Source organism: Petromyzon marinus, chromosome 50 (genome assembly GCF_048934315.1).
Source record: "Petromyzon marinus isolate PM22_M1 ecotype Great Lakes invasive population chromosome 50, UKy_Petmar_22M1.pri1.0, whole genome shotgun sequence".
NCBI classification, from domain to species: domain Eukaryota; kingdom Metazoa; phylum Chordata; class Hyperoartia; order Petromyzontiformes; family Petromyzontidae; genus Petromyzon; species Petromyzon marinus.
Genome location: NC_133716.1, coordinates 4,239,627 through 4,301,711, shown reverse-complemented (window position 1 = coordinate 4,301,711; position 62,085 = coordinate 4,239,627). Strand labels below are relative to the sequence as shown.

Sequence of the window (62,085 nt, the reverse complement as noted above, 5' to 3'; positions counted from 1 at the left end):
CATTGACAGCAGCCAAACACTCTAAACGCGTGGTGGTGTCGATTCGGAATGGGGAGGGGGAAAAAACCGGAGGACCCGGAGAAAATCCACGCGACCACGGGGAGAGAGAAAGACAGACTCCAAATATACAGCAGCAGGCGAGGTAATTAACATCTAGCCACCGTGATGATGATGAGAGAGAGACACCGCAAACTCCAAATATACAGCAGCAGGCGTCAGGGTCGGGATCGAACCCACGACCTCCTGTATACCAGGCGAGGTAGTTAACATCTCCTAGTCACCGTGATGATGATGATGAGAGAGACACGCAAACTCCAAATATACAGTAGGCGTCAGGGTTGGGATCGAACCCACGACCTCCTGTATACCAGGCGAGGTAGTTAACATCTCCTAGCCACCGTGGCGCTCCGCCATGTCATCTTGTTTCTCTCGTCTCTTACTCAGAATCTGTGTTTAGACTCCAGGAGGAGGAATCCGATGAGCTATGAAGCTCTTTTTATCACAGATGTCCAGGAGGGAGCGGCTCAGTTCGATACGAGCGCAAAGTAGAGCAAATGTTAGCAAACAACTTTAAATCAAAATTACAAACCCCAAAATTGATTTAAAAAGAGATTTGTATTTTACCAGGTTAAGGGCCGCTGAGTTATGAACTTCTTTTTCAGAAGCGACCTCGCCGCATATAATAGCTCAACCAAGTGGCTGACACCACTCCATCCCATCCCAAGTCTCCACCTGCTGTCCGCAGTCTGGGCTCTCTCCGTTCCTGCTCCCATTCACTGGAACCAACTCCCCTCTGCAGCACGCAGAGCAATCATCTTCACCATCATAACAACAAACAACAACCTGCAGCTTTCGTCCTCCTTTAGAACAACCACCATCTCTTGTCCCCTAGCCCAGCATCATCCTGACACGGCTACTGCTGCTCCCTGCTCCCCAGCTGCGACAGGCTATCACTACCCCTATCACTACCCCTATCACTACCCCTACACTATCACTACCCCCTATCACTACCCCTATCACTACCCCTATCACTACTCCCTATCACTACCACCTATCACTACCCCTATCACTACCCCTATCACTATCAATACCCCCTATCACTACCCCTATCACTACCCCTATCACTATACAGCCTATCACTACCCCTATCACTACCCTATCACTACCACCTATCACTACCCCTATCACTACCCCTATCACTACCCCTTATCACTACCCCCTATCACTACCCTATCACTACCCTATCACTACCCCTATCACTACCCCTATCACTACCCCTATCACTACCCTATCACTACCCCCTATCACTACCACCTATCACTACCACCTATCACTACCCTACACTACCCCTATCACTACCTCCTATCACTACCCCTATCACTACCCCATATCACTACCCCCTATCACTACCGCTATCACTACCCCACTACCACTACCCCTATCACTACCCCTATCACTACCCCCTATCACTACCCCCTATCACTATCACTACCCCCTATCACTACCCCTATCACTACCCCCTATTACTACCCCCTATCACTACCCCTATCACTACCCTATCACTACCCCTATCACTACCCCCTATCACTACCCCCTATCACTACCCCTATCACTACCCCCTATCACTACCCCTATCACTACCCCTATCACTACCCCCTATCACTACCCTATCACTACCCCATATCACTACCCCCTATCACTATCACTACCCCTATAACTACCCCCTATCACTACCCCCTATCACTACCCCTATCACTACTACCCCTATCACTAACCCCCATCACTACCCCCTATCACTACCCCTATCACTACCCCTATCACTACCCCTATCACTACCCCCTATCACTACCCCCGATCACTACCCCTATCACTACCTCCCTATCACTACCCCTACACTACCCCCTATCACTACCCCCTATCACTAACCCCCATCACTACCCCAGATCACTACCCCCTATCACTACCACTATTACTACCCCATATCACTACCCCTATTACTACCCCTATCACTACCCCCATCACTACCCCCCTATCACTACCCCTATCACACCCCCATATCACTACCCCCTATCACTACCCTATCACTACCCCCTATCACTATCACTACCCTCTATCACTACCCCTATCACTACCCATATCACTACCCCATATCACTACCCCCTATCACTACCCCTATCACTACCCCCTATCACTATCACTAATCAAGTACCCCCTATCATCTATCACTACCCCCTATCACTATCACTACCCCCTATCACTACCCCTATCACAACCCCTACCACTATCACTACCTCCTAACACTACCCCTATCACAACCCCTACCACTATCACAACCCCTACCACTATCACTACCCCCTATCACTATTACTACCCCCTATCACTACCCTTATCACTACCCCCTATCACTACCCCCATCACTACCCCTATCACTACCGCCTATCACTACCCCCTATCACTACCCCTATCACTACCCCTATCACTACCCCCTATCACTATCACCTATCACTACCCCCTATCACTACCCTATCACTACCCCCTACCCCCTATCACTACCCCCCATCACTACCCCCTATCACTACCCTATCACAACCCCTATCACTATCACTACCTCCTATCACTACCCCTTATCACTACCCCTATCACAACCCCTACCACTATCACTACCCCCTATCACTACCCCTATCACTACCACTATTACTACCCCATATCACTACCCCCTATCACTACCCCTATCACTACCCCCTATCACTTCCCCATCACACCCCTTTCACTACCCCCTAGTCACTACCATATCACTACCCCCTATCACTACCCCCATCACTACCCCTATCACTATCACTACCCCTATCACTACCCCATATCACTACCCCCTATCACTATCACTACCCCCTATAACTACCCCCTATCACTACCCCCTATCACTACCCCTATCACTACCCCCTATCACTAACCCCCATCACTACCCCTATCACTACCCCTATCACTACCCCTATCACTACCCCCTATCACTACCCCCGATCACTACCCCTATCACTACCCCCTATCACTACCCCTATCACTACCCCCTATCACTACCCCCTATCACTAACCCCCATCACAACCCCATATCACTACCCCTATCACTACCACTATTACTACCCCATATCACTACCACCCTATTACTAACCCCTATCACTACCCCATATCACTACCCCATCACTACACCCTATCACTACCCCTATCACTAACCCATATCACTACCCCTATCACTACCCCTATCACTACCCCCTATCACTATCACTACCCTCTATCACTACCCCTATCCCACCCATATCACAACCCCATATCACTACCCCCTATCACTACCCCTATCACTACCCCTTTCAAAGTCTAATAGATACCCCCTATCACAGATCACTACCCCCTATCACTATCACTACCCCCTATCACTACCCCGATCACAACCTACCACTATCACTACCTCCTATCACTACCCCCTATCACAACCCCTACCACTATCACAACCCCTACCACTATCACTACCCCTATCACTATTACTACCCCTTTTCACTAACCCTTACAACTACCCCCATCACATACACCCCCATCAGTCCCCCCTCTACCGCCTATCACTACCCCCTATCACTACCCCTATCACTACCCCTATCACTACCCCCTATCACTATCACCTATCACTACCCCCTATCACTACCCCTATCACTACCCCTACCCCCTATCACTACCCCCCATCACTACCCCCTATCACTACCCCTATCACAACCCTATGACTATCACTACCTCCTATCACTACCCCCTTATCCTACCCCTATCACAACCCCTACCACTATCACTACCCCCTATCACTACCCCTATCACTACCACTATTACTACCCCATATCACTACCCCCCTATCACTACCCCTATCACTACCCTCTATCACTTCCCCATATCACTACCCCCTTTCACTACCCCCTATCACTACCATATCACTACCCCTATCACTACCCCCATCACTACCCCTATCACTATCACTACCCCTATCACTACCCCATATCACTACCCCCTATCACTACCCCATATCACTATCACTACCCCCTATCACTACCCCTATCACTATCACCTATCAATCACCTATCACTACCCCTATCACTTCTACAGGGGTGGGCAACCTGCGGCTCTCCCAGGACTGCTCCGTGGCCGTGATATTTATTCAGGACCGCCGTCTCGAAATCACCGCTCATCGCGGCTCTTGATACATTGAGGGGGGGGGGGGTTGTTTTTACCGAATTCGAACCAAAAATGGCCCCTTCTTGTTATTTTGGTTGCTGACTCACTACCCCTCTCACTACCCCTACCCCTCTTACTACCCCTACCCCTCTCACTACCCCTACCCCTCTCACTACCCCTACCCCTCTCACTGCCCCTACCCCTCTCACTACCCCTACCCCTCACTACCCCTCTCACTACCCCTCTCACCACCCCTACCCCTCTCACTACCCCTACCCCTCTCACTACCCCTACCCCTCTCACTACCCCTACCCCTCTCACTGCCCCTACCCCTCTCACTACCCCTACCCCTCTCACTACCCCTACCCCTCTCACTACTCCTACCCCTCTCACCACCCCTACCCCTCTCACCACCCCTACCCCTCTCACCGCCCCTACCCCTCTCACTACCCCTACCCCTCTCACTACCCCTACCCCTCTCACTACCCCTACCCCTCTCACCACCCCTACCCCTCTCACCACCCTACCCCTCTCACTACCCCTACCCCTCTCACTACCCCTAACCCCTCCTTAACCACTCCCACCTGTCCTCCTGTCACCATGACGAGACTGCCGCGTTAAATTAACCCCACTCCTTTACGTGAAGCGCTATCGTCTTACGCACCACTTTATATAGTCGTCGTGAAGCGCCTCACATAAGGCGCTTCATCAGTGCACACGCGAGACGAGACGCGCGAGTTGATGTCGGGAGCACTGAGATTATGACGACAAAACCCCTCCTTGGTTCGAGACCCAAGCAAGATCATGTGCACCTCCTCCTAGCTTTGAGATTCCTCCAGCGCCTCTTCCCCCCTCCACCTTCCCCGCCTCCACCTTCCTGGAAGACGCGGGCGGGTGTTAGTTCATTTAGTTCATAGTTCATTTATTTGGTATAGCCCTGTGAGCCATTCAACCGCATCAGAACATTCGTCAACACAACGATGGACCTCGCCGTCGAACACCGCTGTAGTCTGCGCTCGTTCAACGGACGAGGGCAAAACAGCGAAACGACACGAACTCTCTCTCTGTCTCTCTTTCTTTCTCTATTTACGACACAAACTCTCACTTTCTCTCTGTCTCGCTCTGTCTCTCTCGCTCTCTTTCTCTATTTACGACACAAACTTTCTCTTTCTCTCTCTGATTCGCTCTGTCTCTCTCGCTCTCTTTTTTTTTACGATCAGAGGAAACAAGAAGATGCTCGGTGTAGTCGGCACTTTGCTTCGTTCATCATTTCGGTTTTTTAATGCTTTGCTTTATGTAACCCCCTCCCCCCTCCTTTAAATGAAAGACCCAACAATTTTCTTTAAAACTACGACAAGTGCTGCATCTGCACGCAGCCCTTCCCACAGTCAAACGGCCTCCGACGGGTAGCTTAGATCTGCATGCAGAGCTCTCCGTCTTCTGCCACCGACACGAACTCTCTCTTTCGCTCTCTCTCTTCCTCTCGCTCTCTCTTTAGGACACGAACTCCTTCTCTGTCTCTCTCTCGCTCTTTACAACACGAACTCTCTCTCTCTCTCGCTCTCTCTCGCTCTCTCTCTCTTTAAGACACGAACTCTCTCTCTCCCTCTCGCTCTTTACAACACGAACTCTCTCGCTCTCTCTCTTTACGACACGAACTCTCTCGCTCTCTCTCTCGCTCTTTACAACACGAACTCTCTCGCTCTCTTTTTCTTCACGATCAGAGGAAACAAGAAGATGCTCGATGTCGTCGGCACTTTGCTTCGTTCATCATTTCGTTTTTTGTGTTTTTTTCCAATGCTTTGTTTTATCCCCCCCCCCTCCCCCTGTTTAAATGAAAGATATTACGAAAGATTTTAAGCTCAGCTCCTTCTTCTTACCCCTTCCCTCTCTCTCTCTCTACCCCCTCTCTCCCTACTCTATGTCTATGTTCCCCCTGTTTTCTATGTACGTATTTTTCTCGCTCGCTCTCTCGTGCGGGAGTGAATGGGAACGAACCGAGCCGTGTAGGGGAGCAGGCGAAGGTCCTCCAGAACGCATCGCTGCTGTCGAGTATTTGTGTTATTCGCGCGCAAAAAGACAACCGACACACAAAAAAAACAACAGCACAAAGACTCGTCGGTAAATAACGCCCGCGCGCGCGGCGGGGAGCCCTTCAACGGGACAATATCAGTGGAAACGTTTCGGGCAATGGCCCTTCTTCCAGTTTGAGGAATGCGTTACAGAGGCGCGCGAGTTGAGTGGTCGTGGTCGTTTTGTAAACTCCGCTTGTGCGCCGCTGCCAGCGCGACGAGAAGCTGCATCACCAAACAATGTATCCATCAAACAGAAAGCACCGCCATCGCCACGTATTTTCTTTTTGACACATCCCGTCAGCCAGAGAGGCCGTCAGAGCTTGTCACAACCCACTACTGAGTGAGGGCCTCCCTACGTCGTACGTTTCGCGGGGTGGACGGGGGGCGCAGGGTGTTATTTGACCATACTTCACCACGCTGGTCATCGCGAGTGCGTTGTTGGAGGAATGGCCGCGAGCGTATGGGCCGACGAGGACGCATCGAAAGGTGCAGTACAACAATGGATTTTGCACAGCAACTCAGGAGCAGCAGCAGCTGCAGCCTGTAGCTGGATGATGGTGGTGGTGGCTATGCTTGCAGCACACGGCTACCCATAATCCAGCGCTACGGAGGGCAGCAGCAAGGGTTTGTGGATCATACACGGATCGTGTGAAGCTCCCTGCCGACCCGTGGGTGGGTTGTCGAGGACGAGCCGTCACCGTGGTTTGCCACGAGAAGGCGGTACAACAAAAACGATTACCTCCACATGTCCCATCTGTATGACGGGATAAAGTGTTGCTCCCTCGCACGCGTGGGTCTTCCCCGGGTTCTCCGTTTCCCAACCACACGTAGACACGCTCATGATTAATTTGCTGACAAACATCATGTAGAGGAGGACCGCAGAGCTCGGGAAACTGTTGGAAGCGCCGGCTCCTGACCGCGTGGCTGCTGCTACTGCTTGCCACCTTCCTCATCCTCGTCTGTGGTTCCTCCTCCTGGCGACTCTGAGTCGTCCTCTCTCTCTCTCCCGAGTCGTCCTCTCTATCTCTGAGTCGTCCTCTCTCTGAGTCGTCCTCTCTCTGAGTCGCCCTCTCTCTCTGAGTCGTCCTCTCTCTCCGAGTCGTCCTCTCTCTCTGAGTCGTCCTCTCTCTCTGAGTCGTCCTCTCTGAGTCGCTCTCTCTGAGTCGTGCTCTCTCTCTCCGAGTCGTCCTCTCTCCGAGTCGTCCTCTCTCTCTGAGTCGTCCTCTCTCTCTGAGTCGTCCTCTCTCTCTGAGTCGTCCCCTCTCTCTGAGTCGTCCTCTCTCTGAGTCATCCCCTCTCCCTGTCTCTCTGCGAGAGCGATAGCGGCGGTGAGATTACGATTACTAAGACTATCTAACGCATTCACGCACGGTGATTTGGCCATAGGCAAATGAATCAGGTTATGGAGAGAGAGAGAAAAACCCCGTTTGATCACGATGTTAGATCAAAGACGGTGTTAATACAGCCAGTCGATTTCATTGCACAGTCAAAAACTCTGTGGAAGTTGAATGAATCAGTCAATAAGGGGCCTGGGCTCGAACCCCGACGTGGAGTTTGCGTGATCTCCCCGTGTTCTGCAGAGTATGAGTGTGAGAGGGATACACGGGCGAGCCACGGGCTACGGAGGAGATGGAGTTGATGCGGTTCAGGAGAATGTGGAGCTGAGCTGACTTGCCGATGACCGGTACCAGCAGCGTCAAGATCGGCCTCTGTGGAGGAGGAGGCTCGTGAAGGACGCTGCTGCTGTAGGGCATTTGGAGGCAGTCGCCTCTCCAACAACAGCGGAGGGTGGACGAGCGACGCTCACAACAACGAGCGGCGCACCGGGCGGATAAAACGGAGCGAGTTGGCACAGTGAGGAGCACAGTTGGTGCATCTGCCAGTCATTTCAGATGGTGACCCCAAGGCACCTGGGTCTGTTCCATGACCTCCTGCCAGCAGCGATCCTTCTTAACTTCACGTGACGGCCTCCAAGGTGCACCTAGCCTGGCACAAGATCGGCCGCTGTGGTGACGTCACCACCATTTAGTGGCGATTCGCGGCTTTTGTTGATGTGTGTGGAGTCTGTATGATCTCCCCCTGTTCTGCATGGCACTGTAGCTGGTTTTGGGGTGCCACGGTGGATAGGAGATGTTAACTACCTCGCCTGGTATACAAAAGTCGTGGGTTCCATCCCGACCCTGACGCCTGCTGCTGTATATTTGGAGTTTGCGTGTCTCTCTGTCACCCCGTGGTCGCGTGGATTTTTCTCTGGGTCCTCCGGGTTTTCCCATCCACATTTACAAATGTTCGTTTTAGAGTATTTGGCTGCTTTGTAATATGCACGTGATAAGCCACACTTCCTTGAGCTACCATTTGTGGCCAGGTCGCTTCTGAAAAACGAGAAATATATATACAACTCAGTGGGTCTTACCTGGTAAAAAAATAAAGCTTAGGTTTCGTTTTTTAATCGTCAAGTAGCATAAACCATCACGCGAACTCCGGCACTTTGGCGAACCATCGAACAGAGACGGTGCCCGCCGCATCGCGCCTTTCCGGACGCGCTTCTGCGCCCGTCTGGAACGCTCTTCCATCCGATATTCGGACCCCCATCGTCTAGGCTGAAGACCCACTTCTTTAGAACCGCTTTTTTGGTGTTAAGTTTCGTCGTCCTTCTCCCGCACCACGTACAACATGCGTCATCCAAATGCTGGTTTATAAAAAAAATGACCCGGACAGACGTAGCAACGTCGCCCCCTGGTGCCAAAACTTGGCAGGACCCATTGAGACGGGCTGACGTCATCTCACGGCAGCCACGTTTTTTGTGGATAGATGGTTTTGTTTCCCTTGGTGGTGATAATGATGGGTGGTGGTAGTGATAGGGAGCGGTAGTGTGGTGAGTGTGTCGTTCCGGTCTTCATAATTGCTACTCGCAAACATAACTTGCCGCAACAGTCTGTCGAAGCTACAACGGATGATCTTTGCGCGAGTGATAATGGTGATACTGATGATTGCGGTGATAGTGATGACGGTGTTGATGGTTGGGGGTGATTTTGATGAAGGTGGTATTGGTGACGTTAATGGTGGTGATGAAGGTGACATTAATAATGATGGTGATGGGTAGCTGTGGTGATAACATTGATGGTGGTGATGGTGAAAGCAATTATGGCAATGGTGGTAGAGGTGGTGGTAACATTGATGGTGGTAATGATGGTAATAGTAATGATGGTAGTGGTGGTGAAGTGGAGGTGGTGGTGGTGGTTGTAGTGGTGGTGTAGCAGTTAGTGCACTGCGCTACGTTAGATTCCTGCTCACAGCCAACACCGGTGACTATTATCTGAACCGGTCCTGTGCCTCCCCAAGGTCGACTCAGCATCAAATGAGTACCTGGTGCGATGTGTAAACATCGCCACTAGGGAGACAAAGGCGGCCGGGCGTGGTGCTGGCCACCCACCCCGCCTTGTGCTGTGCCGGCCTTCATAGGTGCTCGCTAACAGCACTTGCCCCTACAGCCTGTCCAGGCTATACGGGGGATCTTTGTCTTTGGTGGTCGTAGTCAGCTTCCTCCACTCGTCGTCGCTGGCGACTAGAATAAGATCAATAAAATAACAGAACCGTCCCTCAGGCGAAACAACTTAAAACCATTTTACACATCCCATCAGCGAGAAACTTCAGCAGCATTGAATCAACACAAGCAAAACTGCAGACCGGTTTTGACTTTCGGTGTCTCATCAGCAAACTTTCCTGACTTGCTTGAACCAATGCTGGCGAAGCTGGCAGTTGCGTATAGGCAAGGATTGGTTTCGACTTTCAGTGTCTCATCAGCAAAGTCAGGCTCGCTTGAACCAAAGCTGGTGTACTACCAGTTGTGTATAGGCAAGGATTGGTTTCGACTTTCAGTGTCTCATCAGCAAAGTCAGGCTCGCTTGAACCAAAGCTGGTGTACTAACAGTTGTGTATAGGCAAGGATTGGTTTCGACTTTCAGTGTCTCATCAGCAAAGTCAGGCTCGCTTGAACCAAAGCTGGTGTACTACCAGTTGTGTATAGGCAAGGATTGGTTTCCACTTTCAGTGTCTCATCAGCAAAGTCAGGCTCGCTTGAACCAAAGCTGGTGTACTACCAGTTGTGTATAGGCAAGGATTGGTTTCGACTTTCAGTGTCTCATCAGCAAAGTCAGGCTCGCTTGAACCAAAGCTGGTGTACTACCAGTTGTGTATAGGCAAGGATTGGTTTCGACTTTCAGTGTCTCATCAGCAAAGTCAGGCTCGCTTGAACCAAAGCTGGTGTACTACCAGTTGTGTATAGGCAAGGATTGGTTTCCACTTTCAGTCTCATCAGCAAAGTCAGGCTCACTTTAACCAAAGCTGGTGTACTACCAGTTGTGTATAGGCAAGGATTGGTTTCGACTTTCAGTGTCTCATCAGCAAAGTCAGGCTCGCTTGAACCAAAGCTGGTGTACTACCAGTTGCTTATAGGCAAGGATTGGTTTCGACTTTCAGTGTCTCATCAGCAAAGTCAGGCTCGCTTGAACCAAAGCTGGTGTACTAACAGTTGTGTATAGGCAAGGATTGGTTTCGACTTTCAGTGTCTCATCAGCAAAGTCAGGCTCGCTTGAACCAAAGCTGGTGTACTAACAGTTGTGTATAGGCAAGGATTGGTTTCGACTTTCAGTGTCTCATCAGCAAAGTCAGGCTCGCTTGAACCAAAGCTGGTGTACTACCAGTTGTGTATAGGCAAGGATTGGTTTCGACTTTCAGTGTCTCATCAGCAAAGTCAGGCTCGCTTGAACCAAAGCTGGTGTACTACCAGTTGTGTATAGGCAAGGATTGGCTTCCACTTTAAGTGTCTCATCAGCAAAGTCAGGCTCGCTTGAACCAAAGCTGGTGTACTACAAGTTGTGTATAGGCAAGGATTGGTTTCGACTTTCAGTGTCTCATCAGCAAAGTCAGGCTCGCTTGAACCAAAGCTGGTGTACTAACAGTTGTGTATAGGCAAGGATTGGTTTCCACTTGCAGTCTCATCAGCAAAGTCAGGCTCACTTTAACCAAAGCTGGTGTACTACCAGTTGCTTATAGGCAAGGATTGGTTTCGACTTTCAGTGTCTCATCAGCAAAGTCAGGCTCGCTTGAACCAAAGCTGGTGTACTAACAGTTGTGTATAGGCAAGGATTGGTTTCGACTTTCAGTGTCTCATCAGCAAAGTCAGGCTCGCTTGAACCAAAGCTGGTGTACTAACAGTTGTGTATAGGCAAGGATTGGTTTCGACTTTCAGTGTCTCATCAGCAAAGTCAGGCTCGCTTGAACCAAAGCTGGTGTACTACCAGTTGTGTATAGGCAAGGATTGGTTTCGACTTTCAGTGTCTCATCAGCAAAGTCAGGCTCGCTTGAACCAAAGCTGGTGTACTACCAGTTGTGTATAGGCAAGGATTGGCTTCCACTTTAAGTGTCTCATCAGCAAAGTCAGGCTCGCTTGAACCAAAGCTGGTGTACTACAAGTTGTGTATAGGCAAGGATTGGTTTCGACTTTCAGTGTCTCATCAGCAAAGTCAGGCTCGCTTGAACCAAAGCTGGTGTACTAACAGTTGTGTATAGGCAAGGATTGGTTTCCACTTGCAGTCTCATCAGCAAAGTCAGGCTCACTTTAACCAAAGCTGGTGTACTACCAGTTGTGTATAGGCAAGGATTGGTTTCGACTTTCAGTGTCTCATCAGCAGCAGGGCGGAATCCAACAAAAAAATCGATAGGTGTGCAAAGTAGACAAAAAATGTAAGCAAGTTACTAAAATAAATCAAATAAAAAGGCACGAGTAACAAATTGTAAATTTTCATCACTAAACGCAGACGCAGCGCCCCAATAACATTGCACATTTAAGCAACGCTTATCCACAACAAATTAACAAAAACACCGTCGCGAGTTTGAATTATTTACTCTATAAAGTTGCAAAACTCTCACAATTTTCTTACAATTCACCCTCGAGTTTAACCACACGCCAGGCACGTTTAACTGCTCTTTAACAATGTAATCATCTCAATTCACACTCTGGTTAAACTCGCGATAAACGAAAGTGAACGCTTTAAATTAACTTGCATTCGCAGAGTTGTTCCGCACTATGGGGGGGGGGGGGTTCTCGCCCGGCTTCTCGCTGCCGGCCTCCTGCTCCCTTCTCCCGGCTCACGTTTCAGGCAAGCGGCTAGGGCCCCGATGTGAGATTCCAGGCCCTCGTTAAGCGACACTTTGCAAATGTCGGCCGTGAAGGACCCGGTTGGCCCACAGAGGGAGTGCCCTACGGTAAATTAACATAATTTATGTAATATTATACTGTTATGCTAAATTATGCTAATTTAGAGTCAAGTCCATCACGACAGTAACACGAGTTTATTAAGCCCTCAGGAATAACACGTTTATAAATAAAACATGTTGCTACAACTGGCTCAAACGGTGCGCAGTTGTTGATGGGAGCGGCGAACGGCGGCTCAACGTCGACCACAAAGCCGAGAAGAAAGACGTCCAGGGGTCAGAATATTTATTTCTGGAGGAATCCGAAGAGCTATAAAGCTCTTTTTCACAGATGTCCAGCGGGGGCGGGTCAGCAAAGTCGCAACAACAAACGATACAAAAAAAACCACGATAGGAGTGCAAAGTTTTGGAAAGGTAAGGAAATAGCTCAAAATAAAAAAAATAAAGTATATAAGTTCAAATTGCACAAATACAACGATTATCAAGCTTGGGCAAGGCAGCAAAAACAGGCCCAGACCACGGCAAGACAACGGCTCTCAGTCGCTCACTTGGAGGGTGTCACTCACAGCCGTGCAGGTTGAACCCAGGAGCGCCACGGTGGCTAGATGTTAACTACCTCGCCTGGTATACAGGAGGTCGTGGGTTAGATCCCGATCCTGACGCCTGCTGCTGTATATTTGGAGTTTGCGTGTCTTTCATCATCATCATCACGGTGGCTAGGAGATGTTAACTACCTTGCCTGGTATGCAGGAGGTCGTGGGTTAGATCCCGACTCTGACGCCTGCTGCTGCTGTATATTTGGAGTTGGCATATCTCTGTCTCTCTCTTCCCGTGGTCGCATGGATGTTTCTCGGGGTCCTCCGGGTTTCCCCTCCACATTTATAATCGACGTCACGCGTTTAGACTATTTGGCTGCTATAAATTTCCACGCGATAAGGCACTCCGTCAAGCTATTATTTGTGGTAGGCAGGTTGCTTCTGAAAAAATACCTATATAACTCAGTGGACATTACCTGGTAAAATAAAATAAAACAAGTTTAGTTTCATCGATAGGACACCCGCCGGTGAGACGGAGAGATCGATCGTGGATCGTCGCTTTCGCGTGACCATGACGATATCGCGTCGGCTCAAGCAGAGCCTTCATCAAGCAGTGGATAGATCGTGGCGGATGATGGCTGCATACGTTGTAACCCAAGCTCGGGGTGTGGTGTCGAACCTGTCCCTCCACTTCACTGGTCCCACTTGCATCCCCTCTGCCACCAACTCCCATCGACCCCTTTTTGTATCACCCCTCCTCCCTCCTACCTCGCTCGCCCACTTCCCCCTCACCCCACGAGCCCCCCCCCTCTCTCGCCCCCTGCTCGACCCCCTCCGTACCCCACTCTCGCCGCATTTCTCTCTCCATACTCACCTCACTTGCCCCCCCCCGTCTCTCATACCCCCCCCCACTCCCTCCCCCTCGTCCCTCTCTCGCCACCCCGATACCCCCCCCACCGAACTCACTCTTTATCTACCCCCTTGCACCCCCCCCCCCACCCACCTGCCACTCTCTCTCTCTCTTACCACCCCCACCTAACTTTCCCTAATGCCCCCCCCCACCACCTAACTCTTCCCCCTCCCGTGCCCCCCCACCTAACTCCCTACTACCCCCCTTACATCCACCTACCACTCCCTCTCTTACCACCCCCACCTAACTCCCTCTCTTACCACCCCCACCTAACTCTCCCCCCCCCCACCTACCACTCCTCTTACCACCCCCACCTAACTCTCCATCCCCCACCTACCACTCTTACCACCCCCACCTAACTCTCCCCCCCCACCTAACTCCCTCTCTTACCACCCCACCTAACTCCCCCCCATCTAACTCCCTCTCTTACCACCCCCACCTACCACTCCCTCTCTTACCACCCCACCTAACTCTCCATCCCCCACCTACCACTCCCTCTCTTACCACCCCACCTAACTCTCCATCCCCCACCTACCACTCCTCTTACCACCCCCACCTAACTCTCCATCCCCCACCTACCACTCCCTCTCTTACCACCCCCACCTAACTCCCCCCCACCTACCACTCCCTCTTACCACCCCCACCTAACTCTCCCCCCGTGCCCCCCCCCCACCACCAACCCCCCCCCCCCCAGGCGAGTGCGGCGTGCGCAGGTTGCGGGCGGCTCATAGCCGAGCGCTTCTACCTGCTCGCCGTGGGACGCACCTGGCACCTGCGATGCCTCAAGTGCCGCGACTGCGAGATCGCCCTCGACACGGAGCTCAGCTGCTACGCGCGCGACGGGGGCATCTACTGCCGCCAGGACTACTACCGGTACCGCTCAGCCCACCCACCACCACCCATCGGCTATAGCGTCCCCCCAACACACACCAGACCAGTGAGCTCATCAGCGACAGTGTCAGTGCCCCCCCCCCCCCCCCCCTCTCGGCTATAACGTCCGGTGCCCTTAACGGACCCTGCATCCGATGACCACAAATACTTTCACACTGGCCCCCTTCTCAGCTCTCCCCCACGACTAAACTAACTAAAAACTAAATTTTGATTTAAAGCTTTCGTGACTGCAGTAATTCATATTCTTAGTTTTTTCCGGTAAAGTCACGTTGAAGACTTTACCGAAAAAACTAAGAATATAACAAAAAACTATCAACTATTTGTATTTGACGAGGTAAAGGGCCGCTGAGCTATCTACGGCTCTTTTTCAGAAGCGACCTGGTCGCGGATGATCGCTCAACAAAAGTGGCGTATCACGTGTGGACATTTAGAGCAGTCACACACTCGTTAGCGCGTGATGCTGATTCTAAATGTGGAGGGAAAACCCGGAGGACCCGGAGACAAAGCCACGCAACCACGCGGAGAACACGCACACTCCAAATATACAGCAGCAGCAGGCGTTGTCAGGGTCGGGATCGAACCCACGACCTCCTGTATACCAGGCGAGGTAGTTAACATCTCCTAGCCACCGTGATGATGATGAGAGAGAGAGAGAGACATGCACACGCCAAGTATACAACAGCAGGCGTCAGGGTCGGGATCAAACCCACGACCTCCTGCATACCAGGCGAGGTAGTCAACATCTCCTAGCCACCGTGATGACGATGATGATGAGAGAGACACAAACTCCAAATATACAGCAGCAGCAGGCGTTGTCAGGGTCGGGATCGAACCCACGACCTCCTGCATACCAGGCGAGGTAGTCAACATCTCACCCCCCAACCCCCCCCCCCACCCCGCCGACACCCCCAGGCGCTTCTCATCGCAGCGCTGCTCGGGCTGCGGCTCGGGAATCCCGGCCTCGGAGTTGGTGATGCGAGCGCGCGACTCCGTCTTCCACCTGCGCTGCTTCCGCTGCGCGGCCTGCGAGCGGCCGCTCACGCCGGGCGACCACTTCGGCATGCGGGGCAGCCGCGTCTACTGCCGGCCACACTTCGAGTCGCTCCTCCGCGACGAGAGCCGGGACGACGCCGGCGGGGGCGCCGCGTCCGCCGGCGGCGGTGGCGGCTCCGTCGTGGGGGGCTCCGTGGCCGGAGCGGCGTCCTCCCTGCTCATGCAGGGGGGCCCCGGCGGAGGGGTCCTGGGCGGAGGAGGCTGGCACGAGGTCGGGCCAGGAGGCTCCCTGGGTCACGGCGGCGGGGGAGGCGGGGGTCCACCCCCCGTGCACGGCAGGGGCCGAGGGTCGGCGCAGAGACACCGCCCGCGCAAGCGGAAACCGTCGGCGGCGCACGGGGCGGAGATTCTGGAGTACGGGCTAGGTATGGGGGGCGGGGCTGGGGGGCTGGGGGGCGGGGCGGAGTGTCGTCAGTTGTCCGACGGTCCGTGAGAGGCTACCACGGGGTAGCGGCGCGTCGGGCGGTGAGAACTCAGCGAGCCGGCACAGGAGGGGAGGGCGCAGGGGGTGGTTGTGGTGCATCTGCCGCTCATCTCAGTCATCCGACGCCGCCTGGGTCTGTCCCGTGACCTCCTGCACCTAGCCTGGCACAGCAGTCATCCAACGCCGCCTGGGTCTGTCCCGTGACCTCCTGCACCTAGCCTGGCACAGCATTAAACCCATGGCACCTGGGTCTGTCCCGTGACTTCCACCTCCTGCACCTAGCTTGGCACAGCAGTCAACCCATGGCACCTGGGTCTGTCCCGTGACCTCCTGCTAGCAGCGAGCCTTTGACACTTCACGTGACGGAATCAACGTGCACCTAGCCTGGCACGAGCGCCGTGTTGACGTCACTGCCACTTAGGCAACGGTTGGCGCGCTGCGCTACGAACCCGGAGCCCCGAGTTCGATTCCCGCTCACGGCCACCACCAACACCAGTTAGGATTATCTGAATTGGTCCAGGACCTCCCCTAGGTTCGACTCGGCCTCAAATGAGCACCCGGTGCGGTGTGTAGTAAACATCGCCACCGGGGAGACAAAGGCGGCCGGGTGTGGTGCTAAACACACCAACCACTCGTGCGAACGGCACTCGCCCTACAGCCTTCCGAGGCTGCATGTTCACCACAAGTATGTGTGGTTAACGCAGACATGATTCCTTGGCAAAAAAAGGTTCCAATTCTTTGGGTCTTTCGGTAAGGTCACGTAGATAGGTTCAAAGAAAATAAGAAAAAACAACGACGCTTCGAGCACAACGCAAGCGATCGTCATCAGCACGATCAGGACGATCGCTTGTCGAAAGACCCAAAGAATATGAATTCCTGCGGTCACGAAAGCTTTTTAAGCCAAAAAAGCTTTCTGTTTGGTGTTTTTGAACATCTTAAACGTCTCCCGTTTCATTTCCCAGAAAGGGTAAAACCCACGAACGGTCGGCCCCGCGTTGTATACCGGGGAAACATTGTGGGGTTTTTTTTCTTCTTCCGTTTTTGGGTGGTGGTCAATGCAGGCTTGGGCTGCGCCGACCCTGACGGCTGCCAGGACGGGGACTTGGGCTACCCACAGTCACAGAAGTCCAAGAGGATGCGCACCTCCTTCAAGCACCACCAGCTGCGTACGATGAAGTCGTTCTTCGCGCTCAACCACAACCCGGACGCCAAAGACCTGAAGCAGCTCGCGCAGAAGACGGGGCTCACCAAGCGAGTGTTACAGGTTACACCGCACCGCCACCACCACCACCACACCGCACCGCCACCACACCGCACCGCCACCACACCGCACCGCCACCACACCGCACCGCCACCACCACCACCACACCGCACCGCCACCACCACCACCACCACACCGCACCGCCACCACCACCACACCGCACTGCACCGCCACCACACCGCACCGCCACCACCACCACCACACCGCACCGCCACCACCACCACACCGCACCACCACCACACCGCACCGCCACCACCACCACACCGCACCGCCGCCGGCACCACCACCGCATCGCCACACCGCACCACCACCACTGCATCGCCACCACACCGCATCACCACCAACACCACCACACCACACAGCCACCACCACCCCACCGTACCACCACCACATCGCACCGCTACCGCACACCGGATCGCCAGAATCACCACACCGCATCGCCACCACACCACATCGCCACCACCACCACACCACATCGCCACCACCACCACACCACATCACCACCACACCGCATCGCCGCCACCATCACCACCACACCGCATCGCCGCCACCACCACACCGCATCGCCACCACCACACCGCATCGCCACTACCACACCACATCGCCACCGCCACCACACAACATCGCCACCACCACACCGCATCGCCACTACCACACCACATCGCCACCACCACACCGCATCGGCACCACCACCACACCACTAGCGTCAAGCGTCACACCGCACCACACCACCACCATGCACCACCAGTACCAAGCATTACACTGCACCTCCGCCAAGCATCATACCAAACCGCCAAGCATCGCACCACACCATCTATATACCACAGAACATATCACTGCACAATCAGCGGCACCACTGACCACTCACCGGGTTACACCGCGCGCCAAACCATCACGCCACCCCACCGAGAATCATACCACACCATGAACCACACCACCACGCGTCATGCCGTGCCACCACTACCACGCACGGCCCTACCACCCACAGGTCGCGCGATCCACCGTGGGTCACGATGGGCAGCGCGGATAGATATGGTCACGTGACTGTTGTCGCTGAACTCGCCTCTCTCCCTCCCCTTGCATCCCTCCCCCCCTCTTCCCCTGCCCCCCCCCCCTCTCTCTTATCTCTACCCCCCTGCCCCCCCCCACTGAACGCCTCAACCCCTCCCCTTGTCTCCACCTCGTCCCATCTCTCCCCACTCCGCCGACCCGATCCCTCCTTGCCCCACCCCTCCCATCCACCTGCACAAATCCTTTAGCCCTCCCCCCGCCCTTCCGCCTCCTGCCCCCCCCCCACGCTCCTCCCCCTCCCCCACCCTCCCCCCACGCTCCTCCCCCACCCTCCCCCACCCTCCCCCCACGCTCCTACCACCTCCCCCCACCCTCCCCCACGCTCCTCCTCCCGCCCTCCTCCCCCCACCCTCCCCCCACGCTCCTCCCCCTCCCCCACCCTCCCCGCACCCTCCCCCCACGCTCCTCCCCCCACCCTCCCCCCCACGCTCCTCCCACCTCCCCCCACCCTCCCCCAGGTGTGGTTCCAGAACGCTCGCGCCAAGTTCCGAAGGAACCTCCTGCGGCCCGAAGAGGGGGGGGGCGGTGGCGCGGGCATGGACAAAGGGTGCGGGGGGGAGGGGGGCGGCGGCCCCCCCCACCCCTCCCCGGGGGGCGGGGACCTTTCCAGCCCCCCCCTGAGCCCCGCCCTCTCGGTCACCACCCTCACCGACCTGACCAATCCCGCGCGGCCCACGGTCACCTCCGTCCCGGGCGTCGTCCAATCGGCGAGCCCGCCCCCGCCCCACCTGCTCGCACGCCGCTTCTGATTGGTCTGGCGGGTTTTGTGTGGGGGGGGGTTAGAGTGGGGGGGGGGCGAGGTTTCATGCTCGTTGTGATGTCACTCTCCGGATTACTTTAGCCGGAAAGTAATCAGGATTACTTTAGCCGGATTTACTTTACGCGGGGCCAGATTACTTTATATGGAAGGTAATCCGGATTACTTAACTCGGGCCCGGATTACTTTATCTTAATTACTTTATGCGGCAGGCGATCTGGATTACTTTACACGGGTTCGGATTACCTTATCTGGCAGGTAATCTGGATTACTTTACTCAGGTTTGGATTACTTCATCTGGTAGGTAAGCTGAATTACTTTACTTCGGTTCACATTATTTGATCAGAAAGGTAATGGGGATTACTTTACTCGGGGTTTGGATTACTTGATCTGGCAGGTAATCTGGATTACTTTACTCGTGTTCCGAGTAACCGGCCTCAGTTTTTTTTTACTTCATCTATAGTAATCTACTTTGGATTATCCCCCACTGGGAGTGAGATCCTCGCTGGTAATCGGACTCCTCAGAATCGGGTTTCAATTAACCCGACCTCCAGATTACTTTCTGGACCGCGTTCACTCGCACTCAGTCTGAATTACGGATTACTGAGATTACTGAGATTCGCTCAACACGAGTTGAGATTACCCAATCCCTCGTTTGGATTTAACTCAAGCCCCGATAAAGATATAATGAATCTGTCCCCGGATCGGATTCCTTAAATTCTCCAATTATCTTCAGATGACCCGACTCTTGTGCTTCAGATTACTAGGTCTACAGATGCAATCGGATTACTCAACACCCAGTAAACGTGAAATCGACCACATGCCGGGCAACGTTGGCTTGGTTACGTTTGGTGGGCGACTCGGGTTCCAATCACGTGGCCCCCAACAAAATCCATTTCAGGTCACTCGACCTCAGAATCGCCGGCTTGTTACCCTACCTCCGGTGAGTGGATCTTTCCGATCGGACCGGACCACTCGGATCTCCCGTGGGGAGAAGATGAACAGAACCCGGGATGTCAAGCGGGAATTCCTGGAGCTGGAAAGTTCTGAAGACTCTCGTCTCCCCTCGTTCCCGATCAACGTTGACCCCCCAAGGCTGCGATGAGGACCGCTTCTTTGTGTTTAGTTTTGTCGTCTTTCCCTTGGCGCCTCGGGGTTAGCGCGGTTGGCGAACGTGCGGTTCGCAAGAAGTTCACCACACACACACACGTGAGCCTCTGTTCCGATCAGCCAGGACTTAAGTTCATCTCCAAACAAAACCGTGCAGTGGGAGGGGGGGGGGGGGGACTCAGTTCTGCTTCGAGGGAGCGTGAATTAAACACTTTAATCACGAGAAAGATTATTCCAATTGAAGTATCGATTCACGATGCATTCTGTTGTGGTTACACCACCACGTGGGAGCAGCGCCAGCAGTAGCAGCAGCGACGACGACGCTGCCCGGTGATTAAAATCTTGTGTCAAGAAGCCTGCTCCCCCACCCACCACCCGACGCTGTCGCTCGACCCACAAAGGCTGCCTCCCCCCCCCCCCCATTCACCGACGAAGAAATATTATCTTCGCTGGGGAATAAAAATAGGCTATTTGGTGGGCAATTCACGGCTCCTTGGCAACTCCGCCAAGAATCCTCAGGATTAGAGAGGACCCAGGAAGGGAGAGGCGTTGAGCAATGTTAATATTACTGTTGTTGTTATTGTCATCAACGTTACAACAACAACAAAAATAACGCAGAACGGTACGAGCGTTTTTACATGGAAGCCTCTTCTTCGAATGGGACAGGTGACGGGGATGTGTAATGCACTACGCGCGTCCATCAGTCACGGACGGTGGGCGTCGCAGAGGTGTGTGGAGTGGGGGGAGGTGGGGGGCGATATTGTAGGCGAGGGGGTAAAGGCGAGGGGGTAAAGGCGAGGGGGTCGGCGGTGCGAGGAGACATTGGGGGGGGTGGGTGGGGAGGCGACGTTTGACCACAAAGAGAGACACGGGTTCGATTACCCGGTGACGTAATGTGTTGACGTTTCTCAAAAAGGTGTATAATTATTTCTAAATTTTTGTAAATAATAAATACTCGTCAGCATCATCAGCCATGGTATATCCACTGCTGGATGAAGGTCGCCTTTCTGTGCGCAAAGGATGAAAGGGGCACGTGAAGGATCTTCCCCCGTGCGAGATTTCCCAATGGATTCTCCACCCCCCCCCCCCTCCGTATGAGAATTCCGAATTGCTTCCCCACCCCCCCCCCTGTGAGATTTCCGAATGGACTCTTCGTCCCAGGACTCCCCCCGTCACGCAGATCTCACCCACGATGGGGAATGAAACTGGCGCGATCCGAACCGGGGCATCGAACTTATCATCCATCCGCTCCTCGCTAATCCACGACTCTACCCCCTTTCCCACTACAGTCCCTCCACCCCCAATTCGCCGTTTGTATTTTTTAAAAGTTTTGCCGAGAAACGGAGGTAAAGGAGGGGGGTGGGGGCATATCCCCTCTCTGTGCCCCCCTCATCTCGCGATGTAAATTCTGATGGTGCACGCCACCCCCCTCGACTTGTGTACAAAGGTGGCGTGGCCCCGGCGTGTTCGGTGTGCGGTCTCACGGCGGATTTATTTATTATCGACTACGAAGACGACGGTGATGATGGAGCGCGGTCGTGAAAAAAAAACATTACAAAAAAAATAAAAGTGGTTTTAACAGCATCGTTGTCACGTGATTGATCCCCATTATTTATCCCCCCCCCCACCCCTTTTCCTGTCCCACAGCTTAGCAGCCCCCGCCCCAACCTTGAAGTGTTCCTACACATTCCTGGGAGCCTCAACCAAGTCACGTAGTCAAATTCTGCCCTCTTTAACATGGCCCCGCCCACTCGGCCGCTAGATCCACTCACTCGGTTCCTGGCCCCGCCCACATGGTTCCTAGCCCCGCCCCCTCGGATCATAGCCCCACCCACTCGGCCACTAGCACTGCCCACTCGGGCCTTAGCACCGCCGCACTATCAATAGCACCACCCCACTCGACCACTCACGACCCTGCCCAATCGGTCCCCTAACCCCACCCACACGTTTCCTAGCCCCGCCCAATCGGTTCATATCCCCGCCCACTTCGTTCCTAACCCCGCCCACTCGGCCACTAGCACTGCCCACTCGGGCCCTAACACTGTCCACTCGGCAACTAGCCCCGCCCACTGCCAGTAGGCAGCTGCACGCCACACACCAGGGAGGTATTTGGAGGCCCAGTCGACCTAGGGGACGGCCCTAGGACCGGCTCAAGATACAGTATTCGTCACAGATGTTGTTGCCCTGAGCGCGAATCGAACTCGGGCCGCCCGGGTTCCTAGCCAACGCTCTCTACAAAACAAAGATAACCCATATAGCCTTAACAGACTGTTAGGGGCAAGTGCTGTTAGAGAGTTGTACCTGATGGCCAGAACGACACACAAGGGGCTGGGTGTGCCAGCACCACGCCCGACCACCTTTGTCTTCCCAATAGCGATGTTTTTACACCCCGCACCGGGTACTCATTTGAGGCCGAGTCGACCTAGGGGAGGCCCTGGTGTTGGCCGTGAGCGGGAATCGAACCCGGGTAGCCAGGTTCGTAGCGCAGTGCGCTAACCGCTACACTACCGCCCCCTTCCTACCCAACACCCCTCACACACGCCCCTACTCTCTCGCAGGGCCCGCGGGAGTGTGTTGTGGGGGTACAATGCGGACAGGGGGTGACGCCTGCTGGTCTCGTGTGGCATTGCAGGTCGTAGAGCGTGTGGCGAGGACCATGGGTAGGCGAGTGTGGAGCAGAGTGGGGTATGCTGGCGACTGGAGAGGCGTGTGTTGGTGGGCGAGCGTGCAGGTGGGCGAGCGTGCAGGTGAGCGAGCGTGCAGGTGAGCGAGCGTGCAGGTGAGCGAGCGTGCAGGTGAGCGAGCGTGCAGGTGAGCGAGCGTGCAGGTGAGCGAGCGTGCAGCGACGACGCTCCCCCATCAAGTCGCACACGGCGCTCGTGAAATGCAGGAACCCTTTATTCGTCGTCTGTGGTCAGCGCCACGAGCAGGTCGCGTGGCCACGTCGCGTGGCAGAGAAACCCCAATCACGGGGTGGTGGTGGGGGGGGTCTCCTCCATCCACTGACTAAGGTGGGGAGGGAGGGGGGGGGAGCCGAGTTTTGGTTCAAAACAAACAACGACTCCAACCACGTGTCCATCACAACAGCATGGAGGGAGCAGGAGATAAACAATAAGAAATAAAAAAATAACAATAATAATGATGACGAGTTATAGCAGAGTGACACAAGAAAATGGGGCCTGGGTTATGTGTGCGTGGGTAGACTGTCTAGTTGGTGGGGTTGTTGTAGACGGCTGTGGTGTTGTTATAGTTTGGGTGTTGCGTTGCCGTAGCGTTGTGTTGCCGCGTTGTTGCATTGTGTCCGGTTGTTGCTGTCTGCCCATGCGACCGCCTGTGTCTCTGTCATTCCGCCTGTAGTTCCGCCTGTGGTAGAGGCCGGTTCCATTCTCATCTCGTGCATTTGCCACCCACAGTTGCCACCCACAGCTGAGGCACCACTTCTCTTCCCCTACACCACTGCGCCAGGCTGTAGCTTGCTGTAGCAAGTCATAACCACCTGAGCCTAGCCGTGGCAGGCTGTTTGCAAGGCCACAGCTGAGGCGCTCGCTCTGGCATGCTGTAAGCGCTGTGGCAGGTTGCTGCGGTACATCAATGTCTGGCTGTGGCAGATTGCCACGGCTCTCCGTCGCACGCACGCAGCTTGCTGTGGCACGCTGTGACCAGCTTGCTGTGCCCCAAAGTCGCTGCTGCTGCTTTGCTGTGGCGTACGAATGCCTGCCTGTGGCACGTCAGGACTTGCAGTATCGGGGTTGATATAGCCGTGGCGGGCTGTACTTCACAGAGTAGTAGCTTGCCGTGGGGCGTGCAGTCACCAGCTCAAATCAAGCAGTGGCGGCCAGCTGAATGCGACTGCTGTTGCCGTTTTCTGTGTAGGCCTGGTAGGCTGTAGTTTTCCCAGAGCTTGCTATAGGATACGGTGTCTCTTCTGTAGCTCGGCATAGGTGGTCTTGTAGCTCACTGTAGCTCGCCCTGCTACAGAGTAGCTCGCTGTTGGTTTTCCATGGCGGGTCGTGACAAACCATTTCGGGGGCCGTGGAAGACCACACGGATTGCTCTGGCACGCTGTGGCTTTGCCATGGAGGGGGTTGACACTCAGGAGAGGCGGTGCCCCCGCGCCGGCACGGCTGACGCGCGGCGGCGGCGTAGGGGACGCCGTGGCGTGCCACAGGCCGCCGTGGCGGGATACGGGCGGCCCTGGCAGACCGCAGGAGGGCTACAGGTGGCTGCGGCGGTCCACAGCCAGCCCATAGACGGCCGTGGCGGGGCCGTCTAGGAGGAGCCGGTGGTGGCGGTGGTGGCGGGGGAGGACGAGGAGGTGGCGGCGTGCATCTGCGTGGCGACGTTGTAGACGTAGCCGATGTCCGGCCTCTGCTCCGGGTCGGGACTGATGCACATGTTCACCAACTCCCGCAGCTGGGCAGCCACACCATGTGGCGGGGGGCACGGAGCAGGGGGGCAGCACACAGCAAGAGGTTAAACTCGAGTGGACAGGGGGTGTAGTGTGGCACTAACCCCTAGCCCAGACCCCAACCCCTAAAACACTAACCCCCCTATCCCCTAGCCCCAAACTCTGACACTAACGCCTAGCCCTTGATCCTGACATCCAACACCTAGCCTGCTCGATCTTCTTGCGTGGACGTCTGGAACGCTCTTCCTTCCGATATTAGAAAAGCCACTGGAGTTGCGCACTTTATAATCATCTACATTGAAAACTCATTTCTTTGGAACAGCTTTTAGTGTTTTGTTTGTCGGCCTTCCTCCGCGAATCCGATGAGCAGGGTTGGTTACGTACGGTGCATAGCCCTCGATCCTGACACTAACCCCTAACCCTGACACCAACACCAACACCTTAGCCCTGGCACTGACCCTTAACCTGTAGCCCTAGCTCCTTATAGCAAACCTAACCGTAACCATGAAGCCCTAGCCCTAACACTAACCCCTAGCCCTAACACTAACCCCTAGCCCTAACACTAACCCCTAGCTCTAACCCTAAACTAAACGCATCACTCGCGCCAAACCCATACAACAATAGACCCATCCCCAACTTCTTACTCCGGTCCCTTTAACCCCCACCCGACTCCCTTAAGACTCTCTGTGACCCCCCCTTATCAGCGGGGGGTGGGGTATTACCCTGCCCTGTACACCCCCCCCCCCCAGCCCCTCGGTAGTGGAGTGGGGGGCACCTGCTGGGAGTAGTAGTCGGAGGGGAGGGGAGGGTAGTCGCACTGCTCGATTTTCTTGCACAGCGAATACAGGTTCATCTTGTCCCCATAGAACGGACTCTGCAGGGCCGCCATCTGGCGGATGACGGGGGTCGGGAGGTTGGGGGTTGAGAAGGGGGGCGAGGTAAGGGGGTAGAGCGTGCAGATAGTTTAGGAGTGCGGGCGGGGGGGGGGCTAGGGTTGGATGAGGTTTGTGTGGAAATTAATGGGTGGCTCGGTGACTGACTTAATTGATGGGCGAGTAAGTGACTCGGTCAAATCAGTGGGTTGCTGAGCAGATGGGTGACTGAGCGACCGAGTGAGTGGGTGAGTAACGGAGTTAGTCAGTAACCGAGCTACTCAGCCGCTCACTCAAGGTCCGCCGACTTGACGGCCGCCGCTCGCACACCCCTCACCTCGTACAGGAGGCATCCGATTGACCAGATGTCGGACTTGAAGTTGTAACCGTTTTCGTGTATCCGCTCCGGAGACATGTAGTACGGAGTCCCCACTGGTGGGGGGCGGGGGGGGGGGGGCGGGGGCGGAGCGGGGTCAGAGGGGCCCACCGATGAGTTGCCACCAACCGGGGGAGGGAGGCCGGCGCGTGTGACCACCTCGCCAGCGTCCACGCGCCTCTGGGCCCTTGAGTGCGTTTCGTCTCGTCTCTCCGTGTTCCCGTGTGTCTCCCCAGGTCTCTCTCCCCATTCATCCTCCTCCCCGTGTCTCTCTCCCCATGTCTCTCTCCCCATGCACCTCCTCCCCGTGTCTCTCTCCCCATGCACCTCCTCCCCATGCACCTCCTCCCCATGCACCTCCTCCCCATGCACCTCCTCCCCATGCACCTCCTCCCCATGCACCTCCTCCCCATGCACCTCCTCCCCATGCACCTCCTCCCCATGCACCTCCTCCCCATGCACCTCCTCCCCATGCACCTCCTCCCCATGCACCTCCTCCCCATGCACCTCCTCCCCATGCACCTCCTCCCCATGCACCTCCTCCCCATGCACCTCCTCCCCATGCACCTCCTCCCCATGCACCTCCTCCCCATGCACCTCCTCCCCATGCACCTCCTCCCCATGCACCTCCTCCCCATGCACCTCCTCCCCATGCACCTCCTCCCCATGCACCTCCTCCCCATGTCTCTCTCCCCATGCACCTCCTCCCCGTGTCTCTCTCTCCCCATGTCTCTCTCCCCATGCACCTCCTCCCCATGTCTCTCTCTCCCCATGTCTCTCTCCCCATGCACCTCCTCCCCATGTCTCGCTCCCCATGCACCTCCCCTTGCACTTCTGCATGCGTCTGCCCGTACGCCTCTCCCAGCGGCTCTTCCGCGCACCCCCCCCCCCCACCCCCAAGCATCTCCCCGCGCCTCTCTCCTCGTCCCTCCCCGCGCACCTACCCCCGCGCGAGTGTACCGAGGCGTACCGTACCGAGCGAGTGTGCGGCCGTGGTCTTGGAGCTGAAGAACCGCCCGAGTCCCAGGTCCCCCAGCTTGACGACGCCCGTCGCCGTGATGAACACGTTCGCCGGCTTGATGTCTGCGTCGTCGCGAACACACGCGCACAGACAAAGGTCTCTCCCGTGTGGCCCACGTACACCGCTGGGGCAAGCTGCCCGTTGGGGAGCGTCGACGGGCAGGCGGACGGGTAGGTGGCGTGGGAAAGGGAGTGTAGGTAGATGCAAGGCGGTGTGGATAGGTTGGGTGGAAGGTGGGTAATGAGGTAGGTGGTGGATGGTGTGGGTAGATTGGTGGGTAGGTGGTGTGGGTAGATTGGTGGGTAGCTGGAAGGTAGGTGGTGTGGGTAGATTGGTGGGTAGGTGGAAATGTAGATAGTTTTAATAAACACAGTACTGGACACATACACACGCAAAACACAAAGACAAATATCTCCTGTGTAGCCCACATAGGCTGTTGGGGCAAGTGTTTACAGCAAGTGCCTACGAAGGCTGGCACAGTGCACAAAGCAGGGTGGTGTGTGCGTGTGGAGTGGTGGGGCCATGGCGAGCGCACTGCGCTCCAACCCCGGCGACCAGAGTTCGATTCCCGCTCACGATGAATAACAGTGGCGAAAACGTGAACTGGTCCTGGGCCTGCCTTAGGTCGACTCGGCCTCAAATTAATATACCTGGGGTGGTGCGTAACCATCGCCACTAGAGAGACAAAGGCGGTCGTGTGTAGTGCCGGCCACCCACCCCCTCGTGCGCCGTGCCGGCCGTCATTAGGTGCTGCTCGTTAACAGCACTTGCCCCGACAGCCTGTTAAGGCTACACAGGGGGATCTTTGTCTCGTTTGTGTGCGTCTGTGTGCGTGCGTCTTGTGTCACCTCTGTGCATGATTCGGCGGGAGTGCATGTGTTCCAGGGCGCTGCACAGCTGCACAAAATACTTCCAGATCGTGCGCTCCGGAATTAAACGCTTCTGCTTCTTAAAGTGCTGCACAGGCTCGCGCACAAACACACAGACACACACAACGCGCATGGTGAACACATGGAGTAAACAGGTGCGCACAAACACACAGACACACACAACGTGCATGGTGAACACATTGAGTAAACAGGCGCACGCACACACAGACACACACAACGTGCATGGTGAACACATGGAGTAAACAGGCAGCGCACACACACAGACACACACAACGTGCATGGTGAACACATGGAGTAAACAGGCAGCGCACACACACGGACACACACAACGTGCATGGTGAACACATTGAGTAAACAGGCAGCACACACACAGACACACACAACGTGCATGGTGAACACATGGAGTAAACAGGCAGCGCACACACACAGACACACACAACGCGCATGGTGAACACATGGAGTAAACAGGCAGCACACACACACACACAGACACACACAACGTGCATGGTGAACACATGGAGTAAACAGGCAGCACACACACACACAGACACACACAACGTGCATGGTGAACACATGGAGTAAACAGGCAGCACACACACACACACTAGACACACACAACGTGCATGGTGAACACATGGAGTAAACAGGCAGCACACACACACACACACAGACACACACAACGCGCATGGTGAACACATGGAGTAAACAGGCAGCACACACACACAACGTGCATGGTGAACACATGGAGTAAACAGGCAGCACAAACACAGGTTTACCCATATCCCCCCACTTCTGTAACCCCGTTTCCCCCTTTGTTCTCACCCCTATCCTCCAAGGTTATCCAATGTCTGTGCGTTTCCCTCGTGCGTCTCCACCCCCCCCCCGCCCCTGTCTCTTCCCCCACCCTCGTCTCTCCCACCCCCCCTCGTCTCTCCCACCCCCCCTCGTCTCTCCCACCCCCCCTCGTCTCCCCCCCCCCCCCGTGTCTCCTCCTCCCCCCCCCGTCTCCCCTTTGTGCCCCACCGCGTGTCGCACCTTGATCATGCGGGAGAGGTCTCCGGCGTCTGCCAGCTCCAGCACAATGTTGAGTTCATTCTCCTCGATGAACGACGCCAGGTACTTTATCACGTTCGGGTGGTTCAGTTGCTGTGGGCGACACAAAGGAAAAGATCCCCCGTACAGCCTCGGTACACTTCTGTGGCAAGTGCTGTTAGCGAGTAGCACCTACGAAGGCACGGCACGGCACATGACGGGGGTGGGGTGGCCAAGCACCACGCCCGGTCGCCATTGCCTCCCGAATGCCGATGTTTACACACCGCACCAGGTACTCATTTGAGGCGGAGTCGACCTAGAGGAGGCCCAGGAGCAGTTCAGATAATTGTCACTGGTGTAGGCCGCGAGTGGGGAATCGAACCCGGGTTGCCAGGTTCGCAACGTGCTAGCCACCCAGCACGCCGCTCGTTGTTATGAGCGTCGCTCCTCTGCCCCTCGGTTGTTCCTGAAGGGCGACTGCCTCCAAAGGCTCCAGAGGCGTCCTTCACGAACCTCCTGCACAGAGGCCGATTTTGACACTGCTAGTACCAGTCATCGACAAGTCCAATTAGCTCCACATCCTTCTGTACCACATTGGTCCATCTCTTCTCTAGCCTGTGCCGTGCCCAATTAGCCCCATCTATCCAGCCAAACAGAAGCTGCATGGGCATGCGGTGGTTGGGCATGCGGGTTCCATTACCAGCTAATGCAGCCTCGCCTACCCGAGGAGCTGACAGACGATTCGGACTATCAAGATCTTTCAAGGATCTGTGAGCTCCTCGCCCTGCAATTCAGTCTGGTTAAACCCATTACACATACACACTTGTACACAATGGGGTGAGACTCAGTTGCTATGGGTGACATAGATTTGCAGAGACACAGTGACACACCGTGAGGAGAGACACACACGGTAGTAACAGCAGCACGGCAACTCACCCTGACACAGAGACACGCAGACACAGATGCAGAGACACGGAGAGAGGCACACAGTAAGACAGATGCAGACAGATAATGAGAACCACATAGATGCAGATACAGACCCATTAACCACAGAAAGCCATGAATTCTGAGCCTTGAACTGTTAACCCCGATTTGACCTCTCACCTTGAGGAGGTCGATCTCCTTGATGCAGTCTTGCCGTGCCTTGGCGTCCATCATCTCAAAGATCTGAAGCACAGCGAGGACTCACTCACCAGCTCACTCACAAACTCATTCACTCACTCAGCAATACACTCAACAGTACACTTTCCAACTCAGTCACCTACTCACTCACTCGCTCAAACATCGACTTAACCACTCACTCACCCACCCACAACTCAACCACCTCAATCACTCATTTATTCACGCTCTCACTAAACCTCCCACTCCACCCCACTAGCCTCACCCCACTCACCCACCCCTCACCCACCGCATCATCCACCCCACTCACCCACAGCACCGCATCACCCACCCCACCACTCACCTACCCACAGACCCAATCACCTACCCACTCACCCAATCACCCATCCATTCCGCTACCCCCGTGACTCACCTGCACCTTCTTGAGTGCGACGGGCATGTGGTCGAGCAGGCACGTGGCACGGTATACCTCGCTGAACTGGCCCCGTCCGATCTTCTTCTCAATGAGGAAGTTGACCAGCGCGTTGTAGCCCAACTGAGGCAGCAGGGGGCGCTGTGGGGACACGCGGGGGAGACACGGGTGGCGCAGGGGAGAGAGGGAGTCATGGGGAGATACATGGGAGGGAGAGCGGGTCTGAGGGAGGAATGGGAAGACATGGGGAGAGGGGCAGACATGTGGAGATGTAGGAGGAAGATCAGGGGAGAGAAAGGGAGGCACGGGAAGGCATGGGGAGGAAAGGGGAGACCATAGGGAGATATGGGGAAAGAGAGGGCCACGGCAAAGCGTGGAGAGAGACGGGGAGACGCAGGGAGACACGGGGGGACACGGGTAAAGGCATGCGGAGACTCCGCAGAGACAGCGAGACACGGTGAGAAATGGGGAGGTAAACAAATTCGAGACAGGGAGACATAGGGCGGCAAGGGCAGACGCATGGAGACGTGGGAAAGACATGGGGATGCAAGACGACATGGTGGGGGAGGGGAAGTCGTGAGGGAGTAATAGCAAGACGCGTCTCTCTCACCGTCTCGCCGGCTCTCTGCAATGTCTCCCCTTTCCCCCCAACGTGAGGACGTGGGAAGGCACGGGGGGGTGGGAGGGGATCGTGGGGAGACGTCAAGCTCCCCTCTGCTTTGCTCACCTGTGGGCCTGGCTGCAGCACCATGAATGCCTGTTGCTGCTGCTGTTGCTGCTGCTGCTGTTGCTGCTGTTGCATGGAGAGGCTGGGGGGCTGTGGTGGGGGCGTCTGTGGTGTTGGGGGTTGCAGCTCCATCGTCTTGGCCCGGGGGGTGGGTGGGGGGCCCAGTAGGGGGGCCGGGCACTCCCTGTGTTAGGAGTGGGGGGGGGGCACAAAGACAAAGGGCGCCACGGTGGCGAGATGTTAACTACCTCACCTGGCATACAGGACGTCAAGGGCTCTTCCCGCGGTCGCGTGCATTTTTCCTCCGGGTCCACATGTAGAAACACGCGTTTAAGAGTATTTGGCGGCAATAAAAGCCCACGCGATACAAGGCGCTTTAGTGGAGCCATTATTTGTGACAGCCGGGTCGGTTCTGAAAAAGAGCTACGTAGCTCAGAGGGCCCCTCACCTGGTAAAATAAATTTGAAAAGCACGCGGGGGGGGGGGGGGAAGAGGAGGAGAGGAGCCGTGGCGGGCGATGGGAATTCACAGGGCGAGCACAGCCGGAGCGAGGAGCACGTGGAGTGGACGGACGCGGCGCACAGGAATGATTTTGCGTAACAGAATCGCAACGCCTAGCTGTTGCGCACACGTGAAATTGGACGAGAGTGCGGTTAGGGCACGGAATGATGATGCACTGTGGGGCTGGCAAACAGGATGCCGCTTGCTGGGTGTGATGGAGTTTGTGAGAGAGCGAGTGTGAGTCAGCCGCCTTTCGAGCTGGGTAAATATTTAAACAAAATCCAGAGTGTGAGTTGGCATAGCTGCTACGTGACACACACAAGTATGCACTATGCATACGTACACACACGCATAGTACCGCATAAAACAAAGATCCCCACTCTATAGCAGACTGTTGGGCCAAGTGTCGTTTAGCTAGCACCTGTTAAGGTCAGAACAGCACACGATGTGTGGGGTGGCCAACGCTACGCCCGGCCACCTTTGTCTCCCCAGTGGTGATGTTTAAACATCACACCAGGAACTAATTTAAGGCCGAGTCGACCTAGGGGAAGGCCCAGGACAGCTTCAGATATTCACAGTTATTGGTTGCGAGCGGGAATCGAACTCGGGTCATCGAGTTCGTAGCTCAATGCGCCAACCACTACCACACACACGCACACACATGCACACACGCTTATACATGATACATGCTCACGCTCAAACAAAGATCCCCCCCCCCCCAGTATAGCCTACTAAACAGACTTTTGTAGCAAGTGCCAATCGTGAGCACCTATGAAGGCCGGCACGGCAGACGAACGGGGTGGGTGTCCAGCCCCACGCCCGACACAGACCACGAAAAGAAAAACACATCAGCACACCCAACAGTCGCGCACACACAGACACACACACAAGGGACACGCGCTCGCAGACACAACAACACCAATCGCCATTCTCCACTAAGTGGCGCTTGTGCTAATCTAAGTGACACAAAGACAAAGATCCTCCGTATAGGCTAAAGATACTTTTGTGGCAGGTGCTGCTAAAAACGAGCATCTATGAAGGCTGGCAGACATTGCACCAGGTACTCATTTGAGGCCAAGTCGACCTAGGGGAGGCGCAGCACCGGTTCTGACAATAAGCACTGGTGTCTGTGGCCGCGAGTGGGAATCGAACTCTCGTCGGGCAGGTTCGTGGCGGAGCACGCCAATCGCTGCGCCACCGCTCCCCAAAAGTCACGCACTGCGCAAACCCTCGCCGACGACACGGCGTCCCTGCTTGACACGAGCACACACGGCCCACCACTGTGTGTGAACCACGGCAAACACTGCGACCCTTCACGGACTAATCTCACCCAGATTCACATTCCCTGACAACTGTGGGCCCCCCCCACCTCCTCCTCCTCCCCCCCCGGACAACACGAGCCAGACTGGGCTCGGGATATGGGACAAGATACAGCTTGTAGCCCTAGCTCCTAGCTCTAACGCCAACCCCTCGCACTAACGCCAACCCCTCGCACTAACGCCAACCCCTCGCACTAACGTCAACCCCTCGCACTAACGCCAACCCCTAGCACTAACGCCAACTCATAACTTCATCACTAGCCCTAAGCGTAGCCCAAACCAAAGCCTTAAAATTGTAGCCCGAAGCCTAGCCCTAAATTTAATGCGAGTCGCAAACCTAGCGCCTAGCACTGCCTCTAGCTCCAACCGTAGCCCTAACACTAGCCCCCTAACCACATCCCAAACTCAAGCCTGGAATCTAGTCCTAACTCTGACCCTAGACATAATCTTAAGTCGACCCTAGCCTTAACTCCAACCTTAACGCCAACTCTAACGGAAGCACCAACCTTAACCTGTAACCCTCTAGCCCTGGCACGAACTTTAACCCCCAACACAGGCACCAACCCTGACTCTAACTTAGACCCTGACAGCTGGAACACGGAATCTAATCCCAACTCTTAGCTCTAACCCTTAGCAGCACTGCACCATGTAGGTCAAATGTTAAAGACCTCAACGCGGAAGATTCCTGCGTTTGAACTTCCATGAAGCTCATGGTCCACCCCAAATCGTATCCGCACAAACCATGGCGGATGCGGATGCACAAACTCCCCAGTGTGCGACTGTGATAATCCAGAACAGACGGTATAAGACAATGCCCCATCCACAAATACGAAGGCGACATCACAGCGACGACGGCGATGATGATGATGATGATACGCCGCTAACTCCACTGCTCCTGACGCGGTGATCTCTGGCTTGACCACCTGAATGTGAAATTTGTTGTTGCCTCTTGCATCTACATCAGCCATACGAAAGAAGAAGTTTGATACATATATACAGTACTGTTAATTCAATTCGATTTGGATTTAGTAGCGATCGGAATAATGCAATGGGTTAATATCTTACGGCTCTGGGTGTTAAGTGTACAGTTGGGTTTAAAATTTCAGTTTATCGAGCTCATTAATAACCGATATTCTTCATGTGCATTATACGATGTAATCTCACTTTATAATAAATCAAAGCATAATTAATTACTCTCAAGCTGACACCCATCAGTTAATTACAGAATTCAATTTCGATTTAAAGCTTTCGTGACTGCAAGGATTCATCTTCTTTGGTTCTTTCGGTAAAGTCACCAAGTAGAATGAGAATAAGAAGAAGGCCACTTGCGTTGCGGCCGAAACGTCGTGAGAATTTTATTGTTTTATTTTATTATTTTATTCTCATTCTACGTGACTTTACCGAAAGAACCTACAGAATTCAACTTAAATTAGTTGGCCGTTGCTTCTGCTGCGTTGTCAGTGGTGCGTCCACGCGCAGGCAACTCAATGCGTGGCCTTTATAGCGAAGCAAAAATATGCTCCAAAAAAGGAGCATTGTCCGAAACGTCGCCGATTATATAAATATCGTATTTACATATATTTAAGGCAACGGTGCTATTATCGAATGTGCCGAGCAGTTTGCATTGAACCGACGATAACATTCTTTTGCGTTTAACATTGCCAGTACTTGTTCATTAAACTCCGTTGGTTTAGCAAATTGAGTGTAATAAATGTTCACATTAAAAGCTTTAAATAAAAAAAAATTAAATGGCCAGTTAATTAAGTTAAGTATCAGTTCAGCGGAGTTACAATGAAGACACTTTGCTTGGTATCCAACACTGCCAAAGCTCATGTTAAACGCACAGTTTAACAATGCGAGTTTAAACAATGTCGAGTTTAAATATTCGCATCAATAATGTAAAGTTGTTATCGCCTTACGTCAATGACTCCCAAGTGTTGGACCATTAGTTATATATACTGTACAACCTACACTTACTTATGCCTGTAACTTTAACAACTTTGTCAGAACTCTCGTTAGAAAATCACGATAATCACCGGAGGTTTAATCGTCGCGAGTTTAATGGGTTGTCACGTTTTAAACACCTGCAGTTAATTCTAAATTGTATTTAAAAACGTATAAAACTCTTAGCAGGGAGCACTTCATAGGGTTAGCCGGGCCCTGTTTTACACTTCCCATCACGTATCCGCAAACCGCTATCGCCGCGCGCGCCTATTGGCTACAGCACCCACCGCTCTCTCCGCCGATTGGTCAGAAGCAACAAAAATGGGCGCGGCCTAGCATATGCGGACTACGCTTTACAAAACGCGGCCTGAGTTAGCGTGAACCCCCCGCGTCTTTCCTGGACATCCGGCCTGGTTAAGTGCACCCCAGAACCTCGGACTCATCCTGGAGGTTACCGGTGGTCCGTGTACCCCGGCTTCTTCCTCCTCCTCCCACAGTTCATTTACGCCGCAGTTTACAGCCTTTTACCGACTTCTTCAAGGCTAAACGTCGACAAAAAAAAAAGAAGAACCTTTAAAATTTAGCAAAAATAGTTTTAACAGCACCAGTCAAGAGCGTTGTAAACGTTGCGAGGGGATGGCGGCGGAGGCGTGAGTAGGCCCTCCATCCAGCAGCGGATTGATCATGACCGACGATGATGATCATCACGGTCATGGTGGTTACGAACCGAGAGGCACGCTTACGACAAGATCCTCAACTTAAACGCACGCACACACACACGTACGGTACGTACCACCACCGCACCTCCGATTGAGTACAGGCGCGCAGGGAAACCCAAGTTCAACCGTACACACCGCCACCGTCACCACCATCGGCTATGGCCGTGGTCGATCCACTGCTGGACGCAAGCCTCATCCTCAACATTTTACAACCTCCAAGGGAAGCCGCCCGCTGCGGGGAGTCGATGCCCGTCGGCCACGCCGTCTCGTCCACGGACGACAACTCTCCACCAACACACACCGTGCCCCCCACGCCACCACAGCACGCCCAGACGTACCTTTTAAATCGATCAACGTACACGCATGGCTGTCCTGCTCGACCCGAAACGTTCTTCTTGGGGTGGGGTCCTAAACAAAGATCCCTGCAGATTTTGGAGAACTTTAACGACGAACCGGCGGCGTCGTGAGCCGACAAAACTCGCCACCAACTCGCCGAACTAACAACGACCGCGCCGACTCGGCGGCAAAGTCGCTCGCTCGCTCCCTGGCTCCCTGGCTGGCTGCAGCCAACTTAGCGGGCTCGCTCGAGGGGGGCACTCGAGGGGGGCAGGGACTCACTCGAGGGGGGCTGGGACTCACTCGAGGGGGGCTGGGACTCACTCAGGAAGGACTGACCCAGGGGGAGACTGACTCAGGGATGACTGACTCGAGTGGGGACTGACTCAGGAAGGACTGACTGGGGGGGAATGACTCAGGGGGGGACTGACCCAGGGGGAGACTGACTCAGGGATGACTGACTCAGGAAGGACTGTCTCAGGGGGAGACTGACTCAGGAAGGACTGACCCAGGGGGAGACTGACTCAGGGATGACTGACTTCGCTCGCCACTCACTGACTTGATAAATTAATTCCCCCGGGCGCGAGTGCGAAGCGGGTGCGAATTTAAGGGCGGTGGAGAGTGGAGGGGGAGGAGGGAAGTGGGAGGAGGAGAGAGGGAGGGGTGACGACGGAGGAGGAGACGCGGGGCGGATCCAGGGGCAGGGTCTGTAGAGTGAAGGGCAGGGTCTGTAGAGTGAAGGGCAGGGTCTGTAGAGTGAAGGACGGGGTCTGGAGATTGAAGGGCAGGGTCTGGAGAGTGAAGGACGGGGTCTGGAGATTGAAGGGCAGGGTCTGGAGAGAGAAGGGCAGGGTCTGTAGAGTGAAGGGCAGGGTCTGTAGAGTGAAGGGCAGGGTCTGGAGAAAGAAGGACAGGGTCTGCAGAGAGAAGGGCGGTGTCTGGAGAGAGAAGGGCAGGGTCTGGAGAATGAAGGACAGGGTCTGGAGAGTGAAGGGCAGGGTATGTTGAGAGAAGGGCAGGGTCTGCAGAGTGAAGGGCAGGGTCTGGAGAGAGAAGGGCAAGGTCTGTAGAGAGAAGGGCAGGGTCTATAGAATGAAGGGCAGGGTCTGGAGAGAGAAGGGCAGGGTCTGTAGAGAGAAGGGCAGGGTCTATAGAGAGAAGGGCAGGGTCTGGAGAGAGAAGGGCAGGGTCTGGAGAGTGAATGGCAGGGTCTGTAGAGAGAAGGGCAGGGTCTGTAGAGAGAAGGGCAGGGTCTGGAGAGTGAATGGCGGGGTCTGTAGAGAGAAGGGCAGGGTCTGTAGAGAGAAGGGCAGGGTCTGGAGAGTGAATGGCAGGGTCTGGAGAATGATGGACAGGGTCTGTAGAGAGAAGGGCGGGGTCTATAGAGAGAAGGGCAGGGTCTATAGAGAGACGGGCAGGGTCTGTAGAGAGAAGGGTAGGGTCTATAGAATGAAGGGCAGGGTCTGGAGAGAGAAGGGCAGGGTCTGTAGAGAGAAGGGCAGGGTCTGGAGAGTGAAGGGTGGGGTCTGTAGAGAGAAGGGCGGGGGCTGGAGAGTGAAGGGCAGGGTCTATAGAATGAAGGGCAGGGTCTGGAGAGAGAAGGGCAGGGTCTGGAGAATGATGGACAGGGTCTGTAGAGAGAAGGGCAGGGTCTGTAGAGAGAAGGGCAGGGTCTGTAGAGAGAAGGGCAGGGTCTGGAGAGTGAAGGACTCGGTCTGGAGAGAGAAGGGCAGGGTCTGTAGAGAGAAGGGCAGGGTCTATAGAGAGAAGGGCAGGGTCTGTAGAGAGAAGGGCAGGGTCTGGAGAGTGAAGGGTGGGGTCTGTCGAGAGAAGGGCGGGGGCTGGAGAGAGAAGGACGGGGTCTGGAGAATGAAGGGCGGGGTCTGTAGAGAGAAGGGCAGGGTCTGGAGAGTAAAGGACGGGGTCTGGAGAGTGAAGGACTCGGTTTGTAGAGAGAAGGGCAGGGTCTGTAGAGAGAAGGGCAGGGTCTGGAGAGTGAATTGCAGGGTCTGTAGAGAGAAGGGCAGGGTCTGTAGAGAGAAGGGCAGGGTCTGTAGAGTGAATGGCGGGGTCTGTAGAGAGAAGGGCAGGGTCTGTAGAGAGAAGGGCAGGGTCTGGAGAGTGAATGGCAGGGTCTGGAGAATGATGGACAGGGTCTGTAGAGAGAAGGGCGGGGTCTATAGAATGAAGGGCAGGGTCTATAGAGAGACGGGCAGGGTCTGTAGAGAGAAGGGTAGGGTCTATAGAATGAAGGGCAGGGTCTGGAGAGAGAAGGGCAGGGTCTGTAGAGAGAAGGGCAGGGTCTGGAGAGTGAAGGGTGGGGTCTGGAGAGTGAAGGGTGGGGTCTGTAGAGAGAAGGGCGGGGGCTGGAGAGAGAAGGACGGGGTCTGGAGAATGAAGGGCGGGGTCTGTAGAGAGAAGGGCAGGGTCTGGAGAGTAAAGGACGGGGTCTGGAGAGTGAAGGACTCGGTTTGTAGAGAGAAGGGCAGGGTCTGTAGAGAGAAGGGCAGGGTCTGGAGAGTGAATGGCAGGGTCTGTAGAGAGAAGGGCAGGGTCTGTAGAGAGAAGGGCAGGGTCTGTAGAGAGAAGGGCAGGGTCTGGAGAATGATGGACAGGGTCTGGAGAGAGAAGGGCAGGGTCTGGAGAGAGAAGGGCAGGGTCTGTAGAGAGAAGGGCAGGGTCTGTAGAGAGAAGGGCGGGGTCTGGAGTGTTCCAAAAAGAAAACCGATTCCGGGACTGTGCGAGAGGTAGAGATGGCTCAGGGTGCCGGGGGTGGTGGAGGTCTTCATCGAGCAGTGGATAGATCATGCCTGCTGACGGTGGCCACAATGGCCAATCACCACCACCATCGTAAGGGCCACCGGGGTGAGAATCCGAGCAAATGACTCGCATGAGGCTCGTGACAAGGTAGAGGAGGAGGAGGATCAATCGATCGCACGTGAATGTCGTCGCCTCTTTAAGTCTTTTATTCTCGCTCGCAGTTGTTGTCGTGTTGGAGTTGTTGTGTTGGAGTTGTTGTTGTGTTGGTAGTTGTTGTGATGGAGTTGTTGTCGTGTTGGTAGTTGTTGTTGTGTTGGTAGTTGTGTTGGTAGTTGTTGTCGTGTTGGTAGTTGTTGTTGTGTTGGTAGTTGTTGTTGTGTTGGAGTTGTTGTTGTGTTGGTAGTTGTTGTTGTGTTGGAGTTGTTGTTGTGTTGGTAGTTGTTGTGTTGGTAGTTGTTGTGTTGTTAGTTGTTGTCGTGTTGGTAGTTGTTGTTGTGTTGGTAGTTGTGTTGGTAGTTGTTGTCGTGTTGGTAGTTGTTGTTGTGTTGGTAGTTGTTGTGTTGGTAGTTGTTGTTGTGTTGGTAGTTGTGTTTGGTAGTTGTTGTCGTGTTGGTAGTTGTTGTTGTGTTGGTAGTTGTTGTTGTGTTGGTAGTTGTTGTGTTGGAGTTGTTGTTGTGTTGGTAGTTGTTGTGTTGGAGTTGTTGTGTTGGTAGCTGTTGTCGTGTTGGTAGTTGTTGTGTTGGTAGTTGTTGTGTTGGTAGTTGTTGTGTTGGTAGTTGTTGTTGTGTTGGTAGTTGTTGTGTTGGTAGTTGTTGTCGTGTTGGAGTTGTTGTTGTGTTGGTAGTTGTTGTGTTGGAGTTGTTGTTGTTGTGTTGGTAGTTGTTGTTGTGTTGGTAGTTGTTGTTGTGTTGGAGTTGTTGTGTTGGTAGTTGTTGTTGTGTTGGTAGTTGTTGTGTTGGTAGTTGTTGTGTTGGGAGTTGTTGTGTTGGTAGTTGTTGTTGTGTTGGTAGTTGTTGTCGTGTTGGTAGTTGTTGTTGTGTTGGTAGTTGTTGTTGTGTTGGTAGTTGTTGTGTTGGTAGTTGTTGTCGTGTTGGTTGTTGTCATGTTGGTTGTTGTCATGTTGGTAGTTGTTGTGTTGGTAGTTGTGTTGGTAGTTGTTGTCGTGTTGGTAGTTGTTGTGTTGGAGTTGTTGTGTTGGTAGTTGTTGTCGTGTTGGTAGTTGTTGTGTTGGTAGTTGTTGTTGTGTTGGTAGTTGTTGTGTTGGTAGTTGTTGTGTTGGGAGTTGTTGTGTTGGTAGTTGTTGTTGTGTTGGTAGTTGTTGTCGTGTTGGTAGTTGTTGTTGTGTTGGTAGTTGTTGTTGTGTTGGTAGTTGTTGTGTTGGTAGTTGTTGTCGTGTTGGTTGTTGTCATGTTGGTTGTTGTCATGTTGGTAGTTGTTGTGTTGGTAGTTGTGTTGGTAGTTGTTGTCGTGTTGGTAGTTGTTGTTGTGTTGGTAGTTGTTGTTGTGTTGGAGTTGTTGTTGTGTTGGTAGTTGTTGTTGTGTTGGAGTTGTTGTTGTGTTGGTAGTTGTTGTGTTGGTAGTTGTTGTGTTGTTAGTTGTTGTCGTGTTGGTAGTTGTTGTTGTGTTGGTAGTTGTGTTGGTAGTTGTTGTCGTGTTGGTAGTTGTTGTTGTGTTGGTAGTTGTTGTGTTGGTAGTTGTTGTTGTGTTGGTAGTTGTGTTTGGTAGTTGTTGTCGTGTTGGTAGTTGTTGTTGTGTTGGTAGTTGTTGTTGTGTTGGTAGTTGTTGTGTTGGAGTTGTTGTTGTGTTGGTAGTTGTTGTGTTGGAGTTGTTGTGTTGGTAGCTGTTGTCGTGTTGGTAGTTGTTGTGTTGGTAGTTGTTGTGTTGGTAGTTGTTGTGTTGGTAGTTGTTGTTGTGTTGGTAGTTGTTGTGTTGGTAGTTGTTGTCGTGTTGGAGTTGTTGTTGTGTTGGTAGTTGTTGTGTTGGAGTTGTTGTTGTTGTGTTGGTAGTTGTTGTTGTGTTGGTAGTTGTTGTTGTGTTGGAGTTGTTGTGTTGGTAGTTGTTGTGTTGGAGTTGTTGTGTTGGTAGTTGTTGTCGTGTTGGTAGTTGTTGTGTTGGTAGTTGTTGTGTTGGGAGTTGTTGTGTTGGGAGTTGTTGTGTTGGTAGTTGTTGTTGTGTTGGTAGTTGTTGTCGTGTTGGTAGTTGTTGTTGTGTTGGTAGTTGTTGTTGTGTTGGTAGTTGTCGTGTTGGTTGTTGTCATGTTGGTTGTTGTCATGTTGGTAGTTGTTGTGTTGGTAGTTGTTGTTGTGTTGGTAGTTGTTGTCGTGTTGGTAGTTGTTGTTGTGTTGGAGTTGTTGTGTTGGTAGTTGTTGTCGTGTTGGTAGTTGTTGTCCTGTTGGTAGTTGTTGTGTTGGTAGTTGTTGTTGTGTTGGTAGTTGTTGTTGTGTTGGTAGTTGTTGTTGTGTTGGTAGTTGTTGTCGTGTTGGTAGTTGTTGTGTTGGTAGTTGTTGTGTTGGTAGTTGTGTTGGAGTTGTTGTCGTGTTGGTAGTTGTTGTCGTGTTGGTAGTTGTGTTGGTAGTTGTTGTCGTGTTGGTAGTTGTTGTGTTGGGAGTTGTTGTTGTGTTGGTAGTTGTTGTGTTGGTAGTTGTTGTGTTGGAGTTGTTGTTGTTGTTGTGTTGGTAGTTGTTGTGTTGGTAGTTGTTGTTGTGTTGGTAGTTGTTGTTGTGTTGGTAGTTGTTGTTGTGTTGGTAGTTGTTGTCGTGTTGGTAGTTGTTGTCGTGTTGGTAGTTGTTGTGTTGGTAGTTGTTGTGTTGGTAGTTGTCGTGTTGGAGTTGTTGTCGTGTTGGTAGTTGTTGTCGTGTTGGTAGTTGTGTTGGTAGTTGTTGTCGTGTTGGTAGTTGTTGTGTTGGGAGTTGTTGTTGTGTTGGTAGTTGTTGTGTTGGTAGTTGTTGTTGTGTTGGTAGTTGTTGTCGTGTTGGTAGTTGTTGTGTTGGTAGTTGTTGTGTTGGTAGTTGTTGTCGTGTTGGAGTTGTTGTTGTGTTGGTAGTTGTTGTGTTGGTAGTTGTTGTTGTGTTGGTAGTTGTTGTCGTGTTGGTAGTTGTTGTGTTGGTAGTTGTTGTCGTGTTGGAGTTGTTGTTGTGTTGATAGTTGTTGTGTTGGAGTTGTTGTCGTGTTGGTAGTTGTTGTGTTGGTAGTTGTTGTCGTGTTGGAGTTGTTGTCGTGTTGGTAGTTGTTGTCGTGTTGGAGTTGTTGTTGTGTTGGTAGTTGTTGTGTTGGTAGTTGTTGTCGTGTTGGTAGTTGTTGTCCTGTTGGTAGTTGTTGTGTTGGTAGTTGTTGTGTTGGTAGTTGTTGTGTTGGTAGTTGTTGTTGTGTTGGTAGTTGTTGTGTTGGTAGTTGTTGTGTTGGGAGTTGTTGTCGTGTTGGAGTTGTTGTCGTGTTGGTAGTTGTTGTCGTGTTGGAGTTGTTGTGTTGGTAGTTGTTGTGTTGGTAGTTGTCGTGTTGGAGTTGTTGTCGTGTTGGTAGTTGTTGTGTTGGTAGTTGTTGTGTTGGTAGTTGTTGTCGTGTTGGTAGTTGTTGTCGTGTTGGTAGTTGTTGTCCTGTTGGTAGTTGTTGTGTTGGTAGTTGTTGTGTTGGTAGTTGTTGTGTTGGTAGTTGTTGTTGTGTTGGTAGTTGTTGTGTTGGTAGTTGTTGTGTTGGGAGTTGTTGTCGTGTTGGAGTTGTTGTCGTGTTGGTAGTTGTTGTCGTGTTGGAGTTGTTGTGTTGGTAGTTGTTGTGTTGGTAGTTGTCGTGTTGGAGTTGTTGTCGTGTTGGTAGTTGTTGTGTTGGTAGTTGTTGTGTTGGTAGTTGTTGTCGTGTTGGTAGTTGTTGTCGTGTTGGTAGTTGTTGTCCTGTTGGTAGTTGTTGTGTTGGTAGTTGTTGTGTTGGTAGTTGTTGTGTTGGTAGTTGTTGTGTTGGTAGTTGTTGTTGTGTTGGTAGCTGTTGTGTTGGTAGTTGTTGTCGTGTTGGTAGTTGTTGTTGTGTTGGTAGTTGTTGTCGTGTTGGTAGTTGTTGTGTTGGTAGTTGTTGTGTTGGTAGTTGTTGTGTTGGTAGTTGTTGTTGTGTTGGAGTTGTTGTTGTGTTGGTAGTTGTTGTTGTGTTGGAGTTGTTGTGTTGGTAGTTGTTGTCGTGTTGGTAGTTGTTGTTGTGTTGGTAGTTGTTGTGTTGGTAGTTGTGTTGGTAGTTGTTGTTGTGTTGGTAGTTGTTGTCGTGTTGGTAGTTGTCGTGTTTGTAGTTGTTGTGTTGGTAGTTGTTGTGTTGGTAGTTGTTGTGTTGGTAGTTGTTGTGTTGGTAGTTGTTGTTGTGTTGGAGTTGTTGTTGTGTTGGTAGTTGTTGTTGTGTTGGAGTTGTTGTGTTGGTAGTTGTTGTCGTGTTGGTAGTTGTTGTTGTGTTGGTAGTTGTTGTGTTGGTAGTTGTGTTGGTAGTTGTTGTTGTGTTGGTAGTTGTTGTTGTGTTGGTAGTTGTTGTGTTGGTAGTTGTTGTGTTGGTAGTTGTTGTCGTGTTGGTAGTTGTTGTCGTGTTGGTAGTTGTTGTGTTGGTAGTTGTTGTTGTGTTGGTAGTTGTTGTTGTGTTGGTAGTTGTTGTCGTGTTGGTAGTTGTTGTGTTGGTAGTTGTTGTTGTGTTGGTAGTTGTTGTGTTGGTAGTTGTTGTCGTGTTGGTAGTTGTTGTTGTGTTGGTAGTTGTTGTGTTGGTAGTTGTTGTTGTGTTGGTAGTTGTTGTTGTGTTGGTAGTTGTTGTCGTGTTGGTAGTTGTTGTGTTGGTAGTTGTTGTGTTGGTAGTTGTTGTTGTGTTGGTAGTTGTTGTTGTGTTGGTAGTTGTTGTGTTGGTAGTTGTTGTTGTGTTGGTAGTTGTTGTGTTGGTAGTTGTTGTCGTGTTGGTAGTTGTTGTTGTGTTGGTAGTTGTTGTTGTGTTGGTAGTTGTTGTCGTGTTGGTAGTTGTTGTGTTGGTAGTTGTTGTGTTGGTAGTTGTTGTTGTGTTGGTAGTTGTTGTCGTGTTGGAGTTGTTGTTGTGTTGGTAGTTGTTGTCGTGTTGGAGTTGTTGTCGTGTTGGAGTTGTTGTCGTGTTGGCGCTTTTGACGGCAGCAGCGCCAAGCAATCCGTTACATTTTGAGTACTCGTTTAACCGCCGCGGCGTGATGATTGGCGATGGACCGGTTCTTTCCAGGATCGAGTTTTCAGTAAAAAAAACCAAGACAGTTGCTGTACTGTCCTACTGGACGTCTGTGAAAAAGAGCTTTAGAGCTCATCGGATTCCTCCTGCAGTATAAAGGGCCGTCCATAAATGACGTCACGCGATTTTGGACGATTTTTGACCCCCACCCGTCGTCACGGCGTCACAAAAAGTCAGACCCCCCCCCCCCCAGTATGACGTCACATATTCCATTTTGAAAATAAAACATGCTTCAAAGCGCTTTAAACTATCGTCATTTTAGTGCGTATTCAATGTGGCGCTGCACTCTGATGTTGTAGGAGAAAACATTTATTAAAAAGTTTATTTAATAAAGTAGAACGTGTTGTCTATATTTATTTAAATTTGCGCATTTTTGATGTGACGTCACATATCTCAGCCCCCCCCCCCCTCGTCACACATCGTCACAAATGTCTTACCCCCCCCCCCCTCCGGGTGCGTGACGTCATTTATGGACGGCCCCTAAGCAAATATTCTGATTCTCCATCATAGAGGTTTTTTTGTTTGTAGAGGGGGTTAGATCGTGTAAATATGAAAATGTTGTGTCGTTAAACCCACCACCACCACCCGACGCAGCCATTCAGTAAGAGGGGTTGTCACGTGAACACGGAACGTGGCCAGTTCGTTGCTCTGTACGAGTCCAGCTACACAGGTGGTGTGTTGGGAGAGCAAAGCCACAACATTTGCCAATCGTAGTTCGACGTTTCGCAGGGGGCCGTCCATAAATGACGTCAAGCACCTGGGGGGGGGGTCAGACATTTGTGACGATGTGTGACGAGGGGGGGGGGGGGTGGGAGATGTGACGTCACATCAAAATGCGCAACTTTAAATAAATATAGACAACACGTTCTATTTAATTAAATAAACTTTTTAATAAATGTTTTCTCCTACAACATCAGAGTGCATCGCCACATTAAATACGCACTACAATGGCAATAGTTTAAAGCGATTTGAAGCATGTTTTATTTTATTTGGGGGGGGGGGGGGGGTCAGAGCTTTGTGACGTCATATTTGAGGGGGGGGGGTCTGACTTTTTGTGACGCCGTGTGACGAGAGGGAGGGGGAGGGTCAAAAATCGCGTGACGTCATTTACGGACAGCCCCCAGGGCAATGACAAGCGGCCTCATCGGGCGACAGCCGGACCGCTGGAGAAGTCCACCCCGTTTCGGTCTTAAAAATAGAGGGGGCTTGGGGGGGGGGGTCGGGAGGAGGGCGGCGAATTCTGACTCCGGACTTTCGCTGCTACAGCGGCCACTAGTGGCTGGCTGTAGGGGTCCCGTTTGGACCCCATTTGAAGTCCCCTCGCCCCCCCCCACCCCGCAGGTGGCGCTGTTCGACTTTTGATCTTGGCCCGGGATGGGGCGGGTGCAGAGGGGCCCCGGTGACGTCATAACAAATATTTTTTTTTAAAAAAAGTTTGGAATTGCGTTGTGACGTCACGACAAATAAATCACGATCGCGATGTGATCACGGTGATGATTCCAACAACCAGAAAATAAACTCAACCCGTTTGTCACCGATTCACAACCGAATTCTGGCTTTAGTTCGCCGTCTAAAGTGAAATGTGTGCGTGTTGTGTCGTGTATGTGTGTGTTGTGTGTCGTGTGCTGTGTCGTGTGTGTCGTACACCCTTCCTCCACCCGACGCAGCCAATGAAATAACGCCATCACGCGATGAACATCAGCCGCCAAATCAATTCAGCAGACGCCGCCACTGTCGTTGTTGTTTCTTGGGGAGCGATCCGCACGTCGCCAGCCACCTCCGATTAGCACGGCTGGCTACGTACGGCGCGAAAGAAGTTCAACGTACGTACGTGCATTAGTCACCGGGTACAGAGGTTGCGCTCGCAGTGTGCAGCCCGTATCAGCAGCGTCTTGGGGCATGTGACAAAAAAACATCTTTCTGGCAGGAGATTTCACTCGCCCACGCACTGACTCACTCACTCACCCACCCACTCGATCAGTTATCCAGCCACCCACTTACACCCTCACTCAGGCACCCACCGACTTACTCATCCACCTACCCACTCACCCACTCAATCATTCACTCATTCACCCACTTATCCACCCACTCACTCACCCACTCACTTACTCACCCCCTCACTCACCCACACACTGACTAGCTCACCCATCCACTCGCTCATTCACTCACTCAACTACACCCTCACTCAGGCACCCACCGACTCACTCATCCACCTACCCACTCACCCACTCATTCACCCACTTATCCACCCACTCACTCACCCACTCACCCCCTCACTCACCCACCAACTCACTCACCCACCTACCTACTCACCCACTCAATCACTCATTCACCCAACCATCCACCCACTCACTCACCCATCCGCCCACCCACTTACCCACTCACTCACTGACTCACCGACGCACTCACCCACCTACCTACTCAATCATTCACTCACCTTCCTACTTACCCACTAAATCATTAATTCACTCACCCATCCGCCCACTTCACTGACTCACCCACCTACCCACTCAATAATTCACTCACTCATCCATCCACTCAACCACCCACCCACCACACTGCAGGTCTACCTCACCTTTCGGTCCCTCGCTCTACTCCCCTCCGGAATCACCTCCTCCCATCACCATCATCATCACCGTCTTCGCCATCAACAACACCACGCCCGGCCGCCTTTGTCTCCCAGTGCTAACGTTTTTTAAACACCGCACCGGGTACTCATTTAAGACCGAGCCGACCTCGTAGAGGCACAGGATCGGTTCAGATATCAACTCACCGCTGATGTTGATCGTGAGCGGGAAATCGGAAGCAGCTTCCTCGGGGTTCATAGTGCGCTGCGCTCACCATTGCGCCACCGCTCCCCCACCACCCCCACCCCAAACCACACACGTGTGAAAATGTGCGCTACAAAATGTGGATTTAATCAAGTTCATTTTAAAAGATCCGCAGAAGCGCCCGTTACGGCCCGGCATCTTCGAAAATCCGCACAAGTTCCCAATGTGACACCACAGCACCAATCCACACATTAGAAATCTGCGGCGATCTGGGGGCTCGCAGTTAAGCAGATGCGTCCGTATGTCATGATCATCATCAGCAGCGGCGGCCATGATCTTATCCACTGCTGGATGAAGACCTCCCCAAGACGCCACCACCTCCCCCGCTCCTCAGAGTCTTACGGATCCAACAACAACAACAACGATGAATCCGACATCAGATAATCACGCGAGCTGAATTAATCGCTCCGTCTTCCGTGTCGTGCGGGCTCTCGGGCGCGTTCCTCTCTTGGGCTGCCACTTCATCGAGCAGCGGATTGATCATGGCTGATGGCGAGCATCATACTACGAACAGATATTGAAAGGGGGAAAAGTGACACGGAAGACTGACAATCGTATTGCGATTACAAACCAAAAATCCGCGGAAGCCCTCGGCGAGTCTGTCTCGCTGTAATAACGGTCGCCGGTAGGGGTTAAGAATCCGCGGAAGCCGAGTTACTCTGGGCTTTAGTACTTTCTACTCAACAGTTGCCTGCGGCTGCCGTGTAACGCTGTGCGGTGCGATTTAGAAATCCGTGGAAGCATTTGCAGCGCGCGGCTTGCAGGAGCATCCGCTTTGGGTTAGAAATCCGCAGGCCTCCCGCTTACCCCCTTTCACTGGCGCAAAGTTACATTCGCGTCCACCGTTTAAATATTCTGCGGAAGCCAAATTACTTAACTCGCGCTCACACATGGCGTTGGAATCCGCGGAAGCCTCCGTATGCGTGCGCAGCCGCGGTCGGGGATTCGCCCGTCTCGTTGAAAGATCCCGTGGGAATTCTCGTTCAAGATCCCGTGGGAATTGTCGTTCAAGATCCCGTGGGAATTCTCGTTCAAGATCCCGTGGGGATTCTCGCTCAAGATCCCGTAGGAATTCTCGTTCAAGATCCCGTAGGAATTCTCGCTCAAGATCCCGTAGGAATTATCGTTCAAGATCCCGTGGGAATTCTCGTTCAAGATGCCGTGGGCATTCTCGCTCAAGATCCCGTGGGAATTCTCGTTCAAGATCCCATAGGAATTCTCGTTGAAAGATCCCGTGGGAATTCTCGCTCAAGATCCCGTAGGAATTCTCGTTCAAGATCCCGTGGGCATTCTCGCTCAAGATCCCGTGGGAATTCTTGCTCAAGATTTTGTGGGAATTGTCGTTGAAAGATCCCGTAGGAATTCTCGTTCAAGATCCCGTGGGCATTCTCGCTCAAGATCCCGTGGGAATTCTCATTCAAGATGCCGTGGGCATTCTCGTTCAAGATCCCGTAGGAATTCTCGTTCAAGATCCCGTAGGAATTCTCGTTCAAGATCCCGTGGGAATTCTCGTTCAAGATCCCGTAGGAATTCTCGCTCAAGATCCCGTGGGAATTCTCGCTCAAGATCCCGTGGGCATTCTCGTTCAAGATCCCGTGGGAATTCTCGTTCAAGATCCCGTGGGAATTCTCGTTCAAGATCCCGTGGGAATTCTCGTTCAAGATCCCGTGGGAATTCTCGTTCAAGATCCCGTGGGAATTCTCGTTCAAGATCCCGTGGGCATTCTCGCTCAAGATCCCGTGGGAATTCTCGTTCAAGATCCCGTGGGAATTCTCGTTCAAGATCCCGTGGGAATTCTCGTTCAAGATCCCGTGGGAATTCTCATTCAAGATGCCGTGGGAATTCTCGTTCAAGATCCCGTGGGAATTCTCGTTGAAAGATCCCGTGGGAATTCTCGCTCAAGATCCCGTGGGCATTCTCGTTCAAGATCCCGTGGGCATTCTCGCTCAAGATCCCGTGGGAATTCTTGCTCAAGATCCCGTGGGAATTGTCGTTGAAAGATCCCGTAGGAATTCTCGTTCAAGATCCCGTGGGAATTCTCGCTCAAGATCCCGTGGGAATTTTCATTCAAGATGCCGTGGGCATTCTCGTTCAAGATCCCGTGGGAATTCTCGTTCAAGATCCCGTGGGAATTCTCGTTCAAGATCCCGTGGGCATTCTCGTTCAAGATCCCGTGGGAATTCTCGTTCAAGATCCCGTGGGAATTCTCGTTCAAGATCCCGTGGGCATTCTCGTTCAAGATCCCGTGGGAATTGTCGTTCAAGATCCCGTGGGAATTCTCGTTGAAAGATCCCGTGGGCATTCTCGTTCAAGATCCCGTGGGAATTCTCGTTCAAGATCCCGTGGGAATTCTCATTCAAGATGCCGTGGGAATTCTCGTTCAAGATCCCGTGGGCATTCTCGTTCAAGATCCCGTGGGAATTCTCGTTGAAAGATCCCGTGGGCATTCTCGTTCATGTATGGTTTAGAAACCCGCGGAAGCCGAGTTACTCGAGTTGTAAGGAGTTTTTTACATACACATACGGTTTAGAAATCCACAGAAGCCGAGTTGCGCCACAGAGCGTTTATTGCACATGAAGTGTTTATAAATCCGCGGAAGCAGAGTTACTCTGGCTGCAGTGGTATTCGCGCGTCGGTTTAAAAAATCCGCGGAAGCAGAGTTACTCTGGCTGCAGTGGTATTCGCGCGTCGGTTAAAAAAATCCGCGGAAGCAGTTACTCTGGCTGCAGTGGCATTCATGCGTCGGTTTAAAAAATCCGCGGAAGCAGTTACTCTGGCTGCAGTGGTATTCGCGCGTCGGTTTAAAAAATACGCGGCAGCAGAGTTACTCTGGCTGCAGTGGTATTCACGCGTCGGTTTAAAAAATACGCGGAAGCAAAGTTACTCTGGCAGCAGTGGCATTCACGCGTCGGTTTAAAAAATCCGCGGAAGCAGTTACTCTGGCTACAGTGGCATTCGCGCGTCGGTTTAAAAAATCCGCGGAAGCAGAGTTACTCTGGCAGCAGTGGCATTCACGCGTCGGTTTAAAAAAATCCGCGGAACCAGAGCTACTCTGTGGCTGCAGTGGCATTCACGCGTCGGTTTAAAAAATCCGCGGAAGCAGAGTTACTCTGGCTGCAGTGGCATTCACGCGTCGGTTTAAAAAATCCGCGGAAACCGGGTTTCTCTGGCTGCAAGTCGCCTTCACGCTTCGGTTTTAAAAATCCGCGGAAGCCGAGTTACTCTGGCTGCAGTAGCATTCACGGGCCGGCGAGTTGAGCATTAGTCACAACCCACCGACAGCGGTGAATGTCGAGCACAGCCCTGGGTCGCCTCCTCCTCCTCCTCCTCCCGTCAGCTCTTCCCACTGTCTAAATCTCCCATCTTCCTCTCCCACGCGCGCAGGTGCAGAAATTCGCGGAAGCCCCCCCCCCCTCTGCCCCCCCCCCCAAGTCGTGAATTCGGCTTCTTTAATGCGAAAACCGGCAATAGGTTACCGACTTGGTTGGCGTACAAACGGCACGGCAGGCCCAAGTCACGGCGTGCCACGTTTAGCATCCGTCGCTCAGTTTAAAACAACAAAAATGTATCGGCACGCGCCGGCAATTGCTCGCCGACTGTGCACCGCTGGTAGAGAGAATGTCCCCTCGAAGGTTCTCGAGAGGGGGTATTGGGTCTACTCTTCCACGCGGACCAGAGGTCGTGGTGGCAGGTGGACGCACCCACACGTTAACCCGTTATGTCGACTGTCGCGGGCCTGGAGATCGAACGAAAAGGCCTCTCTCCCTGCATCGAAGGTCTCACTCCCACCTCTGTGGTGGGTGTGGAAATCCGCGGAAGCCCTCGACGCGTCTCTAAAAAACAAAACTCCACGTTCCCACGGCCGGGACGCCAGCTCGCCCACGCGACGACGCTGATGAGCGCCGTTGATTTGGTACTCGATTTATCCGAAGGGACGATGATAGGTCCGGTTGACTTGGTGTTGCCGTGGTAACGGCCGGGTCACGTGGTACAGTCAACGGTCGATGGTTTATTTTCATATGAGGAGTTCAAACAAAACTCACCGACAGCGTTGAATGTTCCACGGGGCCCGCCTTGACCCCGCCTTGACCCCACCATGACCCCACCATGACCCCACCTCGACCCCACCTCGACCCCACCTCGACCCCACCTTGATTCCACCTTGACCATACACCTTGACCCGACCTTGACCCCACCTTGACCCCACCTTGACCATACACCTTGACCATACACCTTGATTCCACCTTGACCATACACCTTGACCCGACCTTGACCATACACCTTGACCATACACCTTGATTCCACCTTGACCATACATCTTGACCCCACCTCAAACCCAACCTTGACCCCCACCTGGAACCCTCATTGACCCCACCTAGATGCCACCGATCCCAAATTGAAGACAATTCTTCCACCTTGATCCCACCTCAAACCCAACCTTGACCCCCCCCCTCCCACTCCCAGGAAACAAACCTTGATCCCACCCTCGATCCCACCCTAACCGCAATCTGAACCAACCTTCACCCAATGTGGCTGTCCCCTCGAACCCACTTTGACCCAAGCATACAAAGATAAAGACAAAGATCCCCCATATAGCCTTAACAGACTGTAGGGGCAAGTGCTGTTAGCGAGTACCTATGAAGGCTGGAACGGTACGCGAGGCGGTGGGTGGCCAGCACCACGCCCGGCCGCCTTTGTCTCCCTAGTGGCGATGTTTACGCATGGCACTAGGTACTCATTTGAGGCTGAGTCGACCTAGGGGAGGCCCGGGACCGGTTCAGATAATCGTCACTGGTGTTGGCCGTGAGCGGGAATCGAACCCGTGTCGCCGGGTTCATAGCGCAGCGTAGCGCTAACCGCTACACCACCGCTCCCCACTAAAACATACACAACCACAGCGACATGCACCTGCCGCCGCTCGCAACTACGTGTCGGTGACGTCACCACGACGCCTGTGCCAGGCTAGGTGCACCTTGAGGCCGTCACGTGAAGTGTCCCAAGGCTCGGTTGCTGGCAGGAAGAGGTCACGGAAGAGACCCTGCAGGTGCCACGGGTCGACTGATCGAGATGCTTCGCACATCCACCACCTGTGCCCCCGACTGTGGCAACCCGCTGCGCTTTTAGCCGCCCGGCGCTCCCGCTCGTTGTTGTGAGCGTCGCTCCTCCGCCCTCCGTTGTTGCTGGAGACCGACTGCCTCCCCACTGCAACAGAAGTGCACCTCGCCTGGCACTGCCCGGATGCATCCTTCACGAGACCCCTCCTCTCCCTCGACGATGAGCTATGAAGCTCTGTGAAAAATATATTAATTTTTTTGTAGCTCATCCGATTCCCCCAGTATAAAAACATATTTTGATTCTGATTAACACATTGAGATAGATACAAAGGTCCCCCCCGTGTAGCCTGCGCTGGCTGTCGAGGCAAGTGCTGTTAGCAAGCAGCACCTGTCAGGCCGTGTCGGCGCGGGTGATGTGGCCAGCACCCGCTCCCAGCCGCCTTTGTCTCCCCCCGCCCCTAGTGCCGAGTCGCTCTCGAGGAGCGCCACTGACGCTGGCCACGATGCAGCGCTCCGCCTGTACCGTGGCGCTCTCATCACCGGAGCCACCGCTCACCCGACAGGCGCCCCCCCCCCCTCTCCCTCGGTCTTTAAATAAAATTCCTGGAAAGCGCGGGGGCCCCCCCCCTCCCTTCCCCCTAACCCCCCCCCCCCCCCCCCCACAGATTTCTTGGAAAACAGAGCAGACGGAGAGAGCGAACTCTCCCCCTCTCTCTCCCCCCTCTCTCTTTTCTCTCTCTTTTCTCTCCTCTCTCTCTCCTTTCTCCCTCTCTCCTCTCCCCTATCATCTCTCTCCCCTCTCCTTTCTCTCTCCTCTGTCTCCCCTCTCTCTACTCCCGCTCTCACTCTCCCATCTCTCCTTTCTCCCTCTCCCCTATCATCTCTCTCCCCTCTCCTTTCTCTCTCCTCTGTCTCCCCTCTCTCTACTCCCGCTCTCACTCTCCCATCTCTCCTTTCTCCCTCTCCCCTATCATCTCTCTCCCCTCTCCTTTCTCTCTCCTCTCTCTCCCCTCTCTCTACTCCCGCTCTCACTCTCCCATCTCTCCCCACTCCGTCTGTTTTCTGCTCTTATCTCTCTCCACGCTCTCCTATCGCTCACCGCTCTTTCCCTCTCTCCCCTCTATCTGCTGGACTCTCCCTCACTCTCCGCTTCTCCCCAATCCCCCCCCCCTCTCTCTCTCTCTCTTCATCACCCACTCTCTCCTCTCTCCATCTTCCCCCGCTGCGCTCCCTCCCCTCCTCCCGGTCTCCTTTTGTCTCTCTCGCCGCCCCCGTCTCTTGTCACTGCCCCCTTTGTCTTTCTCGCGTTCCTCTCCCACGCTCTCTCTTACCTCTCCTCTCCCCCACCGACACTCTCTCTCTCTCTCGCGCTCTCTCGCCAATTTCCTCCCCTTTCCCGCTCTGATGTAATGTGATGTCACGTGTCCACCCCCTCTCCCCCCCTCCCTCCCTCTCTCTCTCCCCTCCTCTCTCCTCCTCCACACTGCTGCCGTGGTCGCTGGGGTCAGCAAAGGTCGTGACCTCCTCCTCCCCCACCCTCTCCTGCCCCTCCCCCACCCCACCAACATGTCGTTGGGGTGCAGTGGTGGTGTGAGTGATAGAACGGTGTGATGTCACTGGTGTGGTGCATGTGATGCAATGTTATGTCAGCGATTGAGCATTGGTATGATGATGATTGCTCGTCTCCTCCAGGATAGTCTCACCGAGCGCTAACAGCACTTGTCCCTACAGTCTGTTAAGGCTACACGGGGAATCTTTGTCTTTGTGATGTGATGGCCCTGTGTGTGTGTGTATCGTGATGCGACGCGGGCGATGTGTCTGATGCTATGCAATGTGATTGTTTATGTGAATGCTGTGATGCTATGCAATGTGATTGAGTGTCAATGCTATGATGCTATGCAATGTGATTGTGTATGTCAATGCTATGATGCTATGCAATGTGATTGAGTATGTCAATGCTATGATGCTATGCAATGTGATTGTGTATGTCAATGCTATGATGCTATCCAATGTGATTGTGTATGTCAATGCTATGATGCTATGCAATGTGATTGTGTATGTCAATGCTATGATGCTATGCAATGTGATTGAGTATGTCAATGCTACGAAATGTGATTGTGTATGTCAATGCTATGATGCTATGCAATGTGATTGAGTATGTCAATGCTACGAAATGTGATTGTGTATGTCAATGCTATGATGCTATGCAATGTGATTGTGTATGTCAATGCTATGATGCTATGCAATGTGATTGTGTATGTCAATGCCTGATGCTATGCAATGTGATTGTGTATGTCAATGCTATGATGCTATGCAATGTGATTGTGTATGTCAATGCTATGATGCTATGCAATGTGATTGAGTATGTCAATGCTATGATGCTATGCAATGTGATTGAGTATGTCAATGCTATGATGCTATAGAATGCGTGTATGTTAATGGTATGATACTATACACGGACAGGTGTGTATTGCAGTAAATCTGAAACATTGAATAGAAAAAGTTTAGCTCATGATTATTGAGGTGGGGGGGGAGGGTTGCCCCATTGGGAGTGACGTCACCCGCTAATGGTTATTGGGGAGGGGTGCGGCTTGTGGAGTGACGTCACCCGCTCATGATTATTAATGAGGGGAGGGGTGCGGCTTGTGGAGTGACGTCACCGGCTCATGATTATTAATGAGGGGGGGGGGGGCAGCATAGGGAGTGCGCGACCTTCTTGTGCGTTGGTGTAAATTTCCACGCGGGCATGAATATTAATGAAGGGGGGGGGCCTCTTTTGCAGTGACGTCACGCACGGATGTAGCACTGCGCTGGTAAATTTTTTGACATGTCATATTTGAAGCGACTTTGCATAATAAATTATTTAATTAAGCTCGACCTTCCTCTGCGTTAGTGTAAAAATCCACCCACTCATGAATATTAATGAGGGGGTGGGCCTCATGTGGAGTGACGTCACACGCGGGACGGACAGACATTTCTGGGTGATTATAGTAGGTAATGTGTGTATGCGGATGGTATGATGCTATACAATGTGTGTATGTGGATGATATGATGATATACAATGTGTGTATGCGGATGATATGATGCAATACAATGCACTATGTGGATGGTATGATGCTATATAATGCGTGTATGCGAATGGTATGATGCTATACAATGTGTATGTATGCGGACGGTATGCTGCTATACAATGCGTGTATGCTAATGGTATTATGCAATACAATGCGTGTATGCAAATGGTATGATGATATACAATGTGCGTGTATGCGAATGGTATGATGCTGTACAATGTGTGTGTATGCGAATGCTATGATGCTATACAATGTGCATGTATACGGATGGTATGGTGCTATACAATGTGTGTATGCGAATGGTATGATACACAATGCGTGTATGCGAATGGTATGATGCTATACAGTGCGTGTAGGCGAATGGTATGATGCTATTGATGTGAATGATGTTGAAGAATAGTTCTGTGTAACCCCGTCAAGAGACAAGGATGAGCCTCGTTTTAAAAGAGTGAATGAGTGTGGCGTGAAAGAGCCGAGTGGATGAGTGAGTGAATGAGTGAGCGAGCGAATAGGTAGATTAGTAATTGATTGAATGAGTGTTCAGTTCAGTTTATTTATTTTGGTATAGCCCTGTGAGCCAGTCGGCTCTTGAATCGGGTGCAACCACAACAAACAAAAAACACACGACTGAATGAGTTAGCGAGTGAGTAAATTAACGAGTGAATACATTAGCGAGCGAATGAATTGAATGAGTGAACTGGTGAACGAGTTGGTGATGAATGTTTGTGTTTGTTTGCGTGAACCCAGCCGAGTCGCTGGCAGGAGTAAAAACAAAACAATGTTTTGTTGTTGTTGCAAATCCTGACGCTGGTGGCACACGACGGCATGCCCCCCCCCCCCCCCCACTTGCGAATGACGCCAGCGGATCTTTAACGAGAGTGAAGCGGGCGGCTTCGGTCAATACACACGTAGTAGCAGCAATATTAAACAGGGCCGCCCACTGGATTGGAACCTCCGATAAGACGCAAAATGCCACCATCACCACACCTCGCGCCATCGCCTCCTTCCTTCTGCCAGATTCCTCGGTGACTCCGCAGAGACAGACGCCACAGTCCTATCCCTATTCAAGGGAGGGGAGGAGGGGCGGGGCCGGGGGGAGAGGGGCGAGGGGAGTGGGGGAGGAGGGAGTTGTGTTAGGGTTAGAGCTGAGGTTGATTGTTCTATGGGAACGCTGACACCACGTGATCTGTCAGCAGCAGCATCATCAGCATCCCATCACCACTACGACCATCGGCATGAAATTTAATTCATTATCACCACCACCACTATCATAACCATCATCATTGTAATCAACACAACATTCATTATCACCACATATATCATCATCGTTATCAACGTCGTCTTCATCGTCAGCAGCAGTGAACACACCACTATGGCCATCACCGTCACCACCAGCAGTATCATCATCGCCATCACCACCACTACCATCATCATCAATACTGTAAGTCACCGCCATCATCATCCTAATCATCACCGTCATCATCACCATAATTATCACCACCATTACCACCACCACCATCATCATCACCATCATCACCACCACCACCATCACCACCATCACCATAATCACCATAACCATCCTCCACTCAGTGTATAATTTGCTCCCACAAGACTGCCCGCCTGGCACGTGTTCACTCTCTCTGAGCTCTCCTCTCTCCCTCCCCTCCACCCTCCCCCTCTCCCTCTCCCCCTCTCTCGAACAAATCCCTTTGAGTAATGGAGAGTGTCTGGTTCAGCCCGCGGCTGTCTGGCTCGTATTCAAATGCAGGTGAGAGCGAGGAGGGGGGAGAGAGCGGGAGGGAGAGAGATAGAGAGGGTGGGAGAGCGGGGTAGGGGGGAGTGGGAGGGAGGGAGAGGGAAAGGAGAGAGATAGAGGAGAGGCACAGCAGGGGAAGGGGTCGGGGAGGGGGGGAGAGATGCATGGAGAGAGATGCATGGAGAGAGATGCATGGAGAGAGATGCGGGGAGAGAGATGCATGGAGAGAGAATCACAGAGAGATGCATGGAGAGAGATGCGGGGAGAGAGATGCATGGAGAGAGAATCACAGGGAGATGCATGGAGGGAGATGCATGGAGAGAGATGGAGGGAGAGAGATGCATGGAGTGAGATGCGGGGAGAGAGATGGAGGGAGAGAGATGCGGCGAGAGAGATGCGGGGAGAGAGATGCAGGGAGAGAGATGCACAGAGGGAGATGCATGGAGATAGAAGCAAAGAGAGATGCAGGGAGAGAGAGAGAAGAGAGATGGAAGGGAAAGAGGCGAGAGAATGTAACGGCGACAGGCGCGGAGAGGAAAGAGATGCAGGGGGGAGAGAGAGGGGCAAGGGGGAGAGAGAGGGGCAAGGGGGAGAGCGCAGGAGACGGGGGAGGGGTAGACAGACGGGGAGAGTGGGAGACGGTGGGGGGAGAGACGTGATCGTGCGGGAACAGCGAGAGTGGGGGAGGGGGAGGAGAGTGGGGGGCAGGGGAGAGGAGAGTGGGGGGCAGGGGGGAGGAGAGTGGGGGGCAGGGGGGAGGAGAGTGGGGGGCAGGGGCAGACAGAACGGAGAGGTGAGGGGAGGGGATCATGGAGAGAGGAGGAGGGGGGGGGCAGACAGGGCTGGAAAAAAATGGGAGAGGGGAAAGAGAGGGGGGAGGGGAAGAAGGAGGTGGGGGGAGGGGCAGACACAACGAGGGGGGGGGGCGATGAGGGAGGAGGAGGAGGGGAGGGACCGCCGTCTTTGTGCCCAGAGTCTTAAAATGTTGCGGCTGTTTTCTCGGCGCACGTGCGCGATCATCGCGTGAGCAGTGTACGAAACCGGGGGAGACAAAGGCGGCCGGGCACTCTTCTGCCCCCCTCCTCACCACCACCACCGCCCCCCCCCTTGTTTCTGTACAGGTTCACAGGTGCTCCTCGCTCAGCGCATCGCACGCACTTGCCCCGTCAAGCTGTGTGGGCTACCTGGGGGATCGTTATCTTTGTGTAACGATGGTGGAGGGGTGGGGGGTCACGGTGACTCTTGTAGGGTTGATCCGATATGAATTAAACTGTTGGAGTAAAGTTGTGTTGCTCGTAGGGGATTGGAGCGGAGAAATCACCACCGCCAACACTACCACCAACATCACCACCAACAATAATAATATCACCATAACCAACAACATCACCACTACCATCACTTACACCACCATCAACATCACCACCACCAACATCATTACTACCATCACCACCAACACCACTACCACTAACATCACTACCACCAACATAATTTCTACCATCACCACCAACACCACTACCACTAACATCACTACCACCACCACCAACATCCATCACAACCACCACCAACAACAACAACAACCAGCGCTAGAGAGACGACCCTACAGCACTGGACAATCTGCAAACTCACTGCTTTGCGCACGCGTCCTCCGACTTCGTGACGAATGTCTGAACGCCTCTTGGGCCTCCTCCCCTAGGTCGACTCAGCCTTTAACCGAGCACCCGAGTTAAGCATCAGCGCCGGGGAGACAAAGGCGTTCGGGCGTGGAACTGACCACAACCCCGCCCTCGTGCGTGCCTGTTCCGGCCTTCACTCGAGGGCCGTTCGCTCGCTCAGCAGCACTTGCCCCGACGCTCTTCCGAAGGCTACACGGGGGATCTTTGCATTTGTCCGCACGTGCGCGCACACCGGGGGGGACGGCGAATGGTCTCTATAGTGACGTCACACAACCGAATTCTCCGCGCCAGTGACGTCACAATGCGGATTTTTTTGTTGTTGTTTCTCGCGTTGCGGTGACGTCGTCTCGTCGATGTACCCGCGCCGATGACGTCTCGGCAAAAGGGAGTTGGAGAGTTGCTGTAGAACTCTCTCCTCCTGTGCATCGCGCCCCCTTCACTCTCCCTCTCTCTCCTGTGGCGGCGACGTCACCCCGGTGCTCGTGCCATGCTAGGTGCACTTCGAAGCCGTCACGTGACGTAGGCTCGCCGCTGGCAGGAGGTCACGGGACAGACCCAGCAGGGGACATAGGTTGACCGAATGAGGTGACTCGCAGATGTACTACCACCACCAGCTGTTCGCCCCCCCCCCCCCCCACCACAGTGCCAACTCGCCGCGCTTTTATCCGCCCGGCGCTCCGCTCGTTGTTGTGAGCGGCGTCTCTCCTCCGCCCTCCGCTGTTGCTGGAGGAGGGGCGACTGCCTCCAAAATGCCCCGCAGCAGCAGGAGCAGCGTCCTTCACGAGCCTCCTCCTCCTCCACAGAGGCCCGATCTTGACACCGCCGGAACCGGTCATCGGCACGTCCACTCAGCTCCACGCACACTCCTTGCCTCTCCAACCTCGACTTACACTCTCCCAGGACACTCCTTCCTTCCCTCTCCCCCCACTCTCTCCTCTATCTCTAACTCTCTCCTGTTTCTCCCCCCCACCCTCTCTCTTGCTCTCCCCTTTGTTCTGGAGTTAGTCCACAACGGCAAACTCGCCACTCTCCCCTCCCACTCTCCCCTCCCACTCTCCCCTCCCGCCACTCTCCCCTCCCACTCTCCCCTCCCGCCACTCTCCCCTCCCGCTCTCTCCCCTCCCGCTCTCTCTCGCCCTAACTCTCTCCCAACTCAATCTCTCTCTCTTTCCACCCTCTCTCTCTCTCCCCGCTCCCCTCTTCCCTCTCTGTCGATATCTCTCTCTCTCTCCCATATCTCCCATCTCTCTTTTCGCCATCACTCCCATCCCTCTCATCCCTCCCATCCATCTCTCTCTCTCACATCTCTCGCTCGCTCTCACATCTCCCTCACGTCTCTCTCTCACGTCTATCTCTCACATCTCTCTCACATCTCTCTCACATCTCTCTCACATCTCTCTCACATCTCTCTCTCACATCTCTCTCTCACACGTCTCTCTCTCACACGTCTCTCTCTCACACGTCTCTCTCTCACACGTTCTCTCACGTTTCTCTCTCTCTCACATCTCTCTCACATCTCTCTCTCTCACATCTATCTCTCTCACATCTATCTCTCTCACATCTCTCTCACATCTCTCTCACATCTCTCTCACATCTCTCTCTCTCACGTCACTCTCTCTCTCTCACATCTCTCTCTCACATCTCTCACACCTCTCTCTCTCACACCTCTCTCTCACATCTCTCTCTCACGTCTCTCTCTCTCACATCTCTCTCACACCTCTCTCTCTCTCACATCTCTCTCTCTCACATCTCTCTCACGTCTCTCTCTCTCACATCTCTCTCTCACATCTCTCTCTCACATCTCTCTCACACCTCTCTTTCACATCTCTCTCTCATATCTCTCACACCTCTCTCTCTCACATCTCTCTCTCACATCTCTCTCACGTCTCTCTCTCACATCTCTCTCTCATCTCTCTCACACCTCTCTCTCTCTCACATCTCTCTCTCACGTCTCTCTCTCACATCTCTCTCTCACGTCTCTCTCTCTCTCACATCTCTCTCTCTCACACATCTCTCTCACACCTCTCTCTCTCTCTCTCACATCTCTCTCACGTCTCTCTCTCTCTCCGATCTCTGCCATTTCTCCCATCCCTCTCTCTCCCATCCGTCTCTCGTCTCTCTCCCGTTTCCTCGACTTAAGGAATTTCCGGCCCAAAGACCCCAGCCACGGGGTCCCAAGGGGTGGGGGGCAGAGGGGTCCCCCCAGATTCCCAGACAGGGGGCCCCTCCCCCCTATGACCCCCGACCTCCCAAAACCCCCCCCACTCCCACCACGCGCCCCCAACTCCCCCCCCCACCCACAACGCGATTGAGGGGTGGAGCAATTAAAGATTATGATGGGGTGGGGGGAGGTGGAGGGAAGGTGGGGGGGAGTGAGGCTCCCACCCAGCAGCAGACAGCGTTTATCCACTGCTGGATGAAAGCCTCCCCCACGATCCTCCCATCCCCCACACGCAATGTGGAGAGCCTTAACCTTTGACCTTGACCCCACCCTCCCCCCCCCTTTAGAGGAATGCGGCCACCCCCCCCCACCCCTCTCTCACCCCCCACCCCTCTCTAACTCCTCTCCCTCCCCTCCTCCTCCTCCATCATCATCATCAGCAACAGCCTCGTCGTGTGGCTTGGAGAGACAGACACAACAGACAAAGATTCTCCCCCCCCGTGTAGCCCACACAACGCTTTTGGGGCAAGTGCTGCTCGCGAGCACCTGTGAAGGCCGGCACGGCGCACCCCTATCAGGGGGGGGGGGGGGGGCTAGTGTTGCCGGAACCACGCCCGGTCGCCTTTGTCTTCCCAGTGCTCATGTTTGCACAACCACTTTTGGCCGAGTCGACCGAGGGCCGGACTTTTATTGGTTCAGATATCGATCTGTGCTACCGAATTGAAGACAGGTAGCCGGGTTCATGGCGCAGTGCGATAACCACTGCACCACTGCTCTCCATACACACACACACAAGACAAAGATCCCCCGTGTAGCCTTACCAGACTTTTGGGGCAAGTGCTGCTGTTAGCGAGCACCTACGAAGGCCGGCACGGCACACGAGGGGGTCGGTGGCCAGCACCACGCCCGACCGCTTTGGTATCCCGAGTGGCGATGTTTACACACCGCACCAGGTACTCATTTGAGGCTGAGTCGATCTAGGGGAGGCTCAGGACCGATTCAGATAATAGTCACTGGTGTTGGCACGTGAGCGGGAATCGAACTCGGGTCGCCGGGTTCGTAGCGCAGCGTAGCGCTATCCACCGCCGCACTACACACAAAGACACACACACATCCATGCAGACAAAGACACGCACATCCATGCAGACAAAGACACACACATCCATGCAGACAAAGACACGCACATCCATGCAGACAAAGACACGCACATCCATGCAGACAAAGACACGCACATCCATGCAGACAAAGACACACACACATCCATGCAGACAAAGACACGCACATCCATGCAGACAAAGACACACACATCCATGCAGACAAAGACACGCACATCCATGCAGACAAAGACACGCACATCCATGCAGACAAAGACACGCACATCCATGCAGACA

General features: G+C 53.5%; 2 protein-coding genes across 3 annotated transcripts; one reads left to right on the top strand and one right to left on the bottom strand.

The window, feature by feature from the left end:
- Window positions 1-5,591: 5,591 nt before the first annotated feature.
- On the top strand, window positions 5,592-20,221 carry LOC116953201 (LIM/homeobox protein Lhx9-like). 2 transcript variants are annotated; one of them, XM_076074795.1, is made up of 5 exons: window positions 5,592-9,156; window positions 14,638-14,816; window positions 15,747-16,252; window positions 17,373-17,562; window positions 19,102-19,390. In XM_076074795.1, exons 3-5 carry the CDS (start codon window positions 15,808-15,810, stop codon window positions 19,262-19,264), a joined length of 798 nt encoding a protein of 265 aa, XP_075930910.1. In that variant the 5' UTR covers window positions 5,592-9,156; window positions 14,638-14,816; window positions 15,747-15,807; the 3' UTR covers window positions 19,265-19,390. The 2 variants fall into 2 exon arrangements, with proteins under 2 accessions (XP_075930910.1, XP_075930909.1); XM_076074794.1 differs by having other exon boundaries at window positions 5,595-9,156; window positions 17,373-17,575; window positions 19,102-20,221.
- Window positions 20,222-23,390: 3,169 nt separating this feature from the next.
- On the bottom strand, window positions 23,391-36,762 carry NEK7 (NIMA related kinase 7). The gene is made up of 10 exons (XM_032973170.2): window positions 36,189-36,762; window positions 31,368-31,551; window positions 30,641-30,781; window positions 30,214-30,276; window positions 29,113-29,223; window positions 28,036-28,144; window positions 27,142-27,249; window positions 26,128-26,222; window positions 25,694-25,807; window positions 23,391-24,923 (listed from the first exon to the last, which is right to left on the bottom strand). Exons 2-10 carry the CDS (start codon window positions 31,497-31,499, stop codon window positions 24,780-24,782), a joined length of 1,017 nt encoding a protein of 338 aa, XP_032829061.2. The 5' UTR covers window positions 31,500-31,551; window positions 36,189-36,762; the 3' UTR covers window positions 23,391-24,779.
- Window positions 36,763-62,085: the final 25,323 nt, after the last annotated feature.

Bases quoted from the DNA above. Each gene is read 5' to 3' on its own strand.
- LOC116953201 (XM_076074794.1), top strand. From the start codon at position 15,808: ATGCGAGCGCGCGACTCCGTCTTCCACCTGCGCTGCTTCCGCTGCGCG. The intron at 16,253-17,372 runs GTATGGGGGGCG...TGGTCAATGCAG, and splicing joins GATTCTGGAGTACGGGCTAG to GCTTGGGCTGCGCCGACCCT. The intron at 17,576-19,101 runs GTTACACCGCAC...ACCCTCCCCCAG, and splicing joins TCACCAAGCGAGTGTTACAG to GTGTGGTTCCAGAACGCTCG.
- NEK7 (XM_032973170.2), bottom strand. From the start codon at position 31,499: ATGGAGCTGCAACCCCCAACACCACAGACGCCCCCACCACAGCCCCCC. The intron at 30,782-31,367 runs GTGAGCAAAGCA...GTGTCCCCACAG, and splicing joins TGCTGCAGCCAGGCCCACAG to CGCCCCCTGCTGCCTCAGTT. The intron at 29,224-30,213 runs GTGAGAGGTCAA...TGTCGCCCACAG, and splicing joins AGGAGATCGACCTCCTCAAG to CAACTGAACCACCCGAACGT.